This window comes from Tamandua tetradactyla, chromosome 23, assembly GCF_023851605.1.
Source record: "Tamandua tetradactyla isolate mTamTet1 chromosome 23, mTamTet1.pri, whole genome shotgun sequence".
Lineage (NCBI taxonomy): Eukaryota > Metazoa > Chordata > Mammalia > Pilosa > Myrmecophagidae > Tamandua > Tamandua tetradactyla.
This window is the reverse complement of record NC_135349.1, coordinates 31,012,581-31,079,045: the sequence shown is the minus strand read 5'-3', so window position 1 is coordinate 31,079,045 and position 66,465 is coordinate 31,012,581. Positions and strand designations below refer to the sequence as shown.

Below are 66,465 nucleotides of genomic sequence, written 5' to 3'. Positions count from 1 at the left end.
TACCATTGCTAGGTATCTACTCAAAGGACTTAAGGGCAAAGACACAAATGGACATTTGCACACCAATGTTTATAGCAGCGTTATTTACAATTGCAAAGAGATGGAAACAGCCAAAATGTCCATCAACAGAAGAATGGCTAAACAAACTGTGGTATATACATATGATGAAATATTATGCAGCTTTAAGACAAGATAAACTTATGAAGCATGTAATAACATGGATGGACCTAGAGAATATTATGCTGAGTGAGTCCAGCCAAAAACTAAAGGACAAATACTGTATGGTCCCACTGATGTGAACGGACATTCGAGAATAAACTTGAAATATGTCGTTGGTAACAGAGTCCAGCAGTAGTTAGAAACAGGGTAAGATAATGGGTAATTGAAGCTGAAGGGATACAAACTGTGCAACAGGACTAGATACAAAAACTCAAAAATGGACAGCACAATAATACCTAATTGTAAACTAATCATGTTAAAACACTGAATGAAGCTGCATCTGAGCTATAGGGTTTTTTTTTTCTTTTTTTTTTTTTACTATTATTACTACTTTTATTTCTTTTCTCTATATTAACATTTTATATCTTTTTCTGTTGTGTTGCTAGTTCCTCTAAACCGATGCAAATGTACTAAGAAACGATGATCATGCATCTATGTGATGATGTTAAGAATTACTGAGTGCATATGTAGAATGGTATGATTTCTAAATGTTGTGTTAATTTTTTTTTCTTTCCGTTAATAAAAAAAAACATTTCTCACCTATCAGAGTATCAAAATCCAGCATTTAGAAGAAAATATCTCTCAATAAGCTGCAGGGTATATGACATTCTTTCATAGCCATTGGACATTAAACATCATTGCTGGATATGAAAAAGTTTACAGTACCTACTGAAGAAATATCTTCAGCATCTGTTAAATTTATTAATGCATTATCTCTTGAACTAATAGTTGCATGCCTGAGAATTAGTCATATACACATATGCACACATATGCAGAAATACAAACACGCACATTGATATTCATGTTTAAGATACTTGCATAAGTTTCATTGTTGCAGTCTTTCTTGAAAATGCAGGAATTGGGGCAGTAAGGTGGTGGCGTAGCAGGCAGAATTCTTGCCTGCCATACCAGAGACCCAAGATTGACTACCAGTGTCTGCCCATGCAAAAAATAGGACAAGAATTGGAAATATCCAGTTTTCAATACTGTATTTTTTTATTTCTAAATATTTTATTTCCCAGATTTTTCACCAGTTTGAACTAGTTGTTCAGTGATTATCTGAATATCTGTTGAAACCTAAGCCTTTAATGAAGTGCTTCTGAAAATAAGACAATTTTTCTACATTCTGCTTATGAAAAGAAAATAAATCTTTGGTTTTTAGTTAAAGCAGCAGGAAGGATTTTTCAAAAAAGAAATACTAAAGAGCCAAAGCAATTAAAAAGCTCTTAGTAAGCAATGGGAAACTTCAAACCCCATCAAGGTCAGTAGAGTACCTAAGGCACCTCAGGTTCAGATGATACAATCATCTTTGCTTAGAGTTCTAATGATCTATGTACATGGATCTTACCATCTTAAAAATGTGAAGCTGAAAAAGTAATGTCCAACAATGATTATTGCTAATAAGAGGAGCATCATAAGATTTGTTAAATGGGAGAGACTTAGAGATCATCTTAGAGATAGGGAAATTTAGGCCCAATCAAAAAACAGAGGTGACATCAGAGTTTGTTTTCAGAGTCCTCATCCAGTTCTCCTAGGACAGGACAAATTCTAGATTTTAACTTTCATTAGCTCGTAAATCAAGTTTCAGGGATGTGAATTGGGGACAGGAGGGGAGAGCCCCCATCAAATCCCCAAAGGGCAAGCTAGAAATGTATATTAATATTTCACTGTCTCAATTCCTTTTACTATGTGTTAAACAACTTAACTGAAATACCTATTGATTTATACAATTCCTTTCAATTCTGTTTGAAAAACAGCAGACCAAAATTAAATAAGAAAGTTACATAAAATTCCATTTGAGCATACATAAGGCTGTGATACGTAATGTGGACCACCACTTCTTGGGAGAAAGAAGACATCCAATGTCCAGTTCACAGAGAAAGCTTCGACTAGTAATCCAGTAGGCTCTTCATTCTTCAATGGGGAAGATGATGCTTATATTTTTAAAAATCTCTACAAAGCTCACATAACAAGACAACAGTACATCCTAGATTTGTGGCTGATATGAGCATTTAAGGCGGTCATTTTCAAGTATAAAAGTTTAGTGTTCCAGTACCCAATCTGTGCAGTAGACATAACTAGAGGCTCAAGTCATGGAAATTAACAGAAGCCCACCAAAGACGTAAAGAAATCATAATTTAGGTAATAGCAAGTTTAAATCTAGGAAAGGCTGGAAAAATTTATGGATTAGATAATGTGTCTCTATAAAACAGCATTTATCTGTTCAGATTGAAACTTTGTTCACAACACAGCTATCTGTTACATGACATTCAGAATAAGGCAGATCCACGAATACCAAGTAAGGAATCTTAATTAGGTAATAGAACTAGTAATTAAGGTTCACATTGAACACCATTAAATGGTCTGTTCTCCAGAGAAAAATTGGAAATGGCTCCAGTATACCAAACAGATGAACGTGAAAATATTGTGTCCGGTTTTTTTTTAAGCGGAGCCTTTCACTTAGGGACCAACATGCATGGCTCATGGACAAAACAAATCAACATTATTTATTTCTGGCTTGAAGCTATATAATGAGAAATTGTTATATAGCTATGGAAAATGGGTATTTGGAAGCCAGTATTTAGCTTAACTTAAATTCTAGACATGTCTATAAGTTGTAGTTCGATAAGCTGTTATGGTTCCAATATCTATATCTGAAAGGTGAAATCAGTTTTACTATGGACATTGGTTTTACTTTCGTAAGTTCCAAGTAACATGCTTGAGTTCTAGGTCTTTTATCTTTAACATAATTTAAACAAATTTTTTGTAGTTTGATCAGCATACACACTTCTCATTTCATTTGCTGTACATAGCCAATGTGGAAATTAAAAAAAAGTTACTAACTAGTTCAGAGATCTAAATTGAGTCCAAGGTTATGACAAAGTCTGACCCAAAATTTAATTTGTAATTTTAGCATGTATCTCGTGCAAGTTGGGGAGCATCAAACTAAATCTACAATTGCCAGAAGCATTGTTACAGTTTAATGCACATTAACTAAAGTGTGTACATTTTTAGTGTTCATGGTAAATGCAGTTATGACCTTGTTACACTTTTGGCATTCTTTAAGAAAGCACATTAAGCTTTAATGTAGAAATATTTAGGTTACACTCAACTTGTGCTCAAGTAATAATTAAACATTTGCTCTTTTTTATCTCATATATTCTCTCCTCAGGTATGGCCCATCTCCTGTACACTTGGAGCGACCTTTGGCTATGTGGCAGGCCTTGTTATTTCCCCACTCTGGATATACTGGAATAGAAAGCGACTTACATACAAGAACAATTAGTTGGAGCAAAGGGAGAAGATATTTCTTTGTGCAGACTCCATAAAGACTGTGCAGAAATGTGTATGGTCAAAGCCAAGCAGTTCCATTTACAGCACTGTGTTTTTTTTTTTTAATGTAGTTACAACATGATGTGATTGTAAGCTTTTTAAACTATGAAACCCCTGAGAGATTGTACCTTCTAGTTGAAATAAAGTATTTATAATAGATTGTGGCTTCAGATGCTGTTTGCTGCTTCTTGGACCTTTAAGAGACATTCTTAACTATATAGAATTCTGAGGGCAGTTTTTTACATTCCTCCACCCCTCAAGTTTTAAGCTGTTTTATTATCTAGAAGAGGTCTGAGAATAACTATGGCATTCATATGCTTTCTGAGAGAAACAGACAGTTTCCTTGGCCACTGAAGATGTTTCTCACGTAATCAAACAACAATTTATACATCTTGATCCTATTCTTTTTTTTACTGTGTGTTTCTTTGGAGTTAAAATGGCTATGATAGCCTCATCAAAAACAGTCTTCAATCCCTTCTGGGTTAAAGCTGAACATTCCACATAGCAGCATGCTCCTATGTCTTTTGCTAGTTTCTGTCCTTGTTCAACACATATAGGCTTTTCTTTCATGTCATTCAGTCTTGCTAAAGTTTTGGGTCATCTCGGAGATCAATCTGAGTTCCTATTAATAAAAAGGGTACATTTGGTGCATATTCCTTAAGTTCTGGTACCCACTCCTCTTTCACATTTTGAAATGAGGCTGAATTTACCACAGAGAAGCATATAAGGAAGACATCAGTCATGGAATAGGATAAAGGCCTCAGGCGGTCATAGTCTTCCGCTTATATAGGCGCTAATGTACAAGATCTCCGGTGCCATCTCCATTGCTACGTTCCTTTAGAAACTGTCTGATCTCAACTTGGTGTAAGTTAGCTGTCCGGCTGTGTCATAGAGTCCCAGGAGGTACTGCTTGCCCCCAAGGTGACGCTAACTGCGTAGTGGTCGAAGACGGTGGGCACGTACTCCTCCGGGAAGGCGTCGTTTTTATAGCTCATGAGCAGACACATCTTGCCCACCGCCCCGTCGCCGACCACCACGCACTTGAGCATCAGCGCGCCGGGCCCGTGAGCCATGCTGAGGCCCGCCGGCCTCCAGGCATGGTCCCTCCGGAGCCCCCGCCCCGGCCCCGGGCTCAGCCCCAGCCCGCCTGGGGCGTCCCCCGCCGCCGCCGCCGCTCCGCGCAGCAGGGCCATCCCCCGGCCCCATGCAGCGGCTCCCCCGCCGGAGGGGAGGGGGCGGCGGGCCCGGGGTGCTGCCGCTGCCTCGGTCGCTGCCTGGGTCCCCGCCCGGGCCCCTGTCGCCGCGCCGGCCCGCTGCCCCCGCCGCTCGGTGCCCGCGCCCTCTCCCCGGCCCGGCCTCCCCAGGAGGATCCGCTGGATCATAAGACTGTCCGGCCCCCCGGGGAGAATACTGTATTTTTAATACATATAAATCACCCAAAGTATTGAATACAAAATAAACATGTCTGTATATTTCCCTTTTATATGGTGTTGATTTCTGAAACAAGTGACACAGTTTAATTGTAGATATAAAATAAAAGAAAATGAAATAAATCAGATGATATTATTATCATATAGAAGATATGAAATTGTGCTGGAAAAAATTTGAGTGAAATGTAACTGGTGGAAAAAGGTGGTTTACAGAGCTTTGTTTTTTTAGTGAGATCAGGGAATTTTCCTTAAGTAGGTGATGCATGAGGGGAGGTCCTGAAGGATGAGTGCACAATCTGATTCCTAAGGTGAGAAGACTTTTTCTGGTGGAATGAACACCACATGCCAAGATTGTTTAAGGAAGGAGCATGACAAGTATATTGTGAGAAGACAAGTACTTGCGGCTTTGACTCTGATATTGAGAGGGAACATGAAGATGAGACATCATGCAGAGTTCTTAGGTTAGGATTGCTGTTTTAAAAAATGCAATTGTACTGGTCAGTTTTAAGAACAAAGGAAACCAAATCTAGTTAATCTTAGAACAGATTTACTCTGGTTGAAGCATGGAGTGTCATTTATAAGATGCAAAAGGAAGAACTGGAAAGACCCATGAAGAGATAACTGTGGTGTCTGAAATACAGCCATAGCTCAGATTCTGGTATTGGTCTTGGAGGTGGAAATATGTTTATGTTCCAAAAGAATTTGGTAGCAAATATAAGCAAGTATTGGTGACTGATTAGCTGTGAACCATGATGGAGTAAGAGATGACAAGGAGGGATTATAAGGAGGATTCTAATGTGTTTGTTTTCCAACTTAAATGGGTGGGGGTCATAATATAAGACCAACTTTGAGGTGGTGAGCTAAATTTGATTTATTTTACTTTTACTTTTTTACAAATTTACTTTTGTACATGGTAATTTCTGCAGATAAAGCCTGTTTTGAAAAGGAAATGATCAGTGATAAAGAAAAATATTTTACATGGAAATTCATCACAGCAGCAGTTTGAAGTAACATACATGAATACAAATTTAATATGTATATGAATACAAATTTAATATTCCAAATAGAAATATCATTTAATCTAGTAAATTCCCAACATAGCCCAACACATAAGATGTTTAAAAATAATTTTATAACATGGGAACTAACTTGCTTACTTATAAACAGTAATTATATACACACACACTCGACCTAGCTGGAAAAATATGCATACCAAACTACTATCAAAATTTAAGGAACTGCCAGTGAGTAAATATTTTCCTGTCCTTAAAATATGATTGTCTTTACTTTTCAGAATCTTCTTCAAATACTATCTCCTTTTATATTCAAAGTAAAATAAAACATTATTTGAAACTCACTTTTATTCCTTTTCTCCTTGCATTTGCATTTTATTTTGTATTATTATTTTAGATTTTCTCAAAGTGTGACTTCATTTTATTTTATTTATTCCATGATCCAGGATCATCAGCTTTAATGCATCCTTCCTAAAGGAAATGTGATAACTGGCATTGTTGCCAAATTGTCCATATCCAGTAAAACATTTCTTGTTTACTTTATTTAAACAAAAACTAGATCTAAAAATTAACAATAATAAAATATTAGAATGAAATTAATAAATGGGACAACTGAGATTAATTTGTAAGTCTTCAATTTGGGAATAATTTTGTGATCCATGAGGTCTCAGTTTGGTGGAGGTGCTCACCTACAGTTCCAGTTTCACCCTTGCAAAAAGAGGAAACAAAATTTTAGGAGAGAAGTAACAAAGTGTCAACTGAGTTACATATGTATATATTAACATACTTCATTCAAAGGACTCAGATTTTGGAAAGATTGTTAACATTAAATCCAATAAGGATCTCTTCCTTCAGTTGGGAGGACATACAGAAATTGCAGTTCTGATCAGAATCCTCCACTATTATTTTGATAGTTTTATTTAGCTTTTGAGATTCTGATGGAATTGAAAGCTTAAGAAAGAAGTGTGGCCTAAAGTTTACATTTATAAGAAGAGGTAATTTTGACAATAGTATTTGTCAATTTATACCTCATTTTAAATGAAAACTGACTAGGCACTCAGAAAAAAATAATTAAAATTTTCATATTTCCATACAACCATATGCCAAAAGAATGAGACAAGCTTCAAACATTTGCATAGACCATGAGCTCCTAGTTTCATTTTATTCTCTATTAAAAAAAGTACTAAAACTTGGCTGCTCAAAATAGTGCTTCATAAAATTCAATGTGTATACCAATCACCTGGGGATCTGGTTGAAAAGAAGATTGTCCCTCAGTTGATCTGAGATGCAGCCTGAGAATAATTTCATAAATGCATAAGCATTCCTCACAAGCTCGTAAATGAACCTGGTGCTGCTGCTTCATGGATCAAATTTTGAATAAAGAAGCTGTGGGAGGCCATCCTATGGCTCACTTCACTTGAGAAACCTAGATTATGTTTGTCTTTCTTCCACTACCTTTCCCTTGCCTTTAGTTCCTAAACCGTATTAAAATGTAGGGAAAATTATAGTCTTCTCATTCACCTAGGAAGATGATACATAATAGAAAGGCTGCATTTTTCTAGTCTAAATTGCACTAATATTTGCTTAGTTGATTGGTTGCATAAGAATCAAAGATTCATTAGTAGCTGTACAATGTTAGATATCCCATTCTTGTACTTTATAATTCTTAGTTTTGCTTTCTGTCCCTCAACTTATTAACTGTTATACTTACTATTATAAAGAAATCCAGTCTTTGGACCCATTTATTCATGATATATTATAAGAAAAACTGATTATCTGATATGTTATGCATTTTTCTAATAAATTCTATGTGTATATATATATGTGTGTGTGTGTGCGTGTGTGTTTATATTCATAAATAGATACCTATGCCAAGGAGCAATTTGCAGCTCATAGGATGTGTTTAATGCTTATTTTGTATGCATGCTTGTGATTTTAAAAATTCCCTTTTTCAGAGAGAATTTCTTTAAATTTTTTGTTAATAAAGCTGTTAATGTATATATTATTGAAACACTTAAATAACAAATTATATTTCAATAACTTAGAATTTTCTGATTTTGAGTATGATGTGCAAAGGGAACTTGTGTTAATTCTCTTTCTACGTCTTTCACATTTCACTATGGCATTATTAAGAAATAAGTACAGAACACCTATTTGAATATGATTCTAACTGATAACCAAAGTTCAGACTGTGTCCATATTATTATTTATAGTATAATATAATTTTTCAGTACTTACAATTCCCAAATGTAGTTTGGAAATCCACTCTAAGCTGCTCATCTCAACTGATCTCCCAAAACATCTGCACATTTCAAGCTAAGAGTAATCTCTTTTGTGCTAGAATTTTCCTGAAAGCTTTCTTCACATCTTCGTTTCTCAAGGTGTAGATGAGAGGGTTAGCAAGTGGGGTGACCACACAGTAAAACACTGACACCACTTTCCCGATGGTGAAATTGCACTTGGCTGGAGGACAGACACAGGCAAAAATGATGGTGCCATAATATATCATGATCACTGTGAGATGGGAAGCACAGGTGAAGAAATTTTTCTTCACAGTCTCCCTTGAAGACAGCCTTATAATGGTGACAGTAATTTGTCCATAGGAGGACATGGTAAGCAGGAAGGAACCTAAGATCACTACAGAGCTGCAAGGGTAGCCCAAAGCCTCCACTAAGAACGTATCTGAGCATAAGAGTTTGAAAATGGGGTCTGAGTCACAAAAAAATGATTGATCTTCTGGGGGCCACAGAAGTTGAGATGAGAAATAAGTATGGTAGGTAGGAGAGGAGCAATGAAGCCCCCAATCCAAGATCCCGCTGAAAACCTTAGGCAAATGGGAACACTCATGAGGAGTGAATAGTGCAGAGGATTCCATATTGCCAGGTACCTGTCATAGGCCATCAGTGCAAGTAAGATGCACTCTGCAGCCCCCATGGAGAAAAAAAAGTAGTACTGGGTTACACAACCTGATACAGAGATTGTGACGACATGTGACAGGCAAATCGGCAGCAGTTTGGGCACTGTAGCTGTGGTGTACCAGATTTCTAAGAAGGACAAATTTCCTAAGAAAATGTACATGGGCATGTGTAGTGTGGAATCCATGAGGACAATTTAAATTATGAGGGTGTTTCCTGTGACAGAGAGCAGGTACATAATAAGAAACAAGACAAATAATGTGAGCTTCAGTTGGGGGCCACCAGAAAATCCAAGGAAAATGAATTCTTGCACTGTCGTTTGGTTCTTTACATCCATATGTCATCCTTTCCAATCTGGAGTGAATTGATAATGACTAGAAAGGTGAGAGCTGAGCAAGAAGCAAGAAATGTATATTCTTATATTCATTTTCTAATGATGCTAATGGATCCTAGATAAAAACAGAAAATATTATTTGAGAAAAACATGGTATCATTCTAAGCCTTTATTATCTCATTGGATTGACAAGTTAAAAATCTCCAGTGGAAATATTCCAGTAGTTCACATTTTACAGATGAAGAAACTGAGGGAGTAAGATGCTTTCCCACTGTACAGCACCTTTTTTGTGCCCTAATTTTGAAATCTGTAGGTTGATGTTGATGACCACAACTCACACTAATACATATAATATCATTATGTGGAAGAATGGGGCATTTTCTCCTCATTGGAGCTTCTTGAGGAATCAACAGTCTAAAACAGGTGGAGGCCAGTGCTTTGGAGGCTCCCAGATTGGAGTTCCTCAGCACAATGATTAATCCCCATTGAAACAAAGGGATGCATATAACTTTAATTTCATGAACCCCCGATTCATGCCATGAATTAGTGCATTGCGGGAGAGTGGTAAATGGATTAAATTCTATATTCAGGAAACAAACTGAGTGGGATACAATATCTACAGGAAACAGATGTTGTTTTTAAATTTTCTGTTAAGTTACCTAATCTGTGACTTGTTTTTTTTAAGAAAAGCAGTGGTTAGGAATAGTGAAACAAATATAGGTAAGAAGAGTTAGAAACATTTTGAAAAATAGCATATTATCAATAACCATATTAGAATACAAGTGCTAAAGTGCTAGAATGCTAAGATAAGTGTAAAGTAAAATTTTCTTAGCATCCATAATACCTCAATACATATGTAAAATAATTTTATTTCAATGCTTTTTAAAAAGTCCCTAGTATAAAATCACAAACTTAAAAACTCCTAAATAACAATCAGAAGGAGAGCTAAGCCTAAAATGCAGTCATTTGAATTCATTGCTGTTGGAAAAACCATATAAGCTTTAAACCACGTACTAAATTTTACTGTGGTATGCTGCTGTTACAATATGTAGTATTTTAGTATTTATATGTATGATAGAAATTATTAATTAGAACTATTTAATATGTCATGGAATATTAATGTGGTTAGGGTACATTTTAGCTGCACTTCTATTTATAAAATCCCCCCAAAATGTTAAACTGTTTGCCATATTTCTCAAAGAAAAAGATAAAATTGTAATATTTGCAGGCTATATAACTATTCAAACATATTTTGAAAAATATTATGTCCAGTAATACATGTAGCATCTTTACTTTAAGCAAATGGCTTGGATGAAAGAATTTGGACTACTTTTTTCTTTATTTTAATTCTTTCATTCTTTAACAGGAACATTAAAATTTATGTCATTCAATTAAAACCAAGGACCCAACAGGATTCCTATTTCCTTAGGAAAACAATTTATTAGTTAATTTTCTCCAGGCATCACACACTCATGCTCATAAACACACATACAAACTAAATGAACTATTTAAAAATACTATTAGGAGAGTTTTTGTTTGTTTTTTTTTTTTTGCATGAGCAGGCACCGGGAGTTGAGCCCAGTCTCCAGCATGACAGGTCAGAGTTCTGCCACTAAGACGCCATCACCCTGCTCCATAAGTTGAGTTTTGATAAAACATTCAGAGCAACATCATCCCTTATAGACAATCCTTTCCTTTTTTTTAAGGCATGTCACATTTACTTAATTCTACATTTAAAAAATTAATATTACAAACTTTTAAAATTTTTAAAAATTTAGATGGTATTTGGAGATAACTAATTCTAACTGAATTATTATTTTTGCAGTATAAAAATGATACTATGAAATAAATGAATTCATGAATAAATATTTACATTGTGGTGTTAATTTTCAAAGAATAGTCATTCCTCTTATCTGCCAAATGAATATCTAAAAAAAATATTCTCTCTGATTATAGAAACACCTAAACTCTTAAATAAAATATGAAATTCTGTGGCCTACATTTTGATTATTTAGGAGACAAGTGAAGAACAACATGGCTATTTCCACAGATGTACTCACGGCTTATATTCCGTTTGTATTTTCCTGGAATTTAATATTAGTTAAATTTTCCTGCACGTGCTTCTTGTAGGTAAGGATGGATATTGCAGCCTGTGCATAATTTGACTGAAATTTAATGAAATAAACAAAGATATCTCTTCAATGATGGTAATTTGAAACCATCAGTGCTGACCCTGTGTCATAGGTTTCCATGGTCACCATGCTGCATGCACCAAATTCTCTGTTTTTGTTTTTATTCCATTTGTCTTTTTTCCCTGTTGCCAAGGTGCTTGGAAAGACATAGCCTGAGATATTCATTGCAGATGGAAATTATTTTCATGATTAAAATAGTCTGGAGACCTCGGTAGGTGTCCTCTACCTTGGGACTTCACATAGGCTCCCTGAGGAGTTTCCGTTGGTTTGGGTCATTATTCTCTTCCCTGGGACTAAAGAGAAATCAAAGGAATTAAAGGAGGACTTAGCTGTGTCTCCACAGTTACTGAAGAAGAGCCTTATATGCGGCTTCATTGGCTGCCATTGCCCATGGTTTTCAGGATTCAGAAGATTATTGCAAAATAGTGTCCCTCTTATTAGACAAGGTCTTCCTCTAGGGAAACAGGAATAGACTATATATATGTGTATATATACACACATATGTATATATATGTACACACACATACACATATGCATATATATATGAACGCATATATATATATCATGTATATGTATGTATAATGTAAATATTATGAGTTTGTTTTTTTAAATAGGAATTGGTTCAAAAGACTGTAGTCTTTTGGACTTTTGTACTTTTTGGAGAAGTACAAATTCCATAGGGCAGGCCTCAAGGTGGGAATTATAATAACTTTTTTTATGAGTTCCCCAGAAGTTAGCTGGCTGTAGTAAACATGGAAATTCTCTGTTCTGAAAGCTGCAATAATCACTTCTCTTCTTAATGCCTTCAACTGACTTGATGTGACTTCTCTCATTTTTTAAGCAATTTCCTCAATTGATTTTAGTTATACTCAGTCATAAATGCAATTAACTTTCTGATGATTTGAATTCTCACAGTAACAATCGGGTCAGTGCTTGCCTGACCAAACAGTAAGGCACCAAAAGTGGACCAAGTTAGCACATGAACTTAAATATCACAGTCCACCCTTGTTAACTTGGCATCCATATATATATCCTTTAGCATACTTAATCTCTAAATAAAAACAATAGCAATTATATTTTTGCCTAACAATACAAAACTATTTTGTACATAACTGGTGAAAACTCACTTTCCCAGAACAGTGTTCAAGTCATTGGGTAGGTTTCATTCTTAAATTTTATATCCCATACCTTAAATATTGTGGTATGAAGTTAATGCAACTATATTGTACAATAAGGGGTTACAATAGAGAAGAAAACAAAGATATTTGTTTTATATATGTATATTCAAACAGTGATAAGACCCAGAAGAAAATTGCATAGCTATTATAATCCTCTTTTCTATAACTAAACATGCAGTTGCAGCTTATATTTTTAGCTACCTTATTCTAATACTCCCTCCATATTCCCTTTATCCTGAGTAAGCACTTCAGCAGGTATGGTCCTTTTCCTGATGTGTTGACTCAAACAGTCATTCCTGAAGTTTCTGGGCCATTAGTTTACCATGCTCAATTTGGGTTGTTGCAGTTTTCAAATGACTTTTCACACAGGGCCTCATAGTACAAAGGGACACCACAGTTAATCTCCTGTATTCCAGGCAAATTCTTCATTACTTCCATTTGTTTTTTCTCATAGTCCTAATTTCCCTTCATTCTGAGGACCAATCACCCAGCCAGGACAGTGATTCCATTCTTTGCTTATTGATTCAGAGCCAGGAGGAAACCAAAGTGGCACCTTTCACTTTCAATTCCATGGAATCTTTGTGTCTCCTGTTGAAAGCACATCTCCTTTTGGAACTAAGAGCTATACAACAGTAGAGCTCAAAATTTCAAGGTAAGGATGTAAAATTTTTTTTCTAGTGAATCAGTACAGATAATAAGTGGTGTCACTCTCATTTCTTCCACTTGATTCCTGGATCTGTGAATCCTTGCTATGGGAAAACATCAATATATAGTGGCTCCTAATTCAGAACCTACAGAGTTTCCAGAAGAACATTACTTCAAGTCTGCAAAAATATTATTACCCAGTTGGCACCATCATCTCGTCTTCAAAAGCTAATTATGTTTTTCTATCAATCCAAATGCTTAAAGATGATGGGAAACATGGTAAACCAGTGAATTTCATAAACATGTATCCATTCCCACACTTCATTTACCATGAAGTAAGTTCTTTGATCAGAAGCAATGCCCTGTGGAGTAACTTGACGGTGTACAAGGCATTCTGTAAGTCCATAGTTGTTAGTTTTAACAGAAGCTTTCCATGTAGTGAAGGCAAAACCGTAAATGGAATGGACCTCTACTCTAGGTAAAACAATGCACTACCACCTCTCCAATGAAAGTGGTCCATCAACCTGCCACCAGGTAACAGGTTGACTACCTCAGATAATTTTTCATATGATGCCCAAGTGTTGATCTCTGCTGATGGCATATTGATACTCAGCTGTGGTGGTAGCCATGTTGGCCTTGGCGAGTTGAAGTCAAAGTTGCCAGAGCCCAAGCATGACGTCCATCCCTACCACAATAAGCATTTCATTCAGGATCCCATTGGAGAATAATAGCAGGGGGTGTGGAATGTACCCAACTGGCTTCCACAGAATGGGTTATCATATCTACCTCATTATTAAAATCTTCCTCTATTGACTTTACCCTCTGGTAAGTATCACATGTGACACAAGTTCATGTTTGTTGACCACCCAGAAACATCTACCTTCATTCTTCTCTTCCAGGCCTCTTTAACATCAATTTTCAAATCAAGTTTCTTCAAACCCCTGACCATTCAACCAAACCATTGACAACAGCCTATCAACAGTATACAAATTCACCTCCAACCATGCTTCCTTTCAAGCAGAATGAGCAATCAGGTGCACTACCTGGAATTACAGCCACTGGAAGGATTTCTCTTTACCATTGTCCTTCAAGAGTGACCCAGAAATGAACTTTACTGATGCAGCTGTCCATTTTCAGGTGATTATATATACAATATACATAGAACTGTCTGCATTCCAGGGCTGAGCTTTCTCTTCCTCAGTCAATCGATTATAAGGAAATTCCTAAGTGTCCATAGCTGTAGTTCAGGAAAGAGAAGGTAATATGACAAGAGTGAGCCCAAGGGCATCATATAACTTACTTGTGTTTCAAAGAGCTATTTAGCCCCTGACTTGCATATACCACTTCTATTTTTATAATGGAATACTGGCTTGCATGTCCAACTTTCTGGCATGGTGGGTTCAACCAACTCTGCTAATGACAGGCAACTTAGGTCTCATGGTAACTCAGGAGCCAAAGTGTAAGCAGTCAATCTCTAACAACACTCAATATCATGTAAATGAGTTTTTACAAAAGGAGAGTAAACTGTAGAGATATCAGAACTTTGCTGCACTATCCTAAAGCTATGTGCTAGGACTGTCCTATAGCAGCTTGTCAAAAACCCCAGACAGCATTTCTCTTTGCCATTGATACTTCTAGTACCATTAGATTTACCAAAATGGCCAAACTCAAGTGCAGTAGCATAGCAGCCTGTACCTGTTGCTTCTGGTAAGGAAATGAGGAACATGTTAGTGGATGTGGGAGCAAAGGCAATCCTTATTTTATGTCTGCAGGTAAAATGACTAAGTTACATTTTATGGAATGGAAGGAAGAATTTGTAACCCATGGATACAGATATTTAGGTAAGAGGATTTTCAAGAAAAATAAGGAAGGTGTCCTCTGGTTTATTCTTACTGCTTATGGTAAAGTGTCAGAGGAAAAAGATAATTTGAGGAAAGAACTTATAAAAAATTTGAACCAGTAAAGATGATTTGGAATATTCTCAATCTACTCAGAGAACATGCTTCAGAGGGGCTGCATCTAAGGTATGATTGGACAACCATTTTATGAAAACCTTATTTTCATGATGCATGGGTCCAATCAACTATCTCAGGAGAAGCCAGGAATAAAATTACTGCTATCCAGAAAAATCTCTGTGGAGGAGACTCTTCACTTATAACTTGAATTCCCAGTAAGTGCCTAGAGACTGAAAATATTTTTTTAGAATTATACAATTGCAGAAAAACCATCATACTGACTGAAAGGAAAAGAGACAGGAAGATATGAAGGAAAAGTGACTCCAAGGAAGAGCCATGGTTGCAGGGATTTGGGTCAAAGGGGCCACTTCAGACTGGGGAAGTAGTGGTTCAAAATCTTGTGGGCCGGGGAACAGGGTATTGAGCAACAGATGATTAATCACAGAAATTGAATTCTCATGGAATTATCCCTGCAGGGTTTTGACATTCTTGGGGTTTTGTCCTAATTTTCCCCTATAACTTTCCCTTTTGAAATGGGAATGCTTATACTATGACTGTCCATGTTTCATATTTTAGAAGAAGATAACTTGTTTTATGAGTTTAACATGTTCATAGATATAGAAGAATTTTGCCCCAGGATGATCAATATAAATTTTGGAATCAGTTTCTCTTGACATATAGAAAATCCAGTGGGGATTTAAAAGGAATTACATTACACATTTGTTCGCCGCAGCTATGACCCTAAGGAATGTTAAAGTAAAACGAGAGAGAGACTGGGATCAGGGGACCCAGAGACATCAGTCTTCAGACAAGTTTATTTTCAGCCAAGTACAAAATTATATACTAGCAAGAAAGGTGACAAAGGTTGTTTGCATGCCAACGCTATACAATGCAAAAACAAGTTCCAGGAAGTAAATACTTCTAAGGCTAGGATGTTAATTTTCCTTAAGCAAGTCTCTTCCGCACCTCATTGTGCTTTATCTGCATATCTCAGCTTCTGTTGAAGTTCCAGATCCTGAAAGCTCAAGTCTGCAGTTTCCTCATAGACTTGTAGTTTGCAAGCTTTAGGTTAAACAACCTTTTAACTCCTACACACATTTATATCAATGTGGAGAAAAGTGATTTTTTTTCTTTATTGTTCCTCAATTCATGAATATGGGTGACTCTTCATTTATTTGTATCTTTGATTTATTTCATCAGTATTTTGTAGTTTACCGCATATTGTTCCTGTACATATTGTTATACTATGCACGAACTTTGTTTTAAATTATACCTATATATTCATTTTGTTTTGAGTGATCATAATGATATTACAGTTTTTTTTACTTATTCAATTGACATTTTAACTTTGCATACAGCTCAATGAGTATATTCACTGGAAATGGCACCCATTTCTAACTATGGAATGTCTATGCCATTCAGGTAAGTTCATTTGATCTTTTGAAGACAATGCTCATTTGAGGTAGTCACGTTTCTGACTTGTCAAAATATCAACTGCTTTTCTGTGTTTTTAGCACTCCTTATTAATGGAATGACATTATACGTCATATTTTGTAGTGACATAGTTCACTTACTATAATGTCCATTTCATTCTGCTTTTGTTGAAATTTTTTTTCATTTCATGAATAATTTTAAATTTATTTGAGTAAACTTGTTTATAAGATTCTTATTATCTCATTATTCCACCTTTAGTGATAGTATTCTTTTTATTTCTGACATGGGAATCTTGTTTTTTCCTTCTCCTGACAAAAAGTAATATTCTAAAAAAACTGAATTTTGACTTTCTTGAGCTCTCTTGTGTTTATTTTCTATTTTTGGCATTTGTATGTTTTTATTTCTTTTCTTCTTCTGTGAGATAACTGGCTTAATTTCTTTTCCTTGTAACTCTTGAGATGTGTGCTTAGATTTTTCAGTTTTTATCTTTATTCTTTGCCACTGCATTCAATCAAGGTTATAAAATTTCCTCTTATAGCAACATTACCTGTAAAGCCAAATCATGATGTAATGTATTTACTTTTTCAATCATTTAAAATATAATTGTTTCACCCTTTAAATAATTTCTTTTTTAAATCTTATACTTTATTGTTTTTTTTTGGGTGTGTGTATTCTGTATGGTGGGGTCACATTTCATTATTTTTCTATATGAATATTCCATTACTGCTGCATCATTTGTTGAATTTTTTTTGTTTTTGTTGGTTTCTTTCTTTATTTGGGAAGTGCATGGGATGGGACTCAAACCCAGGTCTCCTACATGACAGGTGAGAATTCTATCACTAAACTAGCTTCACACCCCCTGATTTGTTTGCTTTTGTTTTCCAAAAGTTTAAGGATATTAAATTTATATTTCTATTACTAATTTCTAAATTAATTCCACAGAAGAGTGCAAACTATATGATTCTGGTTTATTTTATGGCCCATCATATCCACCACAAGTAGCTGTTCTCTATATGAGCTGTATCATGTTTATTACAATTAACCTCACATCTTATGTGTCATTATTTTTTTGGAAGGAGAGGTAGAATTTACATTTTGTAAGACAGACATATGTTAAAATTTTCCTATGTTATTATGAATCTCACAATTTTCCTTTATTTTGCTAATAAAAATAGAGAATAAATAATTAGGTTTATCAATTTAGAAGTTGTAAAATACTCCAGGTGAATTGAAATGCATCATTGTAAAATATCTTTATCTTTTATAATCGTTGTGTTCACTCAGAATCTACATTTTCAGATATTACTAAAGGCAGATGTGGGTTTTTGGGTTTGTGATTATATAGCACATATATTTAAATCCTTTTGCTTTCAGCTAATTTCTATCCTAATATTTTAAGGGTAATCATTATAAATGACATATTTAAGTTGTTGTCTTTCAGGCCTAACATGCAGTTTTTTAAATTAGAGAAGTTATGTGATTGCAGAAGTTGTGGGATTACATAAAATATAGGTTCTCATATATCCACCCCATCTTCACCATCACTTTGCCTTGAGGTAGAACATTTGTTAAAATTAATGAGAACACATTTCTATAATTATACTATTAACTATAGTCCAAGATTTGTCTTAGCATTCATTGTGTAGTCTAGTATCATTGGTCATTTTAAGAATGTTATACTGTATATATATATATACACAAACATAATGTACAATATATATACACACACAATCTAAAATTTCTCCTTTGAATTACATTCAGGTATATATTTCAATGCTGTTAAATGCATTAACAACATTGTACTACCATCACACCATCCATTCCCAAAACAATTCCATAATTCCAATGAGAATCCCACATATTTTAAGGCCTATCTTCCAATTTCAATTGACCCTTGGAAACCTATATTCTAGATTCTGACTCTATGAGTTTGCATATTATACTTGTTTCAAAAGAGTAAGATAATAAATTTATCCTTTAATGCCTGGCTTATTTCTCTCAACCTGAGATATTCAGAGTTCACATATGTTGCATATATTAGAACTTCATTTTTTGGTGGCTGAATGATATTTCAGTGTATGAAATATACCATATTTTATTTATCCATTCATTAGTTGGTAGATACTTGGGTTGTTTCCATCTTTGGGCAATTGTGAATAATGTCACTATGAACATCAGTGTGCAAATATCTGTTTGAGTACCTGCTTTCATTTCTTTGGGGTGTTTACACAGTAGTGGCATGGCTCAGTCATGTAATAGTTGTATACATAGATTTCTTAGGAGCTGCCAAACTGTTTTCCACAGAAGCTACATGCTTTTTGTTAACACCAGAAATGACTGTGTTCCTATGTCTCCATATCCATTCAATACTTATTATTTTCTGTTTTATTTTTATATAGTACACATTCTTATGTGTGTGACAAGGTATCTCATTGTGGTTTGATTTTGCATTTCACTGATGAATAATGATGTTGAGCATATTTTCTGTGCTTCCTTGTCATTTTTATATTTGTCTTAGAGAGATATTTGTTCAAATGTTATGCCTATTTTTAAATTCGGTTGTCTTTTCCTTAAACTGAATGATTTCTTTATATATTTTGGATACTAATTCTTAGTCAGATGTGTGGTCCTTTCACTTGGTAAAGCTGAAAAAATGCAATGTACCAGAAATGGGTTGCCTTTTACAATACCTATTTATTAGCTTATAAGTTTATTATTTTGAAGCAATGAAAATGTCCAGATCAAGGCATTAACAAATTGTATCTTCTCCACCAAAACTGGCTGCAAGCACTCTTCAGTTCCTTTGGCACATGGCCAAGCACCTGGTGATACCCACTGGTCCTTCTTTCCTGGGATTTGTTGCATCAGTGTCTGGCAACAGTGACTTTCTCTCTCAGCTTCTCTGGACTTTTTACTGTGTGTCCTCTCTCTTAGCTTCTGTCTCTTAGCTTCCTGTGGTGCTTTTCTCTTTGAGCTTCTCTTTTTGTTATATCCTTTCATAAAGAACTCCAGTAAGAGGATTAGGACTCCATTAAGAGCAAGTTATCTGCTTCCAATTTACAAAGGAGGATTAGTCAGAGTTAAATTCCCATTGCCATATTGAGAAATTAAATGGAAAACAGGGTGCCAAGGCCCTAAACAGTTTCAAAACATGCAGAGTATACTTCATTAGATTTCAAGATCAGAAAGCCTTCTGTATAATGTGTTTTTTTTTTCACATGGGCAGGCACCAGGAATCAAACCTGGGTCTTCTGGCATGGCAGACACGCATTCTTGCCTGCTGAGCCACTGTGGCCCTCCCATAATGGTGTTTTATGATCAAGACTTGAAAGAGAATCAGTCTCACCTTTTCCAAGTTTCTGCCCAGCAGCTCTTCTCCCTCCACTCACAAATATTGGGGTCAGGGCCAAGCTCTCAGCTCTACCATAACCCAACATCACAACAGTGGACAGACTGTCCCCACCCCCAGGCAATGTGCTTCAGCCACTCTGAAGCCTGGGACAGAAGCACTCTTCCTGAACACAAACAGTGAGACATACTCAAAATTCCATGTCCATGGGTGTGTCTTCTCTCTTTGCTGAAGCAGATGTCAGCATCTGTGGTTCTATATGTGAAATAATTTCTCTTCAATCTGTCCCTCTATTGTGCCTTTTAGTCTAAACTGCCAGTGGTACTGTTCATACAGATTTCAAAAAACCTTGTCAGTTTTGTCAGCCAAATTGTCCTTTGTCAGAAGCATTGAAATGGTTGCCGGTTCCCATGTTCAGTTATATCCTAACATGGGGTACTATTTCCTGGAGACTCATTTTATGGAAGCTCTGAATTTCCTAAACATCAACTTCTGGTTTATTTTTACTGAAAATATACTTTTATTGTTTGTAATTTTGAACAGACCAACAGTCTTTTCAAAGTGATCTATGACTTTTCTATCAAGTACCACACAATTCTTCCAGAATCTTCTGTTTAACCATTTATAAAGTGCTGCATATATTCGTAACTGTCTCCTCTTATCTGCCTTAACATGCCCTGACATGTCCAGACATCTCTCGCTCTTGCAAGGTTTGCTAATCTAACCCCCTGCCTAGCAAACTCCTGAGCATATATCACACCACATTTTCACCTCTTCTTCATTGGACCATGTACACTCCTCACCTCACCACCCATTATAATATTCTACACACCTCCTAGCAAATCCACATCCTACACGACACCATACCAGCTGCCCATCAAAGTTTCTTCACCTCTGTTAACTCCCCCTCACCAACCCTATATATTCTTTGTGTTTCCTCCTGTCGGGGTCTTAGCCTGTAAGCCTTGCCAGCCAGCTAGGTCCCGCGAGCCCATATGCAATAAACTACTGCTATTATTCTTTAGTCTCGGTTTATTGTGCTCACGCGCCCTCCAGACCTTCGACCCCCGTGGTCTCGGCTGACGCCGCTCTCCGGCCGAACCACATCCGAGGACGAGACCCCAGTGCGGTCGGGCTAGGCAAGCCCCAAGCCGCAATAAAGCTGTTCCAGAAATGTTGATATTGGCAATTGCAGCATCCCTCTCTTCTTGTACAAATCTGTTTTGGTTTGCTAAAGCTAACAAAATTCAATAGATCAGTAGTTGCAAAAGGAAGAACTCCCCAAGTGGGATTTGTTATCTTAAAAGTTTACAAAACTGAAATCAAGGAAATATCTGGCTCAGGCATCAACAGAATGATACCTTCTTATCAAAGACTGGCTACCAATGATCCTCAGATTTTCTGGTACATGGTCAGTAATATGGAAACAGCTGCTCATCCTTCTTTCCTGAGTTTTATTGCTTCAGTTCCTGACATCACTGATTTTTTCTGTCAGCTTCTGTGGGACTTTGTTCTGGGTGTCCTTTCTCTTAGCTTTTGTAATGTTTTACTCTTTAAGTCTCTCAAGGCTTCTTTATGTGTTTGTCTTCTTATAAAGGACTCCAGTAAAAGGATTAAGACACACTCCTGACAGGTCACATCTGAAATAACCTCAGTAAACATCCCACCTACTATAGCATTATACCACAGGAATGGATTAAAAGAACATGATCTTTCCTGGGTTGTATATATCTTCAAACTGATGCATGTGGTTTCCATATTTTGTCCCATTGTGTGGTTTGTAATTTTAATTTCATGATAAAGTCCTTTGAGGAAAACAGTTTCAAATTTTGATGAGGACTAATTTGGGTGAAAAGCCTAAGAAATACAAGGCCCTGAAGATGATTCACTACTTTCAATTCTAGGAATTTGATGGTTCTATCACTTAATTAAGATATTTGATTCATAATGAGCTGATGTATGCATATGATATGTTAGGGATCACCCTTCTAATTTTATAATTGTTCCAGTTTTCCCTGTACTATTTATTGTAAAAATTATTTTTTCTCAATTTAGTGGTTTAGGCAATGTTATAAAAAATCAGTTGGCCATAAACGTTCAAGTTGATTTTTTTTAACTTTTTAATTGTATAATATAAAATATACAAAAAGTAAAGAAAGAAAAAAGCAATGGTTTTCAAAGCACTCTTCCAAAAGTAGTTAAAGAGCAGATCACATAGTTTGTCATGGGCTACCATATGATCCTCTCAGGTTTTTCCTTTTAGCTACTCCAGAATATTGTTGGCAAGATGGCATAAATATTTTTATCATCACAATCAATAATTTTTGTGTGTGTGAAAAATAAAATATATACAAAAAGCAATACATTTCAAAGCGCAGACTCTCCCCAATCCCCAGGCATTGTGCTTCAGCTGCTCTGAAGCCTGGGACAGAAGCACAGTCCCTGAAATCAAGCAGTGGGGGATCCTCACAATTTCCAAATCCATGAGTATGTCTTCTCTCTGCTGAAGCTGGTGTCTTCATGTCAGATATCAGCATCTATGGTTCTGCATGTGAAATAATTTTTCCTTCAATCTATCCCTCCACTGTGCCATTGAGTCTAAGCCACAATTATTTGTAGAACGTATTTCAGAGTATGGTATGGGTTACGATTCCATAAATATAGGTTTTTACTTCTAGCTACTCTAAAATATTTGAAACTGAAAGAGACAACAATTTAATCGTTCAGCAATCATATCCATTTGTTAAATCCTATCTTCTCTATATAACTCCAACATCACATTTGATCTTTCTATCCCTTCCTTAGGTGTTTGAGCTGTGGCCATTTTAACCTTTTCATGTTGGAAGAGGGTGTCAATAATATGGGATAAGGAGATGGAACTATCAGATATTCTGAAGAGGCTAGGCCCTCTAAATATCAGGACTTATCTGATCCAGGGACATATCTGGAGGTTCTAGGTTTCTGGAAAGTTACTCTAGTGCATGGAACCCTTGTGGAATCTTATATATTGTCCTTTAGGATTGGCTGGAATGGTCTTGGTTCAGGGTTGACAGGTTATTATTGGTAGCAATGTCTAACTGATGCTTGCATAAGAGTAACCTCCAGAGTAGCCTCTCAACTCTATTTGAGCTTTTTGTGCCACTGATACTTTAGTTGTTACAATTCTTTTACCCCTTTTGGTTAGGATAGAATTGTTGATCCCATAGTGGCAGGGCTGGACATCTCCAATGCCACCAGGGAGATTTTCACTCCTGGATGTCATATCCCATGTAGGAGGGAGGACAAAGATTTCACTTTCAGAGTTGGGCTTAGAGAGAGTGAGGCCACACTTGAACAACAATAGAGGTCCTTCAGAAGTAACTCTTCAGCATACCTATAGCTAGGCTAAGTTTCTTTGCTACCCACATATGATTCACAGGAGTAAGCCTCATGATCAAGGGCCTGGCCTATAGATTTGGGTGTCCGTGAAGTTTGATGGAGTATCAGGGGATTCCCTGATGGTACATTTTAATAGTGCCATATATTTTCTCCCATCCCTCAAGAGACTTTGCCAATAGTTTTTGATTATCTGATTAATATACTCTAGGATGTATCCAGGCATTACATTAAGCTATACGTGATTAAGGGACCTCTTTCTTAATCTGGTCTCTGTGTTTCAGTTGTTTGAATGAGCTATACAGATAGGTTGAGTTAGATTTTGTGTTACAGAAAATTTAGGTTCTAAACCAAATAAACCTTTTTTCATTTGGTCTCAAAGAGTATGTGTGGTTCTAAAATATAGACAATGTCTTTGTTACCCCTGTGTTCTGAATTACTTTAACTCTGACTTGGTTGGTTTCATTTTTATCTCTAAATATCATGATATATATATCTCCTCTCAAAATCCAGAAATAATAACTACCACTCCAGACTAAGTGTGTCTGCTATAAGAGCTAACAATCAATACTCGTATTTTCTTATAAGCATACAGAACAGCATACCATAATTTTTCTTTCATTTCTGGCTTGTTTTGCCCACTGAATGTCCCACGCATTCATTCACATCATTCCATGCCTCAGGACTTTGTTCCTTTTTTGTTGTGACCCATATCACTTTGAATTTGTAAAGGGGGTCCATAAATCTGTGTAATAATGTCTAAGGTTTTACAAGTATTTCTTTGGGTGGAACTTTGGTATGCACAGGCAACAAGCACCCCAGAGTAGATGTTTATAAAGGTACATATATATTGACACCCTTTATTATGAGGCAGTGGTCCAGTATAATCAGTTGGCCATATTTGAGTTAGGAGTGTTCCTCTTGCCAGTTCTCCTGTTACTATTTTCAGTATTATTTGTAAAGCACAGTTTTTACAAATTTCACATTGATTTTTCCATCTGTTTTAAAATAAAGGTAAGACAATTCCTCTGGTTTGTACCCACCTGTACATAGCTTGTGCACCTAAACATCCAGATAGCCAATGCACCCATTGTAGAAGACTGGAGTCTTCTTTAGTAATAGTATTAAAAGAGATTTTAGCCAAGGCATCTGCAGTAGCATTATGTTCACATTCACATGAATTTAGGGTCGAGTGGACATCTACATGAAAAATAGATGTGTTAGTACATTGAACAATTTCTCATATTTTCCCATGTTTTTCCCCATAATTCCCTTCCATTTATTTCCCAATTACATTGTTTCCAGATAAGCGCCTAAATGGTTAATCCATTGGTCTGCCTATGAATCAGTAAATAAACAACATTCACCTTCTTTTTCTTGTATTAATCCAAGATGCATTGCTTTTTGTTCTGCCAATTGACTACTACCTTTTTGTCCTGTTGTTTCTAGAGTAACCTTAGTTTGAAGATTGTATGATACAGCCTTTCATAATCATGTCTGCCCAATATATTTAGCTGTTCCATCAGTAAATTATGCATGTTTGTTTTGCTGGGAGGAAAGGGAACCATACTCTTCACCCCATTGTAGGGGACACATTTGCTTAACCTTTGGTTCTGGCAATGGATTCTCATTATTAGCACTAGTATCCTCTTGTTCATGTAAGTTAGCTACTCCTCCTTTCCCTGCTTTGGTTATATTCTGTATATACCATTTCCATTTTATAATTCTGACCTCTTGTGCATGCCTTATTTTGTGAGATACAGAATATCTCATTATCCAGTTCATAATAGGAATCCCAGAGCAAAACAGTAGTCCATGCCCCAGTGTCATTTTTCAGATTCAGTTAAGGCCTAATAAGCAGCTAACAGTTGTTGCTTGAAATGGGTATATAATTCAACAGAGGAGGACAGCTTTCTAGAACAAAACCCCAAGGGAACTCTTTTTCCCTCTAGTTGTTGTCACATACTCTAACTTGCATATGAATCTTGCACAGTTACATGAATTTCTACTGGTCCTTGTTTCATAGGCCATAAATCCAGGGCAGTCTGGATTGCCATCTTTACCTCTGCAAAGGCTTTGTTCTCTTTCTCTCCCCATTCAAATTCATTTTTTCTGGGTATTTTAAATAAAGGCCTTAAAATAGCACTTAACTGAGGAGTGTGAACTCTTTAGTATTCACATAATCGTTTAAATTTTTTTGAAAATTTTCAGGTTTGAATTAATATATTTTTTTATTTAATTAAAGCTAAGGAAGGGCAGGCCATGGTGGTTCAGTGGCATCTGAGACCTGGGTTCAATTTCTGGAGCTTGCCCATGCAAAGAAAAAATTGAAGTTAAGGAAAAGTTATCCTTTTTTAAAAAATGTGAAAATTTGTTTTTATTAACAAGGATGTGATGATGCCATTACAAAGTATAAGAAGTTATTCTGATAAAACAGACTTTTTGCTTTTCTATCCTGATTATTTAAAATAAAAAAATTGTATAACTTTTTACTAAAAACAGACCAATAGTAAAAGAATATGTAGTTATTTCAGCAGAGAGCAAACTAAATTTTTGGTCTTGCATCAGTATATTATTTGAGACTAAAGCTTTTAAAAATTTTGTAGATAGACTTATTAAATCTTGTCCCAACTTTGACCATAATTTCCTTTTACACAAACCTTCAGCAACTTATATTCAGGCTTTGTTTTACATTTTCCTCATTCTGGAACAACTATTTATTTTATCTTAGGACAAAACTACCCTCTTTTTTCCTTTTAATAAAAGAAATTTTCATATCCTTTATACTTAAGTTGTTAAAATGATTTTGGAAACTGTCATAAGCAAACATTTCACTACATACTATTACTATCAAAACCAAACTTTTTGGAATAATACTAAATATTAACACACTTTTGTCAATACATATTTGAAACATTAATACAAAATTCTTTAACAAGAATTAATGGCACATATAGATATTACATTTGTTTTCTAATGTACTTTTTCAAAGTTTTATGATCACTATATGATTTTTGTAAAAGCTTCAATACAAGGCACCTCATCTTATTAGTAATTTCTCTTATAAAATGAATTTAATTATAAGATGTTATTGAAATTTAAAGTTTCATTCTTGGGCTGCTTTCACCACTGTCAAATTTATACAAGGACCAGGCAGCATTATAAGAGAAAATCAATTTCCTTTTTTTAAGAGGGTCCACTCCAAATTTCAACAAACTATTGAAAGCATAACTTAACAGAGAAATAGCCAGCACATCCTGAGAGTTTCCCATGGCTAAGCAGCACAAACAAAAGTCACAAAGACAAAACATCAAAGAGAAGTTTTTTCAAAGTCAACAGATATTTCAATTGAAAAGCAAAAAACTATGAAGACAAATATGCAAACAAGGAGTTCCTTAACATTAAATGGCTTCCCCAATTCAAAAATACAAAATACAAACTAACCGGAAGCCACGTTTTTGGGGTCATGGATAGTGAGGCTCAAACTCACCAAGTCTGCTTTATGAATGAAGGCCAACTAAAGTCTCCTCCTCATGAGTAGACTGGCAAAGTGAGAGTAAACACAGCATGTAATGACTGACAAAGTAAAAGTAAACACAGCACAGAAAGACAGACAATGTGAAAGCAAATGCAGATCAAAAGAGACAATTGTACACACTTACATAGCCCAAGAAAAGTCTGAACTTTAAAATTCCCATCACATAAATATGTCTAGTGCCTGCCCACAGCTGATGCCTTGCCCAGAACCCCAGCTCCAGACTTCCAGGGAGGTCCCCTAGCAGCTGCTAGGCATAGAGCTGAAGTATCTTGGAAAACTGCATGGCTGATGAGACATAGACCAGGGCCACATTTCAGAGCAACATGGAGGCCCAGAAAAGTCTCCAAACTCTTACCACAATCATGGAACCTTCCATAAAAGGGCCTTCCTGACCTGATGCTACAAAGGATAAATATGTCTCTCAGTGTGAAGGTGATTCATTGCAAGTGCACTTTACAAGGAACTGGAGGAAACTTACCTAGAACAGTTCAAGGTGGGGATGTGGGGTTTTGATATTTAGCAATTCTGAGTAAATCCTGAAATGGGATTACTGAATTACAAGTTTCCAAATGTCTCATAGCATTAGGAAGTATTAACCTGGGAGATCAAACATTCACACCCAAGACAACATTCTGCACACAAAAAGACATGAAACTGGTGATTTTAAATCAATTAAGAATGGTGCTAACAACACATTACAATATTCAGAAGAGCACAGTCCATCCTCTCCACGAAGATTTTCTAAAGCTCATCTCATTGACCTTCACCACTGTGAAGCTATGATGAAATGGGAATCCTTCCAACTATGCTAATTTTGTCACATGAAAGGCTTTGTGAACATCTGTGGCCACTTAATTTAGAAACTCAGTACACTGACAACACAGACTTCATGCTATAAAAACAGAAATTATTAGGAAAGTAGTAAGAAGACTGTTAGAAATGAGACAGTTACATCACCTGACAGTGCAGCAACAACACCCAAACAGAAGCACTGGGGAATCCCAGAGACAGTATTCAGGGTCTGACTGTAAAAACCCCAAACAAGGTATCCACCACCCAGATAAGACCCTCTAAGTCTAACTGCTTACATGCTGTTTATATGTTAGCTTTACACAATAGTACCTGGATTCCAATTAGCTTGCATGACTGCGGAGGTGGTCCTCCAGAGCTGGCTAGGGACTAAGAGGAGCTTCCTGGGACCTAGATAACTTTGTCAAAATATGTTTCCTTCCAGGAGGATAGCAAGTTCTCCTAGGTGAGCACACATTTAAACAATTCAGCACCAAAGTCCCACAATGGCAGCATCAGTGGAGCAGAACAAACTCTACAAACTTAGTTTCTCTTTCAATCAGCTACAGAAGTAATCATCTTAAAGAAAATTTAAATCTTTACAGTAATAATCAGACCAGTACTTCCTTGACCAAACAACTGGACGCCATAACTTGGCCAAGTTGACACATGAACTTAACCATCATAGTCCATCCCTTATCAACTTGACAACTATACGCATATCCTTAAACATACATAATCTCTAAATAAAAAAGAAGCAACAATATTTTCACCTACAATACTCAACTGACCTGTGCAAGAACAAGAGACACATTAACTTTCCCCAACACACTTTGTAGGTCCTTAGGTAATGTTCATGCTTAAAGTTGATATTCTTTAACTTAGATACTATGATATGAAGTTAAACAAATTATGTAATATAACAAGGGTTATATGTTCAAATCTATGCATAAGAAAACAAGGAAGAAAAATTTATAATTATTGCAGTTTTCTTTTCTGTAATTGATCATGTGCTTGCAACTCTTGCTTATGACTACCTTGTTCCACTACTTACTCTATTTGCCCTTTCCCTCAGAAATCACCTCAGCTGGCCATGGTTCTTTGTCTTATGGGATAATTCAAACCTTTGTTCCTGAAGATTCTTTGCCACTAGCATTTCCTTTCCAGATTGGGTCTTTTCAGTTTTCCATTGATTTTGCTCCCAGGGCACGTGTGCTGGTTTGAAACTGTTATGTACCCCAGAAAATCCATGTCTTTTTAATCCTGATTCAATCTTGTAGAGGCAGACATATTCTTTTAATCCCCATCCTACATTGTAAAGTGGGACCTCTTGATTATGTTGTTTCTATGGAGATGCAACAAACCTAATTTTGTGTGTAAATTTTTGATTTGATGAGGATGACTCCACTTATTCAAGGTTGGTCTTATTTAGTTTACTTGTGTCCTTAAAAGAGCTGACATAAAGACATACACTTGGAGATCATGTTAGAAAAAGTTGGGGTGTTAAGCCAGGACTCAGAAGTAGTCAAAACCTGATAAGAAGAAATCTCTGGACCCTCCAAAATGAAACCCAGAATATTGCTCAGGGCAGCTAATTGAGGGTCTACAGACACATAGAAAAGAAGACGGTAGGATCAGATGCTGAAAGCAATGGAACCTGGGATGCACATGAACAAATGCCAGCCACGTGTCTTCACATGTGACAAAAATCAGCCTCATTTCAGAGTCAAGGGATCTTTCATGGGATGTCTTAGTTTGAACATTTTTAAGGTCTCAAAACGGTAAATGTGTAACTTAATAAATCCAATTTATAAAAGTCATTCAATTTCTGGCATATTGCATTCCACAAGCATTAACAAAATAAAAGAGCATGGTAATACAAAGAGAAACCATAGTCAAATACTTGAATTCCAGGCTAACTCTTCTTTACCTCATAATGGTGTTATTGTCCCTTAATAGTTAGGCTCAATCACAAGGCCAGCACAGACATTTCCATATTTGCCTGTTAATTCAAGGGTAAGAGGAGACCAATGGGGTCAGGTTACAATTTCCCCTTTCATTTCAATGTAATCATTGTTTTGTCTCCTGTTGGAAGCATTTCTTCTTTTGGAACTCAGACCTGTACACAGCAGAACCTAAAGTTTCAGGTGCAGGGAGCAAAAATTTTTCTAGTGGTTCAGTGCAGATAATAGCAAGTAGTGCCACTCTCATTTCTAATTCTTTATTACTGGATCTATGAATCATAGCGATGGGAGAAATAGTACCATTTAGTAGCTGTTGATTTGAAGTATACAAAACCTCCTGGGGAATATTGCCCCAGCACTACAAGGTTGGCACCATCAACTTGTCTTCCAAAGGTCATTCTATTGTTCTACCAAGTCAGTTGTTTCAAGATAATGGGGACTTGGTAAACCAGTGCATTCTATAAACACGAGCCTATCCCCATAACTCATTTGACACAAAATGGGTACCTTGATTAGAAACCATGCAGTGTGGAATATCTTGGTGGTATATAAGGCAAAATCTTATCTGTAATGAAAGTGGTCCAATCTAATCAACTAGCCTTTATGTACCAAGCTGTGGCAAATTGGGAACTCAGTAATATTTGTTCACAATCAGGGAAGTCCATGATGCTGAACCAATCCATAACCTCCATCTCTACTACCATGGATAATTGTTTCATTATTCCACTAGCAAAGGATTCTAACAGGTGTGGCTAGGGAGAGAAGGCAAATGGTATACATAGAATTTGTCATTTTATCCACTTGATTATTGCAATCTTACTCTCTCGTAGTCACCCTCTTGCACATATTCACATGAGACTCAAATATTTTCATATTTGCTCCCTACTCAGAAGGATCTATCAATATACCTCATGTATTAGTCAGTGATCTACAAAAATAGAACTAACAGGTGAGATCTGTAAACATGAGATTTGTAAAGATGTCTTATACAACCATGAGGGGAAAAAAGTCCAAAATCTGTAGGGCAGGCTGTGAAGTTGGTGACTCCAGTGAAGGGTCTGGACAGTCTCCACATGAGAGCCACACTGGCTGAAGAAGTAGTGAGTCTCTCTTCTTCCTTGAAAGCCTTTAGCCAATTGGATTATCTTATTGTGGGAGGCATGTCTTAGTTTATTGCAGATGTAATCAGTCACAGATGCAGTCAATTGACTGATGACTTAATACACCAGCCTTCTGTTTTATAAAACAGCCAGAAAATATCCTCACAGCAATGGTCAGGCAGGTGATAGCCTGAGCACACCACGGGGCATAATAATTTAGCCTGGTTAACACCAGAACCTAATCTTCACAGTCCATGCCTTTTCAGCTTGGTAAATATGCATGTCAACTTGAAACATACTTAATTTCCAAATAGAACACAATGTCAGACATATGTTTTACCTAACAATACTCAACTCTCATGCATATAAGCAGAGATGCACTACATCTCCCTAGAAGTTCTTAGGCAATATTCTTACAGCTGTGAGATGTTATCTAATTTTAGTTTTGATCTGCATTTCCCTTATAGCTAATGAAAATGAACATCTCTTGTGCTTTTGAGCCATCTGTATTTGCTCTTTAGAGAAATGCCTATTCTGATCTTTAGTTCATTTTATAATTGAGTTGCTTTTTCTTTTGTTTTTGAGTTATGCAATTTCTTTATACATACTGGATATCAAACCTTTGCCTGATGTGTGATTTCCATATATTTTCTCGCATTGAGCTGGCTGCCACTTCACCTTTTTACAGAGCCTTTTGAAGTGCAGAAGCTTTTGATTTTGAGGATTTCCCATTTATCTATTTTCTTTCTTTTGTTGCTTGTGCTTTGAATGTGAAGTTTAGGAAGCTACCTCCTATTATTAGGTCTTGAAGATGGTCCCTACATTTTTTTTCTAGAAGGCTTATGTTACTAGTTCTTATATTTAGGAGTTTGATCCACTTTGAGTTAACTTTTGTATAGTGTCAGGTAAGGGTTCCCTTTCATTCTTTTGACTATTGATATCCAGTTCTCCCATGCTTATTTATACAAAAGACTACTTTGAGCCAGTTCAGTGGATATGTGGCCTTGTTAAAATTCAGTTCACCACAGACTTTTTAATCTATTTCTGCATTCTCAATTTGATTCCATCTCAATTTGTTTTTATCTTTTTGAAAGTACCATCTTGTTTTGACCACTGTGGTTTTATAATAAGTTTCAAATTCAGGGAGCATTAATCCTCCCATTTCATTCTTCTATTTTAGGATGCTTTCAGCTATTTAGAATCTCTTTACTTTACAGATTAATTTGGCACTTAGCTTTTTCAAAGTCTTCAAGGTAGGTTGTTGGAATTTTCATTGGCACTGCATTGAACCTATAGATCAATTTGGGTAGAATTGACATCTTAATGATTTTTAACCTTGCAATCCATGAGCAGGGGATATTTTCCCACCCATTTAGATCTTCTTTGACTCCTTTTATCATGGTTATGCCATTTTCTGTGTACAAGTCCTTTATATCACTAGCTAAGTTCATTCCTAGGTGCTTGATTCTTTTAGTTGCTATTTGTTATGGAATTTTTCCTTACTGAGTCCTCAGTTAGGTCATGGCTTGTGTACACAAATATTACTGATTTTTGCACATTAATTTTATATCACATCACCTTGTTAAATTTGTTTATTAGCTCGAGTAACTTTTTGTTGTACATTTCTCAGGATTTTCCCAGTATAGTATTACGTCATCTGCAAATAATGAAAGTTTTACTTCCTCCTTTCCAATTTGGATGTGTTTTGTTTCTCTGTCTTGCTGATTGCTCTCTCTAGAGCTTCTAGTACAATTTTGAACACTAGCGGTGTCAGAGGACATCCTTGTCTTATTCCTGATTTTAGGAGGAAAGTTTTAAATTCTCTTCATTGAATATGATTGCTGGCTATCAGTTTCTCAAATATGCTCTTTATCATAGTGAGAAAATTGCTTTCAATTTCTGTTTTTAGGGGCATTTTTATCAAAAAAATGTTGTGAATTTTCTTGAATCATTTTTCAGCAACAATCATGATGATCATGTGACACTCCCTTTGTTTTGTTAATCTGCCTTATTACATTAATTGATTTTCTTGCATTGAATCATCCTTATATTCCTGGTATAACCCCCATGTGGTCAAGGTGTATAATTCTTTTAATGTGTTGTTGGATTTGATTTGCTAGTATTTTGTTCAGAATTTTTGCATCTATGTTCATTAGGGATATTTTCCTGTAGTATTCCTTTCTTATAGCATCTTTACCCAGTTTGGGTATTAAAATAATGGTAGCTTCATAAAATGAAATATTGTGTTCCTTTTTCCTCATTTTTTTATAGAAAAGTTTGAGTAGGATTGGTGTTAACTCTTTTTGGAGGGTTTGATAAAATTACCCTGTAAAGCCATTTTACTTTCTTTGTGGGAAGGCTTTGGATGACTGATTGAATCTGTTTACTTGTGATTGGATTGTTGAGATCTTCTGTTTCTTCCTCAGTGAAGTTTGTTTGTGTGTTTCCAGGAATTAGTCCTCTTCACCTAAGTTGTCTGCTTTGTTGGCATATAGTTGCCCATGATATCACCTTGTGATTTCTTTTATTTCTCCAGGGCATGTGGTAATGACTCTCTTCTCATTTCTTATTTTATTTGCATACTCTTTTTTTTCTTTGTCAGTCTTGTTAGTTGGCCACTGATTTTATTGATTTTCTCAAAGAACCAACTTTTGGTTTTATTGATTCTTTCTATTGTTCTTTTGTTCTCCTGTCCATTTAATTCTGCTTTAATCATTGATATTTGTCTTCTTCTACTTGACACTAGAACGTAAGCATTGCACTGTATTATCACATAATTATCATCAATTTTCCAATCATGTTCCTTATAAGTTCCTGACCATTTGACTATATGTTTTCAGGTATGAGTAAAAATCTTGTATTTTTTATTTAATCTTGATTAGATACATTCTATTTCACATTCAACACTAAAGTAGTAATCATGTTATGATAAATTTGTATGATAATTTTGTAATTCATTTCAAGCAAGATTGTTTGGATACACTTACAGCACATTTCATAGATTTAATAATAATTGTCATAGAATATTTTCTGCTTTAAAACCTGTAGTTGTCAAACATAATATTACTAATGTAACTTACTAGTTTTAAATAATATTAAGCACCTTGGGACAGAGGTAGAAGCCATAGAGGATGCATCTGAAAGTAATAGAGAAAAATTAAAGATTTAGAGTATAAGTCAAATTTAAATTGTTTCTATGTACTTATCAGCATCACATTGGTAATGTAGCTTATTTTCTACAGAGGAATAGTGCAGTATCTTTAGTGATCGTGGTAAAGCTCTCAAACTTTTTTTAATTTAGTGATTTTGCACATGAATTTTAGATTTAGTAGATTAATTTTTGATGCTATGATATCTACTTTAATGTTATGCAACATATTTCCTGTTTTCAACAGATTATAAATGGATAAAGTGATGAATTAGCACTGATTAAAAAATAAAAATAAAATGACAAAAATTATTCAGATACAGTAATTATCAGGAACTTTGGTAATTGAACTTTCCAGTCAAAGGGTAAGATTTTTATATGATTTACAAATTAAGAAAAACATTCAATTATGGTCTGTTTATAAGATGATTGAAATGATAAGGAGATGGTAATATTAAAAGTCGCTGGAGAAAATAGTACCCAAGTTAAATAGATAGAAAGCCAGTGAAACATATTAATGGCCATACAAATATTTCCCAAGACAGAGTGACCAAATCTAATAGTAAAACATAAGTTTATAAGTGAAATACAAAGAATTTGAAGTTGTCTTCAGTTAAGAATATAGATTAAATTATATAAATTGAACTTAATAACACTGTAAAAGGAACTGTTACAGTTCACTTCTCACTGTGATAAATCTGTAGTATGAACTTCAACAAAGTACCAAATTTCTACAAAACTGTTTCAGTCATAGATCAAGTAGATATAACTCAGAGACATAGTGTTTAATAGAGAAAAAACAGTGTAGGCAATGGTACCTCCGTGGCAGAGGAGTTCTTGCCTGCCATGCAATCAATCGAATCTGGTTCGATTCCCAGAGTCTGCCCATGCAAAAAAAATAAAAAAAGAAATAAAAAAGCAATCCTGGTTTGATTATATAAATTCCTTCCAAGAACACAAGAAAATATATTTTCAAGATGACTTGTACTTTATCCTATTCAACAAAGCAAAACTTAAGAAATTTTAAATAACTCTACTGTCATTACCATCTTCAACAAAAATAATCCATTTTGAAACTAAACATAAAACATATACCATGTTTGATGCTTTCAAATCCTAAGCCGTCAAGGTAATAATCATACCTAAATGAAAATATAAACATTGCATAACAAAGTGTGAAAAAGTTAAAGCAACTATTAGGGAAATTTATATGCGCTTATATTTTAGGGAAGAATTACATTAGGGAAGATTAATTAATTACTATCTAAATTTTAAGTTTATTAAATGAACTGTGGATAGTATAAATAACATCTGTAGAAGAAAATACTAATAATGATGAATTAATGAAACAAAAACAAAAATATATTGGGTAGGATTAATAGAGCAAAATATGTATATGGGAAAAAAGAAATTTGACATATCATTGGAATGATTGGGGGAAAAGAGGACACATGATAATAAAGAATAATTGAACATTATCATAGGTCAAATACAATTTTTCCTAAATTTCTAACAATATTTTACTATACTAGATGTCCCTGAGAAAATAGTTTTTTACAATCATTATTTCAAAACATTTAATATGACTTATGGAATTATGTATTTGCTTAAAACACTTAAATGAATAAATTTATTCATTGACTGCACTGTACCCTGTCTTGGTTTTCCTTGGATGTTTTAATGAATACCAAAGACACATTGATTCATAGTGTATGGAGGCATTACCTCGCAACTTTGGAGTCTAGAGGCCAAAAGCAGTGTGTTGATATGAAAGTACCTACTCTGACGTTTTTAGTGTTCTAGTCAAAGCTTGCCAGACAACTATAACCCTACCTCTGGTTCTATCACATTACATCACAATCAAGCTAGTGCAAAGATAAGGAAGCTTTCTTGGAAATCCTTAAAAGAAGTGATGGCTATATTAACAAGGATATGGAATTACAAGATGAAAGTATGTGGCATTGGATATTTTGAAGCTATTATAATACAAATTGTTTTGGGAAGATTAATGTTTCATTAATTGTAATGAAAGATAAATAAGCATATTAGAAACATTATAAAATATTCTACTCATACAGGACTCTCAGAGCCTAAATTCTTGCTAAATCAGTTAAATTATGCTCTCAAGAATTAATGTTACATTTTTTAGCACAAGAAAAGAATGCTTATAATTTTTATATGATGTTTTATACTTAAGTTGTTCAAATATCTGAGCTTATTTCTCTTGTTTCAAGTCAGGTAATTTCTTGATTATGACTTTAATCACAATTTCAATATACAGTTTTGAACTGATTCCCAAGTCTTTGTCTCTGAGATACTCTTGCCACAGTCCACTATTTAATTTTCACACCAGGTCTGATCTACCTTGAAGACAGAAGCCATGTATTAGAGAGATGTAATTACAAAGACACTGATCTAACCTACTGATGTTATTCTAAGTCAAAGGTGTTCAGACCACCAACCTTCCTATTTAACCCCATTCTCATGATTTTATAACTGAGTCAGGTGAAAAGATGTCTCCAAATATATACATATATATGAAAATATCAGATATTAAGCAACATCAGAACTGTGTTCAATGCCACAAAAGTAACCTATGACTGACTGGTAAGTGACATTTTCAAACACTTTATTTCTGGCTTAGTAAGGTATTAAATGTATTTATCATGTGATATTCTACATTATATACCAGGCCTTGGACAAAAACTTCCTTGGTAATTCCATTACTGGTAATTCCATGACAGTTTCAGCACAAATAAATCTTTGTGCATCCTGATATATGGGTCTTCCATAAATATAACCACACAAACAGCGCATATTTTCATCCAGTAAACTCATATTTTATTAGCCAATGCAATGCCCCTTCTAGGTTGAAAATTTTCCTAATCTATCCATGAGACATAGTGGTGAATGATGTTTCAAAACATGAAACTACCCTTAATCCATGCATCCCTAATTGAATACAGCATAATACTTGAAACAGAATCATTTCAGAAATGATTATTCCTATACAACATTGGCAGAGATTTGCAGGCTGTAATACTAAAAACACCAAAATGTTTCTCTTAAACAAAGAGAGATGTTATACTATATATGATAACTACATCATATTAATATTACCACTGTATATTGCATACCTTTGATCTTGAAACTGTGTCATCAATGGGTCTCATTGAAGCTCAGTGGGTGTACGTAATGCATTTCTTCAACTTTTGAATTTATTCATCATTAATGGAGGAAACTAAAAGACTTGGCAAATGCTGACATTGTTTTCCAAAACCAGCATGTTTTATGATTTTGCATCCAAGATAACTAAGTTCATGTAACCAGTATCTATGACCTTCACTCACCCATTCATTTAAGTATATAAAAACAGGGAATGGAGCAGTAAATAAATGGACAGAGATCCACATTCTTATATGGTCTATGTACCCATGTTGGTGCAAAAGAAAATATATACTGTATCAGATGATGGTGAGCATTATGTAGAATGACAAAGAAAGAAAGTGTGATGAAAAGTATTTAGAAGGATGATATTCAGGGATAATCACTCTAAAAACCTCATTTGGCATCAAACGCTGATGAACACCTTAAAACCTCTGAACTTCCTAGAACCTGTAAGTGAATTTACTTGAGGATCCAAAGTGTTAAATGTAAATGCAAATGTTTAAATTTCCATATGGTTTTAACATTTTTTATTTATATATTTGTCTTTCTAACAAAATTGATAGTGTTTAAAGTAGATACCATTCTTGTTTAATCTTCATAGTGTAGAAATGTGATAAAAACATTACTTACAGTCAACAAATATTTCTTGACCAAATGAATGAACTCATCTCTGAGGTATCAGTAGGAGCCAGACACCAAATATTTATAATATAATACCATGAGGTTGGACTTCATTCATTAAGACAAAGTTCTCTTAAATAATTTAATTAGCAGAGTTTCAGTAACATATTTCCATTTCAGTACTACTTAAGTAGATGATATGAGAGAGGACAATCTTGTTAATTAGATTAAAAAATGATAGGGTCACAATATTGAAGTGAATGGGAGCAACTTTGGAAATAGTTAAGAAGTAGAATTAAGTTTACTTAATTTAAGTGAAGTAAGACAGAAGTATGTTTATGAGTTGTAAATAATAAGATATCATGAATTCAATTGGTTAAGAAAAGTATGCTATAAAGGATTTAAATATGGACATCTCCTAAGAAAAATAGGTGTATGGATTTTGCTTATTTTTCTTCAATCTCATTTACTTCCTAATGTCCAAATCATCACTGGTCTGTTTTATCAACCACAGGTAGTGTAGAGTTCACCCTGGTCCTTTTGTGACAATTGTATTGATAAATTTTGATACATTATCTTTTTTAGTTGCTACAGACTTCTTTGTGAATGTTTCCCTGGCAAAGAATGTAAAGCTTCAGAGGGTAAGTAATTCTTGACTGCCAGTGTGTTGGAGTTGGCATCTACTTAATGTAATTCTTGAAGGGATTGAAACCTAGGTAATACTGCTGAGTGGTTTCTCTCTGAAGAAACTAGATGACTTAAAAAACAGTTGAAATAAGCAATGAATTTTTATCATTTTCATGCAATGTACTGTTTTTTGTTCTAATGAGTGCCATAACTCCATTTCTAAAATGAAATAAAAGGCCTTATTCAAAATTTAGTGCTAATTTATAAATTGAGAAAGGCCACAGGAAATGGTCACATCAAGTCTACATGTTTAGCATGATTTACTTGTATTAATGTTATCAAAACATTTAAGTACCATCCCTGGAATTTTAATTTTTATGCAAGTGTGTGGTAATGGTATGGATCAAGATTTATCAAAAATTGTGTCATCCGTGAATGCTTAATGAATAAAGGTTTGAATCATTGCCGTTAAAAATGAAAATTAATTTCATAATTAAACATAAACATGTAATATGATATTTAAATCTAAATAAAAATTGCCACTAAATATATATTAAAACCACTGAACATAAATGACTTGCTGTGAATTTTCTCCAACATATACATTTCCAAATTATAATGACAAGCTTGAATTGTTTTTCAGATTAAATATCCAATTTCTAAAAAAATTAAAACAAATGATTTAGAAACTCCTTATTTGGAAAATACCATGCAATTATTTAATATTGTATTAGATTTGGCAATAATGAATATGAATTTATTTCTCATTGAAGACTATTTCAGAAAAGCCAGAGAACTAAGACTCAAAGTTCTGATAATAGCATGAATTGATTCTTATTTTCATCTTTGGATGTAAACGTTTCTTAATTTCTTTTAGAGTATTTGATAAAGTTTTAAATATGCTAACATTTATCATCAATATTTTTCTCCCAATGAGTGAATAGGAAATTGTGTGTTAATAGGATAATTATAAACAGAATCCATCAATAATGTCCTGTGCACCAACTACTCTGGTGGGCATATTATACTTGGTTGCAAACCTGTGCTTCAATATATCCACACCCTGCCTTTCTATAACAGTGGGAAAACCACTGCTTAAAATTCATCAGCAATTTTTTCTTGGTCTGCATGAAAAAATCTTTTTTTGAAAAGAAATTCCCTTGACATAAAAAGATAATACTTTGAAGAGAACTTAAATCAAACACCTGCGAGTTAGTGATTTATCTATTGTTTTTGGGACATCATTACAAGACCTAAATATATAGAGCCCAAATGCAGATACTGAATATGTTGGTTTTTATTAGTTGCAGATTTTTGCCAAGCACCCTCAGTGGAAGTGGTTATATGTAATTGCTTTTTGTTTTTATCAGATTGAGAGAACATACGGAGAAGACCATGAATCCATGAACATCAGAATGAGCAAGGGATGGTTTCTAATTGGCAATGATCTGGTTCTTGCTATGCACATTTAGACTGAAATAAAATCATAGACTAAAGATGGAACTCTCTGGTGGGAAAGAACACTGGCCTATGACATGAAGAACGGTGACAACTGAGATCGTTTGAGTTTCTGATTGATGGAAGAACTTCTGTTCATTTTCTAGTAAGGACAGATTTATGGGAAAGCAGAATAAAAAATGCGGACTTGGGTTTTCTCTTCAAGAAACAAGCTACTGGAACACAGCTCTGCAGTTTCAGATACTTTCCTCTGGTCACTCAAATGCACCATAAACTAGAAAGGGATACCTATATATTGCATGTTCTAGTTTGCTAGCTGCTGGAATACAATATACCAGAAATGGAATGACTTTTAAAAAGAGGAATTTAATAAGTTGCTAGTTTACAGTTCTAAGGCTGTGAAAATGTCCCAATTAAAGCAAATATACAGAAATGTCCCATCAAAGGCATCCAGGGAATGATGGTTTGAAAAGGCTGATGAAGTTCAGGGTCTCTCTCTCTCTCTCACATGAGAAGGCACATGGTGAGCACAGTCATGGTTCCTCTCTTGACTGGAAAGTTACATGGCAAATATGGCATCATCTGCTAGCTTTTTCTCCTGGCTTCCTGTTATATGAAGCTCCCTGGGAGGCATTTTCCTTCTTCATCTCCAAAGGTTGCTAGCTGGTGGACTCTGCTTTGTGGTGTTATAGCATTCTCTGCTCTATCCAAATCTCTCATTCTCCAAAATGTTTCTTCTTTTATAGGACTTCAGAAATGAATCAAACCCCACCCAAATGTACAGAGACACACCTCTCCCTAATCCAGCTTAGCAACCACTCTTAATTAAATCACATCTCCAGTGAGATGATGTAATTACAGTTTCAAACATACAATACTGAATAGGGATTAGAAGAAATGACTGCCTTTACAAAATGGGATTAGGATTAAAACATGACTTTTCTTGGGTACATACATCATTTCAAACCAGCACAATGCATAAGAATAACCTCCAGGATAATATTTTAACTCTGTCTGAAATCTCTCATTCACTGAAACTTCATTTCTCTCTTATCCCTTTGGTTAAGAAACCTTTCTCAATCCCCAAATGTTAGGGTCTGTCTCATCCCTGGGAGTCACATCCCATGTGGCCAGGGATATTTAAACCCTGGGTGTCAGGTTCCATGTAGGTGGAAGGGCAGTGAGTTCACCTGCTGAGTTGGATTAGAGAGATAGGCCACATCTGAGCAAGAAAAGAGTTCTCTGGAGATTTAGTAGGCATGCTCATAAGTAAGTTTAACTTCTTCTTTGCAGAAATGTTTCACATTAGCAACCCTAAAAAAGAAGGCCTGGCCAAACAAATTGCCAGTCGCCAATAATTGCAAGAATATTATCACATTAAATGATGATGTGGCAGCTACATACAGTGGAAATTTGAATAAATATGAATATTATTAATTCATTATTGCAATTTTCTTTTTTAGGATAATTTCAACTATTTTTCTATTTGTACAGTTTACAAGGATCTTAGATAATATTACTGATAGGCTCAGCCCTGTTCTATTTCATAGTGGCTAGTCTAAAAATTATCAGATCAACAATGGATGCTGAAATGTACTATGGCAAATCTCATGGCGAATGACTATGGCATATGAGTTCATATTAAGATGATTTGGAAAGGACCTAGAAATACAAGGGATTCTCTTTGTGGTTGTTCTGATTTTGAATGATTTGCTGTTTGCAGAACTCCCTTTTGCACATTCATGTGTTTTTTGCTTCAAGTCTTGTCTTCTCTCGATGTTTTTTATTCTTCCACTATTGCTCCTAATATGCTGAAGAATTTTCAAGCAAAATACCAAGTGGTACTTTTCATTAGCTGTTCCTCTCAGTTATTTCTCCATATCCTCCTTATTATGTAGGAGCATTCTTTTGGCTGCCACAGCATATGACATTTTTTTCCAATCTGAGAACCCCATTTCTTATTGACAATCATGTCTGAGAATATCTGTGGTCTTTGCTTTTGGTGTGGCAAGTGTTGTAATATGCATTTACATCACATTTAGCCTATTGCTTTGTGATAAATATGAAATAACTAACTTCTTGTGTTACTTCCCTCCTTGTTATTCTTATCTTGCTCAAGCACACAATCACATGGATCTTTTTGGTGCATTTGATTCCATGATTGTAATCATATTCACAATCTTCTTTGTCTTCTATGAACAGTCACAGCCATTTTGAGGATATACTTTGGTGAGGGACACATCTTTCCATATGAACTCATGGTGGTTAGTTCACTTTTTAGAACTATGGTTTTCATATATGCCCAACCAAATGCCAAATCCTCAATGGAGCACAGACAGTAGTGATGGGTTTTTTATACTCTCGTTACCCTCGTGTTAAGAACATTGGTCCATATTCTGATAAACAGAGGTATTAAATATCCTTTGAGGAGAATCATTCAGAAATAAAGCTCAACTATGTGCATTTATTTCTGTACATATTGACTCAGGATCTGTATATGGATTAATTAATTAAAGTTAGCACAAATTTATGGATGAAAAACTGATTTAGAATCAGACAGAATTGATTATGAGTTATGGATTTGTTCTTCTGTGACAATGTTTGTTACCTATCATGTTAAAATTACATATATAAAGCATTGGTTTTATGCCCCAATTTAAGGAAATTTAAACTAAATTTAGCAATGTAAAATAAATTTGTTTCCTTGTTTTGGGTAAATTTATTTATATAAATTCAAATTCCTAGGTATTTTAAAGAATTCCAGAGAGTTAATACTTTCCAAAAAGTCCCTCCTGCTTATTGTCTATCATGTAGTTTTTAAATATGAATATGTGATTTCCCCAAGGGGTCATTTCTAGTCCCTTAACTTTTTTGTCTTACTTGCTTCTCCACTACCTCAGGGTCCACTTCATTGCATCCCTTGTCTTTACAATTTTCTATTGTGTAGAAAATCCAAGTCCACCTTTTTTTTCTTTGTTCTGCTTTCACATATGCCTACCTTTACTTGAATATGGATTTATTCATTGTCTTAAGACATCATTACAAGGCCTAATATTCAGAATCCAAATGCTAATTTAAAATAGTGTCAAGAGGTCATTCTGGAGGTTACTTTTCTGCAACAGTTAGGTATCACTTTCCAGTTTTGATGTATTGGTGTAGCTAGAAGGAAATACCTGAAACTGTTGAAATGTAATCCAATAGCCTTGACTCTTGAATATGGCTGAATAACTATAGAGCTTTTAAGGTATGACCATGTGATTGTGAAAATATTATGCTTGACAATTCTTTTGTCCTGCATATAGATAGGTGACTAGGGGGAAAAGACAAAAATAATTAAAAATAGGGTGGATAGGAGGTATGGGATGTTTGGGTGTTCTTTTTACACTTATTTTTATATTTATTCTTTTTTTTGAGTAATGAAAATTTTGAGAATTTGTGATGAATACACAGCTATATGACGATACTGTGAATCAATGATTGTAAATTTGGATGACTATATGCTATATAAATACGTAATATATCTCAATGAAAGGTGCATTTAAAAATTAGCAATAAAGAAGATGTACTGGCACATTAAAATTTTCCTTTTTTATTTGATTTTTATTTGATAACTGATGGGGATCTGAAAATTTTGACTTTTAAAATATTTAATAAAATTAAATGCAGATCAAACATTTCTTCTATCGGCAAATTTGGCAGTATGAAATGGGCAGAATGGCAAGAAGAGAATTCTCAGGACAAAATTATTGGGTATGATGTATCAAGTGTAAAAAAACATCAATGTCAATTAGTGAACAATGTAAAGAAATAAATTTCACAGGAAGAGTTCTGTAGGCAACTCAGTTTTCCAAGGGAAGTCTTCATAATCAAATTCATGCTCAAACAAATTAAGTTCTCAGTTAGATTAATATGTTCTTTACATAACTGACAGACCCTAGGTAAAAGTAGTTATCTAAGTCAATATTAGATGTTCTGCTTGTGAAAGCAATGACCCATGTTCTCTATCCAGCCTTAAAATTATCTCCAACCACCTGGCTCTGTTTTACTTCTTTCTTAGAACATTACTCTTAAAGTTCTTTGGAAAGTTATTTCTCAATCTCAGCACTGCCCTGATTCTTGATCTCTCAGTTTCCCAAAGGATCGCTGCTTTCATTACATGTTTGGTCTCTGGCTGGTTCACATCCTGTCTGAACCTCCTAGTAGAACCTTTAAATTTGTATCATAGAAATAATAGATATGAAATAGAATAAGAACTAAAATCATCAGCAAGTTTTAATACTAGTATGCTGTAATGCTATCTTTCCTATAACATAAAATCTTTATTTCTCAGGCCTACAACTATATGAACTTGCTTTTGGGACTTCTATGTTTTTTTTGTTGTATGTGAATTTGTCATGATATTCCTTAAATTTATTTAAGAACTCCATGATGAATCATTTAGGTTGATACTCAGGAGACGCATATTCAAGAACTACCTCAGTGACGTTTATTAGTTGTCTAGTAAGGTAATGAGTCCCAGGATTATGCTTCAAATACTTTTATTGTCAAGGGATTTGCTTGATTCCAAATCTGACTTCATTATTTTAACCATAAAACCCTTTTTTTTGATTTCCCTCACTGTCATGAACTCATCCTGTTTAACATTTTAAGTATGCCAAATGGTAGAGAGCAGAGATTACTCCATGCTCTCACTACAAGTTGCCTACAAGTCTGGAACTGAAATATTGTCATATTAGAATAAAATAACCTCTCCCATAAGGAGAAAACATATGTTAGTGATTCATTCAAATCTATTTAGAAAATCGAAATATGAGTTCAACTGCTTCAAATTAAGTGTCCATTGGAACACACAGAGCCAAGGGATAACTGAAATATGGAGACAATCAGGCCATACTGCTTCAGATTCTTCATTCACTAGTTTTCAGTCCTCATAGGCACATTCAATAAAGAGGTATTTTATATCAGAACAGTGGAATATTTTTAGGGAAAATAGGCCCCACTATATAAACTCCGCTAGAATTATCTCAGCAATATCATTGCACCTGAAGAATAGGCCAACTCTAAGAAAAATGTGAAACAAAAAACTCTAAAGTCTGATAATAGGTACAAGATTTGAAAAGCTGCCTAAATTGTTTAACAAGGTGAGATTCAATAAGTTAATCTTTAAGCTTTAAATTTTATTCAACCATTTGAACTCTTGTAATAAGCACATAAATGTTCATTTAAAACCTTTCCCTTCTATCTGTAACAATTGTACTTGCTTTCTAAGGAACTCTATGGAATTGAAGGGAATCAAATTCCAATTGTAGATAGTATTCCAAAATATCATTAAAAAGAATTATTTTTCATTAGACATTAGTCTCTTATTTCCTGAGCTATGCCACCACTAGAGACAACAGAGTCTAAAATGACACAAGAATAGCATAAGTAAGCCTTCATTAAAAAGGGTTTGAAAGTAAGCCTCAATATAGGATAAAATATGGTTAAATTATTTTTGCTCTTTATATACAACCTATTTTAATGGCCTCTAGTCAATAAAATGACGTGTTACTACTACTTTTACATGATGTCTTCCAATATCCTTTCATGTGTTTGCTACACCCGTGTTTCTTCTGCAGCAGTTTCAATCTTCCATCTCCAAGTAAACTTTTAGTCTTTCATCTCCACCTAGATCTACTGCATTGAGCATTTGGGATTCTGTTTACATTCAGTTGATATATTCTAATGGAATTAATATAGTTGTTAATATATGTTAAAATACCTGTAATAGATTGTAAAACATCTTTAAGTCTCCTTAAATTCACTCATCTTGCAAACCCATCAGCATCTAGACTTATCCATGATCCAGGCACCAAAATGTGAATGACCATAGGTGGGAGACTCCAGGACACTGCTTCAAGCTGCTTCTCATTGTCTATTCTGATTGTCAGTGTCTGTGAAATTTAACCCTCCAGATACCGTATATGTTGACACCATTGTTGGCCTTCTGGAAAATGAGTCTTTGCTGGGGAGACATTTCCATAACATCCACCCATCCCTCATTGCTTTCTAGTTTATCAAGCCATCAGGTCAGCCACTGCAGCTCTTGGGTTCTGGGCACTGTCCATGGATATGGTCTCGCCAGAGCTGTCTTCAGGCCTGAACCAAAAAAAGAGAGGCTGTGAGATCATAAGGGACTCAATTAAAAATACTGATAAATAGGTTACTTTTTCTGATGAGAGAGATAGCTATGATTTTCCATTGAAACCTTATGGGTCACTTGTAAGAATTGCAGCCTCCACAGAGTATGAGCTCTAAGGTACAAAATGAGACAGCTAGAGTATGGAGATGTGCATAAATAGACTTGCTCCAGGTTGACACTCAGTAGGTTCTGTAGACCTTGCTGAAATAAGTGTCATTCCTTTGCATGAGAAAGTTCACTTGGGTAGAAATGGTCATTAACCAGGACATGGGGTGGGTGACAGAGGTTCTTGTTTGAATTGAGCCTGCAGGACTTACTCATAATTAATAGATTTTCATAAAATGCCAACAATTTTGAAGCTGATAAGTGTAAGGTAATGGAGTAGGGAGCTGCAAAATTCTGTTTTTCCACATAAACATTGGAAACAAGCTGAAATTGTCAGAATTGAATGTTTCAGAAGTCTGGAAAATAGTATAAGATTTACACTAACCAAGAGAATGCTGAGTCAAAAAAATTGCAATTCCAATGCAGGTTCCTGATTTTGGAGGGATAACAGCAGACCTTATTTGTAAATCAGGAAACATAGATGTCTGCTTCAACCCATCTAATGGCTAACTGAAGGACTGACTCTAGATGTACTTTTTGTATTCCCTTTTCCAGAACTCAATATGGGCTAACAAGGGGCAAGCTTGACTACCAAACAATATACAAGAACAATCAAACTGCAATATCCTGGAGTTTAATATTATGGTTGAGACATACAATAGATCATATTGTTGCATCAGCATATACTATGGATAATTTCTTTGGGGAAAATTTTCATTTAGGTATTACACATATTGCAGAGAATTTAGAAAGTTATGTATATGATGAGTAATGCACAAGCTCAGACAATGCCTGAGTGATATTTGGAAACTTCAATATATCACTCGAATAATGGGGTGGCCTTGCAAAAAAAATAATAAACTAAGTCTAAATGGTGTATATATATATATAATACCTACCCATCAACAACACAATACAAATTCTTCTCAAGTGAACATTGATCATTTTCCAGATTAGATTACATGTTAAGCTGTAGCACAAGTCCCAATATATAAAAAAAAACTTAAATCATCCAAGTATCTTATTCAACAGCAATGAAATGAAGCTAGAAATCAAAAACAGAAGGAAAGCTCAACTTTACAAATATTCAGAAAGTAAAAAACTATTTAGAATGACAAATGGGTTAAATAAAAAGCACAAAGGAAATTGAAATTGAACAAAGACGAACAAAACCTGGGATTAAGGCAGCGTACGGAGAGAAATTTATAACTGTATATGCCTATACTAAGCAGAGAAGGAAAATCTTAAATTCATAACGCAACTTCACATAGTTAGGAACTAATAAAAGAAAGGGAAATTAAACACAGTATTAGGAGACAGTAAGATATAGTAAAAATTTCAGTGGTGATAAGTGGAATTGAAAATATAAAAACATTAGAGGGAATCAATAAATCAAATATTGATTCTTGAAAAGATAAATAAAGTTAATAAATTTTAGCAATACTAACCAAGGTAAATGAGAAAAGACACAAGACACAAAAACTTAAATCAGAAATGAAAGTGTTGGAATTATCATCAACATTTCAAAAATATAAAGGATGATAGAATACTTAAAAAGCATATACCAAAATCTTAGATAATCTAGAAGAAATGAACAAAATCCTATAAAAAAGCAAATTAACCAAACTTTTTCAATGTGAAATAGAGAGTCACAGAGAATAATGCAGCCCAGCACAGTTCGGGCCTCAGGCGGCCCCGTGCTACCTCCTGCCACACCCTCTCACGCCACTTCCCCACCGCAACACACCCCAGGTGCCCGCCGCTGCCTGGGCCCTCCTGCATTCCCCAACCTACTCTGCCAAACTGCCACCGCCCCCTACTGGCCGGTCGGTCCAACCTTCCCGGGCACAGCGGGCCGGCTGCCCTATCCGCCCAGGACCCCGCGGGCGGCTGCAGTGGCAGGAGCACGCCAGGCCATTCCAGGGGAGGGGAAGGAGGAAGCCTGAGGCATGCTCGACCACCCAACAGCAGGCATCTTTTCTGCACCTAGCTCGTCGCCTCGCCGCCATCCCCCTACCCTCGGATCTGTCTGGTCCCTCCCATCTCGGCCAGCCACCCCGCGCATCCTTCGCTCCCTGCGTCCCTGCCGATCCTGCCCATGGACTTCCTGGGCTGGGCGCAGCAGCTGTTGGCTGCCAGGCTCCGGGTTCGGACCTGGCAAACGACTCGCCCGTCAACTTAATCGTGGGGCGGGGAGGTCCCACCCGGCAGGCTACCCCGCATTCCCTTCATGTCCACTCTTTGTGCGGTGCGCTTCCGGCCTGCGGAGCAGTCTGGGCGACCTCGGGGCTCGGATGCCCTCCACTTCGGCGGGAAACGGCGGCCATCACCCGAGATCGGGGTTAGAGGGCAGGTCGCTCCGGGGCAGGAGAGAGTCGCCCTTGGAGCTGGCAAGGCGGATCGGGTCTCGCCATGCCAGAAATCCCAGGGCCGATTGGAAAGGCGGGATTTCCTGCCTGGGAAAGGAGCCTGCCTTGGTTTTCCTTAGAAGACGCCACTGCTGCTGTTGCTGCCATGGCCGGGCGGTTGGCGGGGCCGCGCGCACATCTCCGAACGCCGCGGTCCGTGTCCACTGACCCACAGTGACTGGCGTTTGTGACGTAGAGGCTATGACCCCTGCGTTTGTGGCCAGGACAGGGGCGCATGTTGCCCCACTCCGAGCAAGCAGCCGAGGAGACAAGTCCCTCTCACTGCCCACCCCCAGTCCCGTGGGGCGTCTGGATCGCCTTGTCGGCGGGGCGGCAGTCATGAAGGCGGTGGATGGGGCGACTTCTGGGTGGGATGGGACCCTGGGATGCTTCACTCCAATGGTCTGGCTGTTTGTCGAACTCCAGTTTTGGCTTGGCTTTGCGTACGCAGGTTTCGCCAAGGGGCTCAATGCACCCGATGCACCGGGCACGGAGCGGAGCGGTCCAAAGGAAGAGGGCAGAAAGGGCTCCTGGAATGAGAGACTTATGGTCGCAGATGTTTGGGGCCATGGATTCTCGAATTTCACTTTAGTGGACAGCCTAGGTGTCCAGCATGAGTTCAGGGAATCCTCAATAAGGTGTGAGATATAGTTAGTTGGTCCAGGTCACTTTGAAGCAATGATAAATTCACTGAGCCATTTAGGCCGTGTACAAAAAAATGTTGCCTAGGTTCACCCCCATGGCCTGGGGTGAGAGGAGATATTACCCACCATCCCCGTGTGGAAAACCTCTGAAATTCTCCCAAGCACGTGAGAATGGCGAAATCTATGGGCCAAATACTGGATCTTGGAGTTCGTCCCTAGGAACCTGATTCCTGAAATGGATAGGCTAGGCATCCTTCTGATTAGTCCTGAGAGTCATCCCCATACGGTATCTTTTGCTGCTCAGATGTGCCCTTGGTCCTCTCTAAGTCAGTTCAGCAGGTGAGATCCCCACCCGCTCCCTCTATGTGGGACATGACTCCCAGCTGTGGGAATCTGAGAGGGAGCATGGGGCACCACTCTCTGCAGGAGCCAGGGCCCAGCCCGAAGGGATTGACACAGTCTGCTTGAGCACGAGAGCACGAGAGCAAGAGAGTGCGGAGACAAAGAAAGGTTCAGTGGCTGAGAGATTTCAAAGAGAGTACTGCTGTTATCTTGGACGTGGTTCGGATGCACACTCTGGAAGTCCACTTTCCCTTTGGGACAGAGTGGGTGGCTGGTGGGTATTTCCTACAACTGAGGAGGGATGTTCAAGAGGCCTTGATTCTGGCAAATGATCAGCTTAGGGATGTCAGTGTTACCATGTGACGGTGGGATTGTGATGGCCTTCTCTCCTTGGCTCGTTTTATCCAGGCTATGGAGAGGTGAGCCCAGAAGAAGAAAAGAAAGTATAAACTGTGGGCAAGGACTACATGAATGGGAGGGGCGACAGAGATGAAAATAAATGTTGTATTTAGAAATGAAGGTGGTGAATGACAGGGATGGATAAGGGGTATGGTGAGACTGGGTTTTCGTTTTTTCATTTGGTGTCTTTTTCCAGGGTGGTGCAGTGGTCGGAAAAATGATCATGGCGATCAGTACTCAGCAATGGCATGATGTTATCCACCAGTGATTTATTCCAGGCAGGTAATGTAGGTGTGTAAAGAGACATCCAAAAATATTTTAAAACGGGGAAAGAAAACCAAGAGACAGGACTCTGCATAGATCCTGTTTGGTTTTTTCTTCTTTTTTTTGGCGTACCACACTGTGTATTTGTATTTTAAAGTGTGATGCTTTAATGAAATTTCTGATTGTTCGTTGCACAGCATTTAGAAATCAACAAAATTCGAAGAAGACAATGAAAATCATTTGCAATTGCTCTTAATATTATATTTACTTTCATCCAATTATTTTCTCTTAGGCATAGCTAATTATTTATGTGTATATTGATTCCTCTACATAATTTTTATAATGCTGTCTTTAATAACATCCTAATCTCCTCACTAAATATTTATAATTGATATTGACTTAGGTTATATTAAAATTTTGTTAAACCCACAATTTCATGTGTTTTGCGTTGGCTAATGCAGTATAAACAAGTTCTCTTTAGAGGGTACACAGCTGCTGAGTCGCCATCTTTGAGGTGTCACAAGGAAAATATGGTGTAAATTCTCCAGTCATATTTGGCAGTTTCATCTAAATCATGGATACAGTTGATGTACTGCCATATTCATCCACAACAATGCTTCTCCTAGTTTATATTTTTATTGTTCTTTACTTATATATTATTAAAATACAGAAGAAAGAGAAGAAGAAAGTAAAAGTGATTTCTGAGTTGAGAAAAAATTGATATTTAATGGATGAATTCTCATTTCCTTTCTATATAATCATATGAAATACTTCCTTGTGTATCTTGCAATAAGTAGCAATATTGAAATAAATTTTCAAGTACACTTGGAAAAAACTCTTACTGTTTTCCCTCCAGAATTTGTGAAGAGAGTTTGTATTTATGGGAAAAGTAGCTACAAAATATTTCATTTTGTATTTGTTCAACTTTGGAAACACACCCCTTATATTCATCAAAAATGTAGTGATGCTATGCCAGGCTTAATTGTAGATTAAAACCTGACATCAGTTTATTTCATAACAGATGACCTTGGAGTTTGAGCCAATTTGAGAGAGTAGTGGAGATTTCCTAAACCAAAGCCATCCCAATAGGGTTGATTTACTCTACAAAATCACCAGGATTGAGTTTTTGGTTTTGATCTTGTTTTAAACCACCATTGTAATCAAGTTTATAAGCATTGTGGAATTTTGAATAATATAAGTAAAAATTATGCTTTTAGAGGACAGAATAATAATAAAAATTCATTTTAGGTCTTGTCTTTTTTACCTGAACTTTATTGTTGGCATTACTGTTGATCAAATCTAGTAGTAGCATAGTTTTGGATTTCTGATTCTTCTCCCTTCTTTGTGTTAAGAAAATATTTCCCAAGCTCACTGTTTGTGTAACAGTTCTCATGTTCATCTGGCAAACTAGGAAACGTATCATCAAAAGATATATTAGAATAAAAATATTTAAGTGCCAGATTGTTCACACATATGCAAAGTAAAAATTTTCTAAATATGAATAGAAATATTTTGTATATAATATATGTTCATTTTATTGTCATTTGAGGATTCTGGAAGAGAGTCACGTTGTTGAAAGAACTTGGAGTAATTTTTAGAAAATATTTTTCATTATTTTGATTCTTTGGATGCTTAAATGAAACATTGAAATTCATACTATTCAAGAAAAACCAACAATCCAAGTGATTTCTTATTCCTTTTATGAAAGGAAAATTGTTGGTTAGTTTTCTCTCAGGTGTCACATGCATGCACACAAACACTCACACACATACACACACACACACATGCGAAAAAGCTAAATGAATTATTTAAAAGGAAAAGAAGTAGAGCTTTGTCAACAGAATCAGACCTACATCAAAATCAGATCAACATCATCCCTTGGACACAATCCATTCCCTTTTTCAAAGATATATCATGTTTAGTTAATTCTACCTCTAATGAAATTAGTAATCCACCCTCTTTTGATCTATGCTTAATTAAGTGGGAGTTGGAGAGTGGAGAAAATTAATTTTAGATTAATCATTATTTTGACAAAAATATACTGCTATGAAATCAAGGAATGCACAAATAAATTTTATTTACTTAGTGGTTTGATTATTTGACTATAGTCATTCTTACTGTATGGCAAATGAATAAATAAGGAAGTATATTGTCTCCAGATAAAAAAATGTCTAAAATTGTAAAAAAAAAAGTCATGCAATCATGTGGTCTAAATTTCCATTACTTCTGGGATAAGTGAAAAACATCATGGATATTTGAATAGGCATTCTCAAATCTTGTATTGTGTTTTGCTGTTTTTCTGGAAAAGAATATTATTAAATTTTATTGCAAATACTTCTTGTAAGTAAACCTTGATATCAAAGCCTGTACAGGATATGATTGAATCAGATGGAAATAAACTAAAATGTCTCCTCACTGCTGGTAGCTGGGGATCCATTATAGTTCATCCTATATCAAAAGCTGTCCCATGTCAGACAAATTATTCTTTTTATTTTCATATATCTTTTTTCCTTGCCATCAAGGTGTAGAGAAACTCATAGCCTGAGATCTCCTTCATGAGAAGTGTTTTCATATTTTATTATCTAGGGTCCTGGAGAAGTTGCTTCTACCATGGGACCCCACATGGGCTCTCAAGGGAATTTTTATTTTCTGAATCTTTTTACTCTTTCCCTGGAATTAAAGCCAAAAGAAAAGGACATGAGGCATTATCAATGTTTCCACTGGAACTGAAGGAAGAGACTTCTATGTGGCTTCATTAGTTGTCACTGTCTACAGTACTCATGCTTCAAAAGATGACTTCATATAAGTATTAGTATTAGTCAGGTTCTCCAGGGAAACAGAGTTAATGTGAAATTTACATATATTTATTTATACCATTTAGGAGACGTACGTATTTCATATAGAGTAACATAATGCATACATGTCATATATGTGTCATGGAAATATTATGAGTTTTTTAAGTAGGGAATTGGTTTATGTGACTGTGGAGATGGGCAAGTCTAATTTTTGTTGGGCAAGGTGAAAGCTGGGAACTCCAAAGAAGGTCTTTAATGAATTCCTCAGGAGAACTGTCCAGCTATTTAACTGCTGAAAATTCTCCCTTCTGAATGCTGAAATCATTACTTCTGCTTTTAATAGCTTCAACTGATTGGAAGAGATTTCTCTCATTATTGAAGGCAATCTCCTCAATTGATTGCAGTCATAATCAGTGTCACATGAAATGCAACCTATTTGTGGCCACTTTAGAGGTCTCGACTTGCAGACAACAAGACTTCAGTGACACAAAAGCAGAATTTATTAGGAAAGTAATCAAAAGATTGTTAGAAATGACGTATAGTTACATCACCAGGCAGGACAGCACCAAACCCAAAGAGAAGCACTGGGGAATCTCAGAGGTAACATTTGACATCTGATTGGAAAAATCCCAAGCAGAGTGTCCTCCTCCCAGAGAAGATTTTCTCAGTCTAACTGCTTACATGCAGTTTATATGTTATCTTTACACAATAGTGGCTGTATTCCAATTAACTTTCATGACAGAGCCCAGGTAGTCTTCTGGTAACTGGCTTGTGACCAAGAGGAGCTTCTTGGGACTTAGAAAACTTTATCAATTTTTGTCTCTTTCTGAGAAGATAACCAGTCCTCACAGTTGGAGTGCACATTTAAACAATTCAGGACCAAGGTCATGCAATGGCAACATCAGTTGAGCAGAACAAAGTATACAAACTAATTTCCTTTTCATTTGACCCATAGAGTTTGATCTGATCATGATGCAGACCATGGTTATTTGGGAGACAAATTTAGCATATATATATTTTCATTGAAATAAAGGACAAAGCATGAAAATATTTTTGAACAGATACAGATTTTAAAAAGGAAATTATAATAGGTAAAGAAAAAGGAATCCAGAGTGAAGACAAAAGAATCTAGGATAAAGATTATTATCCACATCATCTGGACATCACTCAGCTAGTAGAGCAAATATATATTTTAGAAACAGGTCTATATGTTGTGGAGTGAAACCCAAACAAAAAACATTACCCAACCAGTACAGTATTTTAGTCTCTTCACATGGCCTGGGGCAAAAGCCAGAAAATATCATCCAACTAGTATAGTATTACATTAATAGATTAAGCAGAGTATACAGAACTCCAACTTATGGCCCACATTTTGTAGAGTTTCCCATTAAATGTTTGCCAAAGAGTACAGTGGCATGAGAATAAGCAACAGCGTAAAATGACAGATGCTAGTACTAGGCAGTGTTATTAATATTGAACCCCAGGTACCAGTGAGAGTTCCACCATGACTGGAAAGGGTCTTGGGAAAGAGTATGTATGGCTTTCACTTTTCTTTGTTTTTGCATGAGACAATTATCAGAATTGTCTCATGCAACCATTTGAATTGGCAGGTATAAAGTTGGGAATTAGTTGAAAATGACCTTGAATTCCTCAGGATAATCAAGCAGTTTTTTTCTTTAAGACCTCTAATTGATTAGATGAGGACACTCTTCTCATTGCTGAAGGAAATCTCCTTTGCTGATTGCATATGTAATCAGTCCTACATGCAAACAACTGACTAATGATGTAAATCCATCTATGGAATACTCTCACAGTAACAAACAGGCCAGTGCTTGCTTGACCAAATAACTGCATACCATAACCTATCCAAGTTGACACATGAAATTGACTATCACAGTAGGTTAGCATTCTAGGACAAAAAAGATAAGGATAATAGCAGCTGGGATGTGTGCTTTCTTCTGTAATTTAGCATCAAGAGGAATGGGGTCTATTTCAGATTTAGCTTTATAGATCTCTGTGTACTTGAAAGCTTTACAAACACTGGTCAATTTTTTTAGGTCTTAGTGAACTAAAATCACATTGTTAGCAGGGCTGTGTTCCTTTCTAGAGGCACTCAGGGAGAATCCATTTCTTTGCCTTTTCCCATTTCTAGAGTCTGCATAAATTCTTTGACTCCTGGATCCTTCCTCAATCTTCAAGGACAGGATGTCAAATTCTCCTGACTGTTTTTCCATAGTCACTTCCCCAAGTGATATTGGGTGGGAAAGATTCTACACATCTAAGGATTCTATGCTTTTAAGGATTGGGGTCATCTGAATAAACCAGAAATATCTCCGTATCTCAAGGCAGTATACTTTAATCAGATTTCCAAAGTCCTTTTGCCATGTAAGGTAAAATAATTCCATGTACCAGGGATAGGAAGGTGGATAATTTATGGAGCAATTGTTCTGCTTAGCACAACCGTCGAGATTCATTTTTCATTTTTATTTTTTATTTATTGATTGATTGGTTGATTGATTGATTGATTGATTGATTGTATGGGCAGGTACTGGGAAGTGAATCCAGGTGTCCAGCATGGCAGGCAAGAACTCTACCTGCTGAGCCACCATGGCCCGAGATTCATTTCTAATTGAAGTTTTTAAATTAAAGTTTAAAATTTCATATATATACCACCCTATTAACACCCTACAATAATTTGTATACTTGTTATAATCTGTGGTTGAAGTAAGGAGAGTTTTTACAGTGATAACATTGAATGTTTACAGATTAAACTCCCCAATAAAAAGACACAGGTTGGCAGAATGAATAAAAAAATGTGATCCATCCATATTTACAAGAGACTCATTTTAAACCTAAAGATACAAGTAAGTTGATAATGAAAGAATGGAAAAAGACATTAATTGCAAACAATAACCAAAAAAGAGCACTCAATAACCAAAAAATGAGATAAAATGCTCTTTAAATGAAAAGATGTCATAAGAGACACTATATATTAATAAAAGTGACAATTCATCAAGAAAAAATAATAATCTTAAATGTTTATGAACCTAATGAAGATGCTCCAAAGTATATGAGTAAAACACTAGCAAAACTGAAGTGAGCAGTAGATGCTTCTGAAATTATAGTGGAAAACTTCAACATAGCATTCTTTTCAATAGATAGAACAACTAGACAGAATCAGTAAGGAAAGAGAGAATCTAAATAATATGATCAATGATTAGACTAACAGACATATATAAATCATTGCATTCCCAAAACAGCAACATATACATTCTTCTCAAGAGCTCATGGAACATTCTCCAGAATAGATCATATGCTAGGGCACAACACAGTTCTTAACAATTTTTAAAAGATTGGAATATTCAAAGAACTTTCTCTGACCACCAAGGAATGAAGCTGGAATTCCTGAAGCAACAAAAAACATGCATAAACATTTAGGACAATGCTAAGTGAAATAAGTTGGATATTGTATGATTTCACTAATAGGAACTAACTAGAATATGTAAATTCAGAGTTTTAAAACATAGGATCTAGGGAACCTAGAGAAATACAGAAGCTAGGGAAGGGGTAGCAGTTAACTACTATGTGCAAAATTGTTAACAAGGATGAACTTAACTGTTTGGGAATAGGTAGAGGTGATGGTGGCTCATTAGGATAAGAATATTGCCATATTGAGCTGAATTTAGTTGAAAGGGTTTTTTAGAGTCATATACATATGTCCCCAATTAACACTATAAATATGTTATTTAGGAGATTTGCTTGAACATTATTGATTAGTTTTCCACATTCTTTGTCTCTTCTGAGTCTTTAATTTGATCATTTGGCTTGGCTGTATCTTCTCATTTCTTCATATGATGTGATTTTTTTTGCTGGTTTCTAGACATCTGATTTTTTTTGTAAGGTTATTTTGAAATTTGGTTTCCCTCCCTTATCTAAGATTGTGTTGTTGCTTGGGTTCACATTCAAGGCCTCCTTTAGTACAGGGTTTCAGGCAGGGTTCAACCTCTTTTGGAAGGCTCTTTGAGAGTGAGCAGAAATGCAGCTTGACAGATGACACTTTCCCAGTGTTAACAGCAGATGGCAGTGTTGGATGACCTATTCCCCACAAACCTGCTTCTCCCTACAGGGCAGGGTTAGACTAGGATAAAGTACAGTTCAAACCTGTGGGTTCCAGAAGGCTCCCCTCCATCAAATGTTAGCTCATGACTCTTCTGCTTCTCCCTCTTTTCCTGAGGGCCTCCTCATCTCTTCCAAGTCCAGGTGCACCAGAAGCTACTGGCCAAAGGGGTGGGTGAGGGGTGGTGTGCACTGTGGCAAAGACTTTGCTGGTCGGTACAATGTAGCTGGTGGTTCCCATACTCTCCTGGGAAAAACACCAGGCTGTGGCACTGAAAGGGTCAACTTTATCAGCCAGCAGCCAGCCCATGAGTGCGCTGCACTTTGCCAACCAGTAAGACCCAGGCCAATCAATGTACAGCCACCAGCCTTGGGGGTGGGAGATGGTCACTTGACGTTGCAATGGAGCATCTTTCATTCCATATGTACAAGCAGTCAAATCCTGAGAGTCTTGGTTCCCTGTCACACCAACAAGTGGCCATCACCAGAGATCAAATTTTCCCTTTTTTCTTTCCATCCTGTTTCTTCTATGATGTTTTTCACTGTCTCCAAGCTTGTATTTCTTAAAGACCGGCTGGGGCCACATGCTGCAGGGAAAGCGGCTTTCACTTTTCATCTATTTTTGTAAAGCATTCTCCACAGAATCTTGATTATCAGAGATATATACACAAGATTTTACATTTTTAATGGCACAAGTTTTGCCCTGAACAGCTGTTAGATTTGGCTAAGTCCAGTTCATTCAGTGGCTCTTGCTATTTGCCACAGAAATCTTTCACCTGCATCAGTCAGGAATTTAGTACAGATCCAGCATTCAGAGACATTATGCATTCAGGCACAGGGATAAACCCATGATATTAGACTAGTAGTTCTTCATCTGGCAATCATCTATTTGAAGATGATGAACATCGTAACATACCTATTCATGAAGAGAAAGTTGATTAGTGGGCAAAATTTCTGCATTGTCCTTTCCAGCATAAGTAATTACCACTGTATTAATAATTCCCTCTGCTATTGTCTTGGACTATCTTGATTGTCTGACTTTAGAGCTAATTTTGATATTAGTAGAGTCATCACCATTCATGCTAATGGAGTGGAATTCCTTAAAGGCCAGTTATGCACATGCTGCAATGTAGTAAATTAATTATCCTTCCAATTTTTATATGAATTTTGCTTCAATTTACACAATTTTTCTTTTAATATGCCATTCATTCATTCAATCAACCGAGAAGCTTATATATAATAAGGAACATGATAAATTAATTTTAAATTATTTTGGTAACAATAATGATCTATTTTCTTAAAAATGTGACCCACTATCACTTGGAATTTGTAAAGGGGGTCCATAAATCTGTGCAATAATATCTAAGGTTTTACAAGTATTTCTTTGGGTGGAACATTGGTATGCACAGGCAACAAGCACCCCAGAGTAGGTGTCTATAAAGGTACATATATATTGACACCCTTTATTGAGAGGCAGTGGTCCGATATAATCAATTGGCCATATTTGAGTAAGAAGTGTTCCTCTTACCAGTTCTCTTGTTACTATTTTCAGTATTATTTGTAAAGCACAATTTTTACAAATTTCACATTGATTTTTAAATCTGATTTAAAATAAAGGTAAGACAATCCCTCTGGTTTGTACCCACCTGTACATAACTTATGCACCTAAATATCCAGATAGCCAATGCACCCATTGTACAAGACTGGAGTCTTCTTTAGTAATAGTATTAAAAGAGATTTTTTCAAAGGCATCTGCAGTAGCATTATGTTCACATTCACATTAACTTAGGGTCGAGTGGACATCTACATGAAAAATAGATGCGTTAGTACATTGAACAATTTCCCATATTTTCCCATGTTTTTCCCCATAATTCCCTTCCATTATATTTCCCAATTATATTGTTTCCAGATAAGCATCTAAATAGTTAGTCCATTGGTCTGCCTATGAATCAGTAAATAAATGACATTCACCTTCTTTTTCTTGCATTAATCCAAGATGCATTGCTTTTTGTTATGCCAATTTACTGCTACCTTTTTGTCCTGTTGTTTCTAGAGTAACCTTAGTTTGGGGCTTATAAGAGACAGCGTTTCATAATCATGTCTGCCCAATACATTTAGCTGTTTCATCAGTAAATTATGCATGTTTGTTTTGCTAGGAGGAAAGGGAACCATACCTGTGACCCCATTGTAGGGGACACATTTGATTAACCTTTGGTTCTGGCAAAGGATTGTCATTATCATCACTAGTATCCACCTGTTCATGTAAATTGGCGACTCCTCCTTTCCCTGCTTTGGTTTTATTCTCTATATACCATTTCCATTTTATAGTTCTGGCCTCTTGTGCATGCCTTATTTTGTGAGATACAGGGTATCTCATTATCCAGTTCATAATAGGAATCCCATGGCAAAACCCATTTTGATGTCCCTCACTGTCATGAACCCATCCTATTTAGCATTTTAAGTATGCCAAATGGTAGAGAGCAGAGATTATTCTATGCTCTCACTACAAGTTGCCTACAAATCTGGAACTGAAATATTCTCATATTAGAATCAAATAACCTCTCCCATAAGGAGAAAACATTTGTTAGTGATTCATTCAAATCTATTTAGAAAATCAAAATATGAATTCAACTACTTCAAATTGTGTCCATTGGAACACACAGAGCCAAGGGATAACTGAAATATGGAAACAATTAGGCCGTACTGCTTCAGATTCTTTATTCACTAGTTTTCAGTCTTCATAGGCACATTCAATAAAGAGGTATTTTATATCAGAACAGAGGAATATTTTTAGGGAAAATAGACCTCACTGTATAAGCACTGCTAAAATTATCTCAGCAATATCATTGCACCTGAAGAATAGGCCAACTCTAAGAAAAATGTGAAAAAAATCTCTAACGTCTGATAATAGGTACAAGATTTGAAAAGCTGCCTAAATTGTTTAACAAGGTGAGATGCAATAAGTTAATCTTTAAGCTTTAAATTTTATTCAACCATTTGAACTCTTGTAATAAGCACATAAATGTTCATTTAAAACCTTTCCCTTCTATCTGTAATAATTGTACTTGCTTTCGAAGGAACTCTATGGAATTGAAGGGAATCAAATTCCAATTGTAGATAGTATTCCAAAATACCTTTAAAAAGAATTATTTTTCATTAGACATTAGTCTCTTATTTCCTGAGCTATGCCACCACTAGAGACAACAGAGTCTAAATTGACACAAGAATAGCATAAGTAAGCCTTCATTAAAAAAGGTTTGAATGTAAGCCTCAATATAGGATAAAATATGGTTAAATTATTTTTGCTCTTTGTATACAACCTATTTTAATGGCCTCTAGTCAATAAAATGACCTGTTACTAGTACTTTTACATGATGTCTTCCAATATCCTTTCATGTGTTTGCTACACCCGTGTTTCTTCTGCAGCAGTTTCAATCTTCCATCTCCAAGTAAACTTTTAGTCTTTCATCTCCACCTAGACCTACTGCATTGAGCATTTGGGATTCTGTTTACATTCAGTTGATATATTCTAATGGAATTAATATAGTTGTTAATATATGTTAAAATACCTGTAATAGATTGTAAAACATCTTTAAGTCTCCTTAAATTCACTCATCTTGCAAACCCATCAGCATCTAGACTTATCCATGATCCAGGCACCAAAATGTGAATGACCATAGGTGGGAGACTCCAGGACACTGCTTCAAGCTGCTTCTCATTGTCTATTCTGATTGTCAGTGTCTGTGAAATTTAACCCTCCAGATACCGTATATGTTGACACCATTGTTGGCCTTCTGCAAAATGAGTCTTTGCTGGGGAGACATTTCCATAACATCCACCCATCCCTCATTGCTTTCTAGTTTATCAAGCCATCAGGTCAGCCACTGCAGCTCTTGGGTTCTGGGCACTGTCCATGGATATCATCTAGCTAGATCTGTCTTCAGGCCTGAACCAAAAAAAGAGAGGCTGTGAGATCATAAGGGACTCAATTAAAAATACTGATCAATAGGTTACTTTTTCTGATGAGAGAGATAGCTATGATTTTCCATTGAAACCTTAGGGGTCACTTGTAAGAATTGCAGCCTCCACAGAGTATGAGCTCGAAGGTACAAAATGAGACAGCTAGAGTATGGAGATGTGCATAAATAGACTTGCTCCAGGTTGACACTCAGTAGGTTCTGTAGACCTTGCTGAAATAAGTGTCATTCCTTTGCATGAGGAAGTTCACTTGGGTAGAAATGGTCATTAACCAGGACATGGGGTGGGTAACAGAGGTTCTTGTTTGAATTGAGCCTGCAGGACTGACTCATAATTAAGAGATTTTCATAAAATGCCAACAATTTTGAAGCTGATAAGTGTAAGGTAATGGAGTAGGGAGCTGCAAAATTCTGTTTTTCCACATAAACATTGGAAACAAGCTGATATTGTCAGAATTGAATGTTTCAGACATCTGGAAAATAGTATAAGATTTACACTAACCAAGAGAATGCTGAATCAAGAAAAATTGCAATTCCAATGCAGGTTCCTGATTTTGGAGGGATAACAGCAGACCTTATTTGTAAATCAGGAAACATAGATGTCTGCTTCAACCCATCTAATGGCTAACTGAAGGACTGACTCTAGATGTACTTTTTGTATTCCCTTTTCCAGAACTCAATATGGGCTAACAAGGGGCAAGCTTGACTACCAAAACAATGTACAAGAAAAATCAAACTGCAGTATCCTGGAGTTTAATATTATGGTTGAGACATACAATAGATCATCTTGTTGAATCAGCATATACTATGGATAATTTCTTTGGGGAAAATTTTCATTTAGGTATTACACATATTGCAGAGAATTTAGAAAGTTATGTATATGATGAGTAATGCACAAGCTCAGACAATGCCTGAGTGATATTTGGAAACTTCAATATATCACTCGAATAATGGGGTGGCCTTGCAAAAAAAATAATAAACTAAGTCTAAACGGTGTATATATATATATATTACCTACCCATCAACAACACAATACAAATTCTTCTCAAGTGAACATTGATCATTTTCCCGATTAGATCATATGTTAAGGTGTAGCACAAGTCCCAATATATATAAAAAAAACCTTAAATCATCCAAGTATCTTATCCAACAGCAATGAAATGAAGCTAAAAATCAAAAACAGAAGGAAAACTCAGCTTTACAAATATTCAGAAATTAAAAAGCACTATTTAGAATGGCAAATGGGTTAAAAAGCACAAAGGAAATTGAAAATAAACAAAGATGAATAAAACATGGAATTAAGGCAGTGTACAGAGAGAAATTTATAACTGCATATGCCTATATTAAACAAAAAAGGAAAATCTTAAATCAATAATGCAACTTCACATAGTTAGGAACTAGTAAAAGAAAAGAAAATTAAACACAGTATTAGGAGACAGTAAGATATAGTAAAAATTTCAGTGGTGATAAGTGGAATTGAAAATATTAAAACATTAGAGGGAATCAATAAATCAAATATTGATTCTTAAAAAGATAAATAAAGTTAATAAATTTTAGTAATACTAATCAAGGTACATTAGAAAAGACACAAGACACAAAAACTTAAATCAGAAATGAAAGTGTTGGAATTATCATCAACATTTCAAAAATATAAAGGATGGTATGAGAATACTTAAAAAGCATATACCAAAATCTTAGATAATCTAGAAGAAATGTGTGTTCTTTATGAGACAGAGAGAGAGAGAGGCATACTAAGTTTCTCATTTATCTTAGTCCTGTATTTCCTTACTCATCTGTTGTTGACATATTGTAACCATTATAGAAAATGATGCATTGAAATCTTATGCTATAAATGTAGAATCATCTTTTTCTTCCTTTACATCTGTTGGTATTTGTTTCATATATTGTGCTGCTGTGTTTCAGGTGCACGTGTTTTAATTGTTATGTATTTTTGAATTATTAACCCCTGTATGGATGTATAATGCATTTCTCTGTCTCTTTTAACAGAATTTACTTAAAATTCAATTTGTTTGATACAATTTCTCACATGCTCTTTTTTTTATTATTTTAGAAGTTTAATGCTTTTGGTACTTATGTTGAAGTCTTTGATCTCTTTAGAACTGATTTTTTTTTATTATTTTAGAAGTTTAATGCTTTTGGTACTTATGTTGAAGTCTTTGATCTCTTTAGAACTGATTTTTTTTATTAATTAAAAAAATTAACTAACACAACATTAGAAATCAATCCATTCTACATATGCAATCAGTAATTCTTAATATCATCACATAGGTGTATGGTCATCATTTCTCAGTACATATGCATCGATTTAGAGAAAGAAATAGCACGACAACAGAAAAAGAAATAAAGTGATAACACAGAGAGAAAACACAAATAAAAATAAAAAGTACAAAAATGTATAAGAGAAAAAAAAACTATAGCTCAGATGCAGCTTCATTCAGCGTTCCAACATAATTACATTGCAATTAGGCAGTATTGTGCTGACCATTTTTTTTTTAGAAATCATACCATTCTACATATGCAATCAGTAATTCTTAACATCATCACATAGATGCATGATCATCGTTTCTTAGTACATTTGCATCGGTTTAGAAGAACTAGCAGTATAACAGAAAAAGATATAGAATGTTAATATAGAGAAAAAAATAAAAGTAATAATAAGAACAAAACAAACAAAACAAAACAAAACAAAAACCTATAGCTCGGATGCAGCTTCATTCAGTATTTTAACATGATTACTTTACAATTAGGTATTACTGTTCTGTCCATTTTTGAGTTTTTGTATCTAGTCCTATTGCACAGTCTGTATTCCATCAGCTCCAATTACCCATTATCTTACCCTGTTTCTAGCTCCTGCTGAACTCTGTTACCAGTGACATATTCCAAGTTTATTCTCGAGTGTCGATTCACATCATTGGGACCATACAGTATTTGTCTTTTAGTTTTTGGCTAGACTCACTCAGCATAATGTTCTCTAGGTCCATCCATGTTATTACATGCTTCATAAGTTTATCCTGCCTTAAAGCTGCATAATATTCCATCGTATGCATATACCACAGTTTGTTTAGCTACTCATCTGTTGATGGACATTTTGGCTGTTTCCATCTCTTTGCAATTGTAAATAACGCTGCTATAAACATTGGTGTGCAAATGCCTGTTTGAGTTTTTGCCCTTAATTCCTTTGAGTAGATTCTCAGCAATGGTATTGGTGGGTCGTATGGCAGTTCTATATTCAGCTTTTTGAGGAACCGCCAAACTGCCTTCCACAGTGGTTGCACCATTTGACATTCCCACCAACAGTGGATAAGTGTGCCTCTTTCACCGCATCCTCTCCAGCACTTGTCATTTTCTGTTTTGTTGATAATGACCATTCTGGTGGGTGTGAGATGATATCTCATTGTGGTTTTGATTTGCATTTCTCTAATGGCCAGGGACATTGAGCATCTCTTCATGTGTCTTTTGGCCATTTGTATTTCCTCCTCTGAGAAGTGTCTATTCAAGTCTTTTTCCCATTTTGTAATTGGGTTGGCTATCTTTCTGTTGTTGAGTTGAACAATCTCATTATAAATTCTGAATACTAGACCTTTATCTGATATATCGTTTCCAAATATTGATTCCCATTGTGTAGGCTGTCTTTCTACTTTTTTGATGAAGTTCTTTGATGCACAAAAGTGTTTAATTTTGAGGAGTTCCCATTTATTTATTTCCTTTTTCAGTGCTCTTGCTTTAGGTGTAAGGTCCATAAAACCGCCTCCAATTGTAAGATTCATAAGATATCTCCCTACATTTTCCTCTAACTGTTCTATGGTCTTAGACCTAATGTTTAGATCTTTGATCCATTTTGAGTTAACTTTTGTGTAGGGTGTGAGATATGGGTCTTCTTTCATTCTTTTGCATATGGATATCCAGTTCTCTAGGCACCATTTATTGAAGAGACTGTTCTGTCCCAGGTGAGTTGGCTTGACTGCCTTATCAAAGATCAAATGTCCATAGATGAGAGGGTCTATATCTGAGCACTCTATTCGATTCCATTGGTCTATATATCTATCTTTATGCCAATATCATGCTGTTTTGACCACTGTGGCTTCATAATATGCCTTAAAGTCAGGCAGTGCAAGACCTCCAGCTTCGTTTTTTTTCTTCAAGATGTTTTTAGCAATTCGGGGCACCCTGCCCTTCCAGATAAATTTGCTTATTGGTTTTTCTATTTCTGAAAAATACGTTGTTGGGATTTTGATTGGTATTGCATTGAATCTGTAAATCAATTTAGGTAGGATTGACATCTTAACTATATTTAGTCTTTCAATCCATGAACACGGTATGCCCTTCCATCTGTTTAGGTCTTCTGTGATTTCTTTTAGCAGTTTTTTGTAGTTTTCTTTATATAGGTTTTTTGTCTCTTTAGTTAAATTTATTCCTAGGTATTTTATTCTTTTAGTTGCAATTGTAAATGGGATTCGTTTCTTGATTTCCCCCTCTGCTTGTTCATTGCTAGTGTATAGAAATGCTACAGATTTTTGAATGTTGATCTTGTAACCTGCTACTTTGCTGTACTCATTTATTAGCTCTAGTAGTTTTGTTGTGGATTTTTCCGGGTTTTCGACGTATATTATCATATCATCTGCAAACAGTGATAGTTTTACTTCTTCCTTTCCAATTTTGATGCCTTGTATTTCTTTTTCTTGTCTAATTGCTCTGGCTAGAACCTCCAACACAATGTTGAATAATAGTGGTGATAGTGGACATCCTTGTCTTGTTCCTGATCTTAGGGGGAACGTTTTCAATTTTTCCCCATTAAGGATGATATTAGCTGTGGGTTTTTCATATATTCCCTCTATCATTTTAAGGAAGTTCCCTTGTATTCCTATCTTTTGAAGTGTTTTCAACAGGAAAGGATGTTGAATCTTGTCAAATGCCTTCTCTGCATCAATTGAGATGATCATGTGATTTTTCTGCTTTGATTTGTTGATATGGTGTATTACATTAATTGATTTTCTTATGTTGAACCATCCTTGCATACCTGGGATGAATCCTACTTGGTCATGATGAATAATTCTTTTAATGTGTTGTTGGATACAATTTGCTAGAATTTTATTGAGGATTTTTGCATCTGTATTCATTAGAGAGATTGGTCTGTAGTTTTCTTTTTTTGTAATATCTTTGCCTGGTTTTGGTATGAGGGTAATGTTGGCTTCATAGAATGAATTAGGTAGTTTTCCCTCCACTTCGATTTTTTTGAAGAGTTTGAGGAGAGTTGGTACTAATTCTTCCTGGAATGTTTGATAGAATTCACAGGTGTAGCCGTCTGGTCCTGGACTTTTCTTTTTAGGAAGCTTTTGAATGACTGCTTCAATTTCTTTACTTGTGATTGGTTTGTTGAGGTCATCTATCTCTTCTTGAGTCAAAGTTGGTTGTTCATGTCTTTCCAGGA

At 35.7% G+C, this 66,465-nt stretch overlaps 2 long non-coding RNA genes and 1 pseudogene across 5 annotated transcripts; 1 reads left to right on the top strand and 2 right to left on the bottom strand.

Annotated features, from left to right (window-relative positions):
• Window positions 1–1,247: 1,247 nt before the first annotated feature.
• LOC143667348 (rho-related GTP-binding protein RhoQ-like) lies at window positions 1,248–4,625 on the bottom strand (annotated as a pseudogene).
• A 1,318-nt stretch (window positions 4,626–5,943) lies between these two features.
• Window positions 5,944–34,801, bottom strand: LOC143666595 (uncharacterized). Of its 4 annotated transcripts, none has more exons than XR_013167690.1 (4): window positions 34,730–34,795; window positions 33,867–33,900; window positions 24,416–24,572; window positions 5,944–6,703 (listed from the first exon to the last, which is right to left on the bottom strand). It is a non-coding gene; the product is annotated as an uncharacterized LOC143666595 (long non-coding RNA). The 4 variants fall into 4 exon arrangements; XR_013167689.1 differs by lacking the exon at window positions 5,944–6,703 and adding an exon at window positions 11,521–11,729; XR_013167691.1 differs by lacking the exon at window positions 5,944–6,703 and adding an exon at window positions 15,327–15,437 and having other exon boundaries at window positions 33,844–33,900; window positions 34,730–34,801.
• Window positions 34,802–35,754: 953 nt separating this feature from the next.
• On the top strand, window positions 35,755–39,822 carry LOC143666594 (uncharacterized). Its single transcript, XR_013167688.1, has 3 exons — window positions 35,755–35,862; window positions 38,286–38,341; window positions 39,698–39,822. It is a non-coding gene; the product is annotated as an uncharacterized LOC143666594 (long non-coding RNA).
• Window positions 39,823–66,465: the final 26,643 nt, after the last annotated feature.